Source organism: Oncorhynchus mykiss, chromosome 2, assembly GCF_057628025.1.
Source record: "Oncorhynchus mykiss isolate SJ-2025 chromosome 2, ASM5762802v1, whole genome shotgun sequence".
NCBI classification, from domain to species: Eukaryota; Metazoa; Chordata; class Actinopteri; order Salmoniformes; family Salmonidae; genus Oncorhynchus; species Oncorhynchus mykiss.
This window is the reverse complement of record NC_143023.1, coordinates 92,093,792-92,165,880: the sequence shown is the minus strand read 5'-3', so window position 1 is coordinate 92,165,880 and position 72,089 is coordinate 92,093,792. Positions and strand designations below refer to the sequence as shown.

The 72,089-nt window shown below is 42.2% G+C and overlaps 3 protein-coding genes across 4 annotated transcripts; all 3 read right to left on the bottom strand.

Moving 5' to 3' along the window:
- Positions 1-418: 418 nt before the first annotated feature.
- On the bottom strand, positions 419-11,377 carry LOC110499833 (sodium- and chloride-dependent glycine transporter 2-like). The gene is made up of 14 exons (XM_021576894.3): positions 10,942-11,377; positions 10,338-10,482; positions 9,734-9,865; positions 9,438-9,611; positions 8,923-9,073; positions 8,627-8,759; positions 8,175-8,413; positions 7,895-8,019; positions 7,688-7,800; positions 6,741-6,872; positions 6,350-6,449; positions 6,033-6,133; positions 5,377-5,544; positions 419-1,654 (listed from the first exon to the last, which is right to left on the bottom strand). Exons 1-14 carry the CDS (start codon positions 11,365-11,367, stop codon positions 1,502-1,504), a joined length of 2,292 nt encoding a protein of 763 aa, XP_021432569.2. The 5' UTR covers positions 11,368-11,377; the 3' UTR covers positions 419-1,501.
- A 10,789-nt stretch (positions 11,378-22,166) lies between these two features.
- On the bottom strand, positions 22,167-28,369 carry LOC110499816 (aurora kinase B). 2 transcript variants are annotated; one of them, XM_021576880.3, is made up of 9 exons: positions 28,234-28,369; positions 27,949-27,987; positions 24,956-25,040; positions 24,769-24,817; positions 24,424-24,612; positions 24,029-24,167; positions 23,621-23,769; positions 23,122-23,296; positions 22,167-22,923 (listed from the first exon to the last, which is right to left on the bottom strand). In XM_021576880.3, exons 1-9 carry the CDS (start codon positions 28,240-28,242, stop codon positions 22,750-22,752), a joined length of 1,008 nt encoding a protein of 335 aa, XP_021432555.1. In that variant the 5' UTR covers positions 28,243-28,369; the 3' UTR covers positions 22,167-22,749. The 2 variants fall into 2 exon arrangements, with proteins under 2 accessions (XP_021432555.1, XP_021432561.1); XM_021576886.3 differs by having other exon boundaries at positions 24,956-25,007; positions 28,234-28,368.
- A 6,595-nt stretch (positions 28,370-34,964) lies between these two features.
- LOC110499798 (alpha-1,3-mannosyl-glycoprotein 4-beta-N-acetylglucosaminyltransferase C) lies at positions 34,965-65,330 on the bottom strand. The gene is made up of 5 exons (XM_021576866.3): positions 65,034-65,330; positions 55,296-55,368; positions 36,885-37,027; positions 36,654-36,801; positions 34,965-36,538 (listed from the first exon to the last, which is right to left on the bottom strand). Coding segments are annotated over exons 2-5 (1,479 nt in total). The 5' UTR covers positions 55,297-55,368; positions 65,034-65,330; the 3' UTR covers positions 34,965-35,351.
- Positions 65,331-72,089: the final 6,759 nt, after the last annotated feature.

Here is a 72,089-nt window from a genome sequence, read left to right as displayed (position 1 = left end):
GAAATTGTTGCATGTTGCGTTTATATTTTTGTTCAGTATACACAAAAGGTATATTAATAAAGGTATTTCAGGATTTCAACAGGTTTAGGCCAAGATTTAATCCGAACATGGTTTATAATGCTACTGCGCTAGACAGCTGACAATGTGCCTGTTAAAGGCTACTTCCCAGCCGTTTGCGGAGTTCACATTCATGGTTAACGCTTTGAATGTCGGCTCAAGTGTAAATGACCTTTTCAAAGGCAAAATGTCCCCTAATACGGCAGCTGCGCTATAGCATGCGTCGGATTGAATCCAAGTCCTAAAGTTGTATTTTCAACATTTACAATAAAGGCTAATATCGCAATTGTGTAGATAAATACAAAATCTGGGGTATTGCCTCAAATATCCATAAAGTGCTGAAAAAGCACACTATTTAAAACAATCTAATAACTTTATTATTTTTCAATCCATACAATCTTTTAAAATTCGAGTACATCTCAAAGGCCAAAGGTTACCTGAAGATGTGGCATAAACATGCTGGAAAACATTTGTGATCAAATTGAAATTGACTGGCAGTATATTCAACTTCCCGTAGATGTTTCTGTCTCCAAATCTTTCACTAAGCACTCCATCTTTGGTTTTGTATATCCTAAATTGATGTAAAAGAATGGAAAACACAGAGTCAACAGTACAGCCTCCAAGCATGCTTTGTGACTACATGCAAGGGAAGAGGAGAGCTGTATTCAAACAAGTGCAAGCATACAATACATTTAGAAACACTCTCAGCAGCCAAAGACAAATAGAAGCATGACGTACAAGAACGGCATGATCAACATTGTGTGTAACGTGCCAAATTCTTGACAAATTACAATGTTTTCTGATTCAGTTGTAGGCACATGCAACACAAATGATTTGACATACAAGTTACACGTTGCTTATACAAAAGGCAGTGACATTTTAGAACAGGGGAAGTTTGAGGTTGATTGTAGCCACAGTTTTTCTCTGTTGGGATGTGCTTATTAGTTCATTGAGCAGCTGACATGGCATGTTTACCTATAACTATGCTATAGTACACGCAAACAGATAGGGGTGGCAATATATCTTTCATCAACATGTTTCCTATTGCAGATTTCTTGACAATGACATGCATCACAACAAACCTCATTATTTTTTCAAATCTATTTAGTAACAGTGTTGAGTGCTGGGAGGACATGTCTATAACCATTCTCCTAATCAGTGGGCTCAGAATAGTTAAATATAAATAAAATAAACAGCATTGTGGAAGACTGGAGATTAAGCACAGTAGGCACCAAATCAGCCCTGTTCACTGTAAAATCGATCATAGGCCTACTGCTGTATTAATGGGACGGTCTTTGTCAGAAGACAACATGCATAATCTTGGACTTTGACTTTCAATTTCCCTTTGTGTAATCTATAGAAAAGTGTGCAAACGGTGAATAGAGCGAACAACAGATGACAACTGCAGAGTTGGTGAACTTTGTCACTTGTCCAGGAACAGACATTAGCACTGGGTCTGGCCCAGGCCTTTAGGAGGGAGTATGAGCCCCAGGGAGTTGGTTCCTAGCGGGTCGATCATGTTCTTGTAGCGTTCTCCTCTGTGCTTCATCAGGAAGGGGCCCCAGTCTGGCTGAGGGGAGCACACTAGCTTCAGACGCTGAAACATAGTTAAATTCATTACCATAACACGTCGTAATACCAGGGCACACATCAGGACATCATTAGAATACTGTTGTATAAAAACCATTGTCCCTTGAGCCAGATGTCCTGGAACAAGTGTAGTAACATAGCATTAGAAGAATATTCCAATTATTACCAAGCATCTCAATTTCACTATCAATCTACATTAGGCATTATTATGCTACATTAGGCTACATTAACCATTATTAGGATACATTATTGGACCACTACATAACATGGAAGATGAGAGAGACAGTAAATGTCTTTAACAGGGGGAGGGGGGAGCTACAGTAAATGTATTTAGCAAGGGAGGGGGGAGCTACATTAAATGTCGTAAGCAGAGGGAGGGGGGAGCTACATTAAATGTCTTAAGCAGGGGGAGGGGGAGCTACATTAAATGTCTTAAGCAGAGGGAGGGGGAGCTACATTAAATGTCTTAAGCAGAGGGAGGGGGGAGCTACATTAAATGTCTTAAGCAGAGGGAGGGGGGAGCTACATTAAATGTCTTAAGCAGAGGGAGGGGGAGCTACATTAAATGTCTTAAGCAGAGGGAGGGGGAGCTACATTAAATGTCTTAAGCAGAGGGAGGGGGGAGCTACATTAAATGTCTTAAGCAGAGGGAGGGGGAGCTACATTAAATGTCTTAAGCAGAGGGAGGGGGAGCTACATTAAATGTCTTAAGCAGAGGGAGGGGGAGCTACATTAAATGTCTTAAGCAGAGGGAGGGGGGAGCTACATTAAATGTCTTAAGCAGAGGGAGGGGGAGCTACATTAAATGTCTTAAGCAGAGGGAGGGGGGAGCTACATTAAATGTCTTAAGCAGAGGGAGGGGGGAGCTACATTAAATGTCTTAAGCAGAGGGAGGGGGGAGCTACATTAAATGTCTTAAGCAGAGGGAGGGGGGAGCTACATTAAATGTCTTAAGCAGAGGGAGGGGGAGCTACATTAAATGTCTTAAGCAGAGGGAGGGGGGAGCTACATTAAATGTCTTAAGCAGAGGGAGGGGGAGCTACATTAAATGTCTTAAGCAGAGGGAGGGGGGAGCTACATTAAATGTCTTAAGCAGAGGGAGGGGGGAGCTACATTAAATGTCTTAAGCAGAGGGAGGGGGGAGCTACATTAAATGTCTTAAGCAGAGGGAGGGGGGAGCTACATTAAATGTCTTAAGCAGAGGGAGGGGGAGCTACATTAAATGTCTTAAGCAGAGGGAGGGGGGAGCTACATTAAATGTCTTAAGCAGAGGGAGGGGGGAGCTACATTAAATGTCTTAAGCAGAGGGAGGGGGGAGCTACATTAAATGTCTTAAGCAGAGGGAGGGGGGAGCTACATTAAATGTCTTAAGCAGAGGGAGGGGGGAGCTACATTAAATGTCTTAAGCAGAGGGAGGGGGGAGCTACATTAAATGTCTTAAGCAGAGGGAGGGGGGAGCTACATTAAATGTCTTAAGCAGAGGGAGGGGGGAGCTACATTAAATGTCTTAAGCAGAGGGAGGGGGAGCTACATTAAATGTCTTAAGCAGAGGGAGGGGGGAGCTACATTAAATGTCTTAAGCAGAGGGAGGGGGGAGCTACATTAAATGTCTTAAGCAGAGGGAGGGGGGAGCTACATTAAATGTCTTAAGCAGAGGGAGGGGGGAGCTACATTAAATGTCTTAAGCAGAGGGAGGGGGAGCTACATTAAATGTCTTAAGCAGTACATTAAATGTCTTTAGCAGGGGGGGGGGGGGGAATTAAATGTCTTTAGCAGGGGGAGGGGGAGCTACATGAAATGTCTTTAGCAGGGGAGCTACATTAAATGTCTTAAGCAGAGGGAGGGGGGAGCTACATTAAATGTCTTAATCAGAGGGAGGGGGAGCTACATTAAATGTCTTAAGCAGGGGGAGGGGGGAGCTACATTAAATGTCGTAAGCAGAGGGAGGGGGGAGCTACATTAAATGTCTTAAGCAGAGGGAGGGGGGAGCTACATTAAATGTCTTAAGCAGGGGGAGGGGGGAGCTACATTAAATGTCTTAAGCAGAGGGAGGGGGGAGCTACATTAAATGTCTTAAGCAGAGGGAGGGGGAGCTACATTAAATGTCTTAAGCAGAGGGAGGGGGGATTAAGCAGAGGGAGGGGGGAGCTACATTAAATGTCTTAAGCAGAGGGAGGGGGGAGCTACATTAAATGTCTTAAGCAGAGGGAGGGGGAGCTACATTAAATGTCTTAAGCAGAGGGAGGGGGGAGCTACATTAAATGTCTTAAGCAGAGGGAGGGGGGAGCTACATTAAATGTCTTAAGCAGAGGGAGGGGGGAGCTACATTAAATGTCTTAAGCAGAGGGAGGGGGGAGCTACATTAAATGTCTTAAGCAGGGGAGGGGGAGCTACATTAAATGTCTTAAGCAGAGGGAGGGGGGAGCTACATTAAATGTCTTAAGCAGAGGGAGGGGGGAGCTACATTAAATGTCTTAAGCAGAGGGAGGGGGAGCTACATTAAATGTCTTAAGCAGAGGGAGGGGGGAGCTACATTAAATGTCTTAAGCAGGGGAGGGGGAGCTACATTAAATGTCTTAAGCAGAGGGAGGGGGGAGCTACATTAAATGTCTTAAGCAGAGGGAGGGGGGAGCTACATTAAATGTCTTAAGCAGAGGGAGGGGGAGCTACATTAAATGTCTTAAGCAGTACATTAAATGTCTTTAGCAGGGGGGGGGGGCAAATTAAATGTCTTTAGCAGGGGGAGGGGGAGCTACATGAAATGTCTTAAGCAGGGGAAGGGGAAGCTATATTAAATGTATTTAGCAGGGGGAGGGGGGAGCTACAGTAAATGTCTTTAACAGGGGAGGGTGGAGCTACAGGAAATGTCTTTAGCAGGGGGAGGGGAGAGCTACAGGAAATGTATTTAGCAGGGGGAGGGGAGAGCTACAGGAAATGTCTTTAGTAAGGAGGGTGGCTACAGGAAATGTCTTTAGTGGCGGGAGGGGAGCTACAGTAAATGTCTTTAGCAGGGGGAGGGGAGCTACAGTAAATGTCTTTAGTGGGGGGAGGGGAGCTACAGTAAATGTCTTTAGCAGGGGGAGGGGAGCTACAGGAAATGTCTTTAGCAGGGGAGGGTGGAGCTACAGTAAATCTCTTAAGCAGGGGGAGGGGGAGCTACAGTAAATGTCTTTAGTAGGGAGGGTGGCTACAGGAAATGTCTTTAGTAGCGGGAGGGGAGCTACAGTAAATGTCTTTAGCGGGGGAGGGGGGAGCTGCATTAAATGTCTTTAGCTGGGAGGGGGCTACAGTAAATGTCTTTAGTGGGGGGAGCGGGATACAGTAAATGTCTTTAGTGGGGGAGGGGGAGCTACAGTAAATGTCTTTAGTGGGGGAGGGGGGAGTTACAGTAAATGTCTTTAGTGGGGAAGGGGGGAGCTACAGTAAATGTCTTTAGTAGGGTAAAGCTACAGTAAATGTCTTTAGCAGAGAGGGTGTCTACAGTAAATGTCTTCAGAAGAGTGAAGGGGAGCTACATTAAATGTCTTTAGCAGGGGAGGGTGGCGCAACAGTAAATGTCTTTAGTAGGGAGGGTGGCTACAGGAAATGTCTTTAGTGGCGGGAGGGGAGCTACAGTAAATGTCTTTAGCAGGGGGAGGGGGGAGCTACATTAAATGTCTTTATCAGGGGGAGGAGGAGCTACAGTAAATGTCTTTAGCAGGGGGATAACTACAGTAAATCATTTCATACCTGGATGAAGGTGCCGGGGGCCAGGTGCATCTTGATGCCAAACATGATGGGGATCCAGATAACAGAACACACCACCATGAGCCAGCCCATCACCATGGACCAGGTGGGGTAGGTGTAGGTCTCATAGGTCATCACCTTCCAGTGGTACAGACTCAGACCCAGGATAAACTGTAGTACAGGCAGAAGACAGGGACAACCAAGACATTAAAGGCTACTGAGCATTAGGTGAACTATAGAAATATCATTATTAGAAGGGATAAAGCCCCTGCATTTGTCTAGAACAGGGTGCATTATCAGTCCTGGGGCCCATCCTGGGTGCACGTTTTGGTTTTTACCCTAGCACTACACAGATGATTCAATAATCAAAGCTTGATGATTAGTTGGTTATTTCAATCAGCTGTGTAGTGCTAGGGCAAAAACCAAAATGTGCACCCAGGGTGGGCCCCAGGACCAAGTTTGGGAAACCCTGGACTAGAACACTCATAGAAACATTATGACTGACATGGTATAGTGATGCACAATGCCCATGTAATTAGATTTTTATGCAGTTAACACCGTTTCTTATGCTGAAAGCAACATGTTCTATATAAAATCACACAGAGCAACATGAGAATACAGAATATATTTAATCTTGGCCTGGGGATGGTAGCACCTACTGTGAGAATGGTGGGGGTCACAAAGGCCCAGCAGACCCTCCAGAATATGTTTGGCTGGAACCCGATCATCATTTCAATGTCTTCACAGAACCTCGTCAGACCTAGAACACAACAACCAGTTAGTTTGAGTCCTTTCACACACAGTACCAAGGTTGATAATGTTACTCAACTACAATTAGTAAAGCATATCTTGAAAACATTTACAGGAAGGCTTATACCATATAAGGTCTTTGTCGAATACGGTATCTTTCGAATACAGTCTGAAAAAAACTGTACAAACACTGGACAAGTGGCTGTCAAGACTATACATGACTCACCATAAATGTATGATACTCCCACAAGTTCAAAGATGGCGATGATGATCAGAGAGTATGAGCCTGCATATGTGTCCAGCAGCTGAAGCATATACATTCCATTCTGCCAAGATGGGATACAAGACCCATCAGAGCACTGAAAACATAGCAGTCCTCTACACAGCCTCACTGACTCTCAATGTCATTCTATTAGTTTGACTGTGTATCCTTAGTGTTTGAGATGTGCCACTCAGACACCTAAACTGTTTAATACATTTGCGATATTGACAAAAATGACTAGGGCCGGGATCTAGTTGTTGCAGAGCAGCGCACGACACAGCGCCTTATCAAGGCATACGTCATTTATGGTAAACGCTACAAATGAATGAATGCTGATGATCAGATTAGGCCTTACCTCTGTGATCAAGGGGTACCCCAGGATGTAGAAAGAGGTGCAGCACCCCAGGGTGAAGAGGGCCTTGTACTTCCTCAGATATCTGGGGAACTCATCTGACACAGACGTCACTATGGTCTCAACGGTGGCAAACTGAGACAGGGACAGTAGATGCTTAGTTAATACAATAGATTCCGTCGAGCAACAGAAAGCAAAATGACATAATCTTGGTACTACACATACTTACAATGAACCACTAAGACCCTGTGGAGGTCTAATCAACCACTAAGTCCTTGTGGAGGTCTTATCGACCACGAAGACCCTGCGGAGGTCTTATCGACTACGAAGACCCTGCGGAGGTCTCATCAACCACTAAGACCTTGTGGAGGTCTTATCAACCACTAAGACCTTGTGGAGGTCTTATCAACCACTAAGACCTTGTGGAGGTCTTATCAACCACTAAGACCTTGTGGAGGTCTAATCAACCACTAAGACCTTGTGGAGGTCTTATCAACCACTAAGACCCTGCCGACCACGAAGACCCTGCGGAGGTCTCATCAACCACTAAGACCATGTGGAGGTCTTATCGACCACGAAGACCCTGCGGAGGTCTTATCAACCACGAAGACCTTGTGGAGGTCTTATCAACCACTAAGATCTTGTGGAGGTCTTATCGACCACTAAGACCCTGTGGAGGTCTTATCGACCACGAAGACCCTGCGGAGGTCTTATCGACCATGAAGACCTTGCGGAGGTCTTATCAACCTAATGAACCATTAGGGCGACGCACAATTGACCCAGCATCGTCCGGGTTAGGGGAGGGTTTGGTAGGACGTCATTTTAAAATAAAAATGTGTTCTTAACTGACTTGCCTAGTTAAATAAAGATCAATTTTAAATAAAAGACCACCAAGTTATTAAATACAAACACTTACATCCACAGAAAACAGAAAGCAGAACAATAGTTACCATGGTATCCAGTCCCAGGGTGAGTAGCATGAGGAAGAAGATGATGGCCCAGAAAGGAGAGAGAGGAAGTCTGGTGAGGGCCTCTGGATACACTACGAAGGCTATGCCTGGACCTGCAGAATCACAACAAGACAACAGAACTGTCTAGTTACACTAATATTACCTCAAAAAGTTATTTTAATAGACTAGAATAACGGTTTTCTTTACCCCCATCAGCCACCTGTTCGATGGGCACTTTCAGCTCATGAGCCATAAACCCGATGACAGAGAAGATGACAAACCCTGCAAAGATGCTGGTGGCACTGTTGGTGCAGGCCACAATGATGGTGTCCCTAAAAGATCAAAGACAGTCTGAAATTGCATCTACAGTATAGTTTGCATGTAGGGCATGTTTCCTGGACCCTTAAGACTAGTTCTGGAGTAAGAAGCATACCCAATAGAGAATCTGTGTCCGGGAAACCGTCCCATAAGGTTTAACCCTGCTCACCTGTAGCAGTTGTTATGGAACTTGTTGTAGGAGGACAGCGTGATGAGTCCACCCCAGGCTGCTGACAAGGAGAAGAAGATCTGGGTTGCAGCATCCTTCCACACCTTGGCATTGTAGAGTTTCTCCCACTTGGGAGTGATGAAGTAGAGGATGCCATCCCCAGCTCCAGGCAGAGTAACTCCTCTGACCAGCAGAATCACCAGCACCACGTAGGGGAACGTAGCCGTGAAATACACCACCTATAGAATAGAACAGAATCCAACAGAATCCAATCCAATAAAATAGAATAGAAAAACTTGAATAATCCTATAATCCTATTGTCAATCAGTGCAGCAACGTAGGCACAAAGACAACAATCCAAAAACAGACACCAATGACCACAACATATATATCTTAAGAAAAGCCTCAAAAGAATAATATAAGTATGTTGGCTGGAAAGTGACAATGATTACCTTCCCAGATGATTTGATTCCTTTAGCCAGTGAGGCGTAGACAATAACCCATGCCAAGAGAAGACAGAGGGCCAGAGGCCAGCGGATTTCCCCTGGGTATTCTATTCCTCTGGAGATGTTCAGTACATTATATCTGCATGGAGAGAGGGAGTGGGAGACATCAGGCTACAACGCAATGCCTTCAAATCAATAAGATATTATTTTCAATGAAAAATCTACCTTCAGTCACACACACACACAGCAGACATATTTTTTTTAATTGTATTACATAGCCTAACATAATAAACAATACGTACTTAAAATACTCTTCACTTGGGCTGACATAGGTTTTGTTGATCTCAGATGTGATGTTAGTGAGTTTGCTCAGATTCCCAATGACATCAGCAGACAAACATAGTGTAGTATTCCTTATAGAGGTGGCGTTCCCATCCCGCAGAATGCATGAATCTGACAGGAGAACAAAAGCGAAGAAAGTGGGTGGTAGCATGTGTGAGTAGTTAAAGTTCTGTGGTGGCTAAAATTGAGGTGGTATGAATAAATCCACGATGCAGCGCAAGAAGAACAGATGGACGCTAGAGGGCGTCACAGTAGCCTGCCCTCCAGCAAGAAATGAGTCAGGTAAGCATGTGTACGGTACCTGACATTAATGCTTTGCCATAGCATTCGATTGTGGCCTATTTATGACTTACAATCCAAAATGTTATATCCCTGAATAAATTAAATGCACAGTATTTTCTCACAATAAACATTTCTAACAACAATGAATCCTTGCATTCCAAATTGGAAGGTGTTCTGTCTTCTGAATACTTACCAAGAAGAAGCATGTCTTTGTCCATGCAGTGTTGAGTGTTCCATTTGTTCTTGCAGTTCGCCCAGGGGAGTGAGCCCTTCAACGAAGCGAACAGGTAGTACAATGTCCAGCACATTATTATGTTATAGTATATGGCTATCAAGACTGATATTATCAACATGGCAATCCCGCAACCTAAAATAACGAATGAGACGAAATATAGAAATGACTCTTTTGCACCTGAAATGTATAGGTTATAATAAAAAATAGATTATGCTTACGTACTGTTCAAGTATGATCGCTGTTGTTTGGTTTACCTTGAAGAGCAGGGATTGCTTTCCATACGGACACGGGTCCTTGGCTTGCAAACTGCCCCAAGGACACCTCCAATAAGAATATGGGGATTCCAGCAAGACCCAACATGATTAGATAAGGAATCAAGAAAGCACCTTCAGGAAGGAAATGGAAACGGAGTTGAATGTCAGGCAGCTCAATCCGATTACACTTTTGCATGAAACAGGCTGAATGGTGAAATTATTGGACAAGAAATATGTAATTTCACAGCATATAAATGTAAATTGTAGTTGAATCACAATTATTACTACAATTATTACAATTATTACGTTTTATTTAATAATATAAACTGCATTAGTATCAATATTAAACGAATCACATAATTATTATTGTAATTATTATGATTATTATTATTTTATGTAAATTGTTCATTTATTATTATTTAATTTATTAAAATAGGCTATTGAAATAATAGTCAAACGCTAAAACGAATAAAGTCTTCAAAATAAATAAACAGATAGGGATTTAATTATTTTATATATTCTGTTTTCTTTGCTGAGAATAGCAGATGCAGTTGAGGAAGGGTGCAAACGAATCAAATTGTTTTGCAACATAGGTGTCCTTTACCTCCTCCATTTTGGAAGGCTAGGTATGGGAATCTCCAGACGTTTCCCAAACCAACAGCATATCCAACCATTGAGAGAATGAAGTCCATTTTATTGGACCAGTTTCCCCTCGCTTTATTCTCATCTCCTCCTTCGTCATCATCATCCTGAAGGAAACAATTAACGTTTAACGGTTATTTAAAAACACAAATATATGATTGATGTCGAAAAGTCTTTAATCACCGATCAATTTGATCTGTTCCTGCACATTTCACCATTTTTGTAATTATAAATGTAGGACTATTAATTCTAATGATTCTGTTTCGATTAGGCTACAATCATGATGCGTTCCATCACTTCCACACAAAGGGCGCTATTTGGTTTGATATGTCCCCAGGGAATAGAACAATGGAGAGGGCCTGCAGCGCTACAAACTACTCCGCAACACCCTGCTCTGCAGTAAGTAATGCATTGGGACGGAACACCAGCAAAATGCTCTCAGGAAAGTGAAATTCGTTTAGGCAGCACACCAGTTTACACTTGACAGATGAAATCAGCCACTGGCTATGTTCTGGGCATGCTTTTTACTCGCGTCATGCCTGAGTATTAAAATAACGGACTCTTACCCCGTCCCCGGTCACTGTGCCAGGTAGAACCGAAATGTTTCCATCTGTCTCCAATATCACAGTGGTGGGACTAATCTCCGTCCCCGTGCCATTTTGCTCTACTGGGCTCGTTGTAACACTTTCATTGGGACAGGAATCTGTGCCATGACTGTGTATCGTAAAATGATCCACAGTGGCACATTCGGCTCCATCAACGTCGGTATTATGCATTGCAGGTGCGTCGGTTTTAAACGTTCCATTTCTTGTGTTAGGCCTATCCACCGGTTGAGAAAAAGTTTGTTCCTCGGTTTTTGAGGGATTCTGCCAGTTTGAAGAGGGTAGATCTGGGACATTATCTTGTTTGTTTATTGCTACTCCTACCGCTCCATTATCTGATTGTGGTAACGACTCCTGAGTGGAAGGATCAGATACCTGCCGGTTGTTCATCTCTTCAGAACAATCCTACAAAAGGTGAAATAAAAATTCGTTAGAATATAGGCATATACATACAACTGTACAAAGTAAATGGTAAAATAGACTGGAAAATCAAGTGGCTTAATTGGTGGCAATTCACATATTGGATAACATATATACAGTTAGGCCTAGTGCATGTGTTGTTTTAGTTCAATACTATTATTGCATATTTGTGGCAATTCCTTGGTGGGGCATTGGTCGACTCTGGATTGGTTATTTATTCATTATTGCAGAGATTCTTTAATTTTACGGCTCATTTGCTCTCGGTCATTCCGTGCAGCAGCAGCAGCAGCGGCCCCTCTCTCTGATTGAACAGGCAATAGACAAGCTGTTGAGCCCCCTCTCCCCCAGTCCCATCCCAGCAAGCATTCTCTACGGCAGTAAAACGTAAACACACCAAACAGATAAAATTATTACCTGCGTAGAACCAAAAATCGTTATGGTTATAAAATTGAGATACATAAAACTACTTTGCCAAAGTAAAAACACACAAACACAGGCACATATGTTATAAAAATGACTAAGCTACTGACAATAGAAGAGAATCTTGCAAAAATGCAAAAATATATGCTAGAATAAGATTAGCCAATAAAATGACTGAACAATTAAACTGAACAGAAGAAGTCGAGTAAGGAATGTTTCGCTGCCTGGAGTAGAGGGAATGAGCTGTAAATAGAAACATCATAGTTTTAGCACAATGCATTTCAGCACCATGGACGGCGACAGTGGTTCGACTACTGTACAGTCTACAGTAGTCCACTCAGTGTTGACTGAATAAGTGCCACTTGTGATTTTTCATCAATTTTAGTCTAAAATAACTGTACGTGGCCACAATCATTGTTTAGGCTAGGAATTGAGGATCAATGAACGCATCTCACCATGTTCGTAGTAAATTCCAGGACAGCCGGAAGCTGAGAAGAGAAGTCAGGACTGCAGCGAGATTGAATGAAACTGCAAATGGAAAGCTCTGTCGGTGGGAGTTTATTTAGCCTACGTCAGAGTATTGCAAGGTGCCATTCGAGGAACGTTTTACTGCTAATATATATTCAATGCGTCTTCAGTTGGAGATTCACAATTCTTACAGGAACAACTATTCATGCCTAATGCAGTGTGCACGCTTTGTCACTCGTCGTTCGCTGCCAGCTCTGGTGTTTGGCTGGACAAATTAATGGACAAAGTATACACGAGGGAATACACAAAACAATAAAAACCGACATGAATCTCGTCACATAAAGAGAAATGCGACTTAACTATGGACTTCACAGGTTCGTTTCAGGGCAATGTCCTGAATAATTGAAATACAATTATAATTATTTATAGTTTCCATATTATGACCAGTAAACCTACAATGTTAGAGTGCATCCAGATCTGACAATTTTCTGTTTTCATCATCACCTATGCCTGGTAGCGATACAGCACATTTTAGCCATTCAGCAGGAATGAACGCCTCAGAAGCGCGAGGCGAGCTAAACATCTGTGCTTGGCAGTGATAAGCTCTTCCACATTTAACTGGCCAGTGCCCAATACCAGTTTAATTACTTTCTCAACCAAGATTAATTGTAATTGATTTATTTCTACACCTCTTTTCGTCTCCCCTTTACACCATACTTTGTTTCTCAGACCAAGACCATTCTGAGAAGAAATAAATACATTGTTGTAAAAAATAATTATCACATTTTTATTGAGTGGATTGGAAATATTTTCTATTGGATATGTGCTCATCATATTTGCTAAAAACAAACAGGAAAACATGTTCAGTGAAAAATAACTACTATTTATTGCATTTAATTAATCAATATAGACCTATTTAAAACAAATCTGACTTAAGGAAAGATAAACAAATTATGGCTGAAATAAAATCAACACCATAATAACCTCATACTCATTACTAATAATTTATTATTTCACCAAATATATTTGAATGTGTATCTGGAGGTGAGAGTTTCTGTGTGTTATTTCCTAACAGCTTCTGTTGATTTATGTGTTGAGTGTGCTTGTAGGGGCCAATGATGCAGAACTAATAGCTTTTAGTCCTGAAACAGCTCCCTGCTTCCAACAGCAGAGAAAAACCCAAAGCTCTGGGTCCAGTTCGTTGTGTGTGTGTGTGTGTGTGTGTGCACGTGCGTGCGTGCGTGTGTCAGGGGATAGTCCTTTAATGAACACTGGCATCCCACTAAAGGACTCCTCAAGATGCCATCTCCTAAACAAACTGTTTGCAGCCAAGAGGCAGAAGAGCTCCCGAGTGGCGCAGTGGTCTAAGGCACTACATCTCAGTGCTAGAGGCGTAACTACTTCCGTAGGTATTCCTCTTGTCCAGATGGGTTAGGGCAGTGTGCAGTGTGGTTGAGATTGCATCGTCTGTGGACCTATTTGGGCGGTAAGCAAATTGGAGTGGGTCTAGGGTGTCAGGTAGGGTGGAGGTGATATGGTCCTTGACTAGTCTCTCAAAGCACTTCATGATGACGGATGTGAGTGCTACGGGGCGGTAGTCGTTTAGCTCAGTTACCTTAGCTTTCTTGGGAACAGGAACAATGGTGGCCCTCTTGAAGCATGTGGGAACAGCAGACTGGTATAGGGATTGATTGAATATGTCCGTAAACACACCGGCCAGCTGGTCTGCGCATGCTCTGAGGGCGCGGCTGGGGATGCCGTCTGGGCCTGCAGCCTTGCGAGGGTTAACACGTTTAAATGTCTTACTCACCTCGGCTGCAGTGAAGGAGAGACCGCATGTTTTCGTAGCAGGCCGTGTCAGTGGCACTGTATTGTCCTCAAAGCGGGCAAAAAAGTAATTTAGTCTGCCTGGGAGCAAGACATCCTGGTCCGTGACTGGGCTGGATTTCTTCCTGTAGTCCGTGATTGACTGTAGACCCTGCCACATGCCTCTTGTGTCTGAGCCGTTGAATTGAGATTCTACTTTGTCTCTGTACTGGCGCTTAGCTTGTTTGATAGCCTTGCGGAGGGAATAGCTGCACTGTTTGTATTCGGTCATGTTACCAGACACCTTGCCCTGATTAAAAGCAGTGGTTCGCGCTTTCAGTTTCACACGAATGCTGCCATCAATCCACGGTTTCTGGTTAGGGAATGTTTTAATCGTTGCTATGGGAACGACATCTTCAACGCACGTTCTAATGAACTCGCACACTGAATCAGCGTATTCGTCAATGTTATCTGACGCAATACGAAACATATCCCAGTCCACGTGGTGGAAGCAGTCTTGGAGTGTGGAGTCAGCTTGGTCGGACCAGCGTTGGACAGACCTCAGCGTGGGAGCCTCTTGTTTTAGTTTCTGTCTGTAGGCAGGGATCAACAAAATGGAGTCGTGGTCAGCTTTTCCGAAAGGGGGGCGGGGCAGGGCCTTATATGCGTCGCGGAAGTTAGAGTAACAATGATCCAAGGTCTTTCCACCCCTGGTTGCGCAATCGATATGCTGATAAAATTTAGGGAGTCTTGTTTTCAGATTAGCCTTGTTAAAATCCCCAGCTACAATGAATGCAGCCTCCGGATAAATCGTTTCCAGTTTGCAGAGAGTTAAATAAAGTTCGTTCAGAGCCATCGATGTGTCTGCTTGGGTGGGAATATGTACGGCTCTGATTATAATCGAAGAGAATTCTCTTGGTAGATAATGCGGTCTACATTTGATTGTGAGGAATTCTAAATCAGGTGAACAGAAGGATTTGAGTTCCTGTATGTTTCTTTCATCACACCATGTCACGTTGGCCATGAGGCATACGCCCCCGCCCCTCTTCTTACCAGAAAGATGTTTGTTTCTGTCAGCGCGATGCGTGGAGAAACCCGTTGGCTGCACCGCTTCGGATAGAGTCTCTCCAGTGAGCCATGTTTCAGTGAAGCAAAGGACGTTACAGTCTCTGATGTCCCTCTGGAATGCTACCCTTGCTCGGATTTCATCAACCTTGTTGTCAAGAGACTGGACATTGGCAAGAAGAATGCTAGGGAGTGGTGCACGATGTGCCCGTCTCCGGAGTCTGACCAGAAGACCGCCTCGTTTCCCTCTCTTTCGGAGTCGTTTTTTTGGGTCGCTGCATAGGGTCCACTCCGTTGTCCTGTTTGTAAGGCAGAACACAGGATCCGCGTCGCGAAAAACATATTCTTGGTCGTACTGATGGTGAGTTGACGCTGATCTTATATTCAGTAGTTCTTCTCGACTGTATGTAATGAAACCTAAGATGACCTGGGGTACTAATGTAAGAAATAACACGTAAAAAAACAAAAAACTGCATAGTTTCCTAGGAACGCGAAGCGAGGCGGCCATCTCTGTCGGCGCCGGAAGTAACATATGCATACGTATATACTGTACTCTATATCATCGACTGTATCCTTATGTAATACATGTATCACTAGCCACTTTAAACTATGCCACTTTGTTTACATACTCATCTCATTTGTACATACTGTACTCGATACCATCTACTGTATCTTGCCTATGCTGCTCTGTACCATCACTCATTCATATATCCTTATGTACATATTCTTTATCCCCTTACACTGTGTACAAGACAGTAGTTTTGGAATTGTTAGTTAGATTACTTGTTATTACTGCATTGTCGGAACTAGAAGCACAAGCATTTCGCTACACTCGCATTAACATCTGCTAACCATGTGTATGTGTGACAAATAAAATTTGATTTGATTTGAACTACAGACCCTGGTTAGATGCCAGGCTGTATCACAACTGGTCGTGTTTGAGAGTCCCAATTGGCCCAGCGCCGTCTGGGTTTAGCCAGAGTAGGCTGTCATTGTAAATAAGAATTTGTTTCTTAACTGACTTGCCTGTTAAAATAAAGAAGAGGGGGAGGGAGAGAGACAGAACACTGTTATCTCTCCCTAGGCAGGGTGAAATAGATACTTATCAGGATCAACCTCAAAAGGTACAGAGAGTAATTCATAATTTTTCCTTTAGTGGTATCATGTGGGAACAGCGTGTGTCTGATGCACGTCAGTAGCATGTCTTAGGAATAGCCAGATAATGGGGTTGTATGGGGTTCAGTGAAGCGTGAGCTCCTCACACTCACCAGAATAAGGCACAGGGATGGTTGGCTTACTAAACTTCTCTAGAATGGCGGCGCATGCATAAGGCCCTAACCGTAACCCTAGCTTTATGTCCACACCCCGGCTCAACCATAACGCTAACCGTAACCCTAGCCATGTCCACACCCCGGCTCAACCATAACGCTAACCGTAACCCTAGCCATGTCCACACCCCGGCTCAACCATAACGCTAACCGTAACCCTAGCCATGTCCACAGCCCGGCTCAACCATAACGCTAACCGTAACCCTAGCCATGTCCACACCCCGGCTCAACCATAACGCTAACCGTAACCCTAGCCATGTCCACACCCCGGCTCAACCATAACGCTAACCGTAACCCTAGCCATGTCCACACCCCGGCTCAACCATAACGCTAACCGTAACCCTAGCCATGTCCACACCCCGGCTCAACCATAACCCTAACCGTAACCCTAGCCATGTCCACACCCCGGCTCAACCATAACGCTAACCGTAACCCTAGCCATGTCCACAGCCCGGCTCAACCATAACGCTAACCGTAACCCTAGCCATGTCCACACCCCGGCGCAACCATAACGCTAACCGTAGCCCTAGCCATGTCCACACCCCGGCTCAATCATAACGCTAACCGTAACCCTAGATTTATGTCCACACCCCGGCTCAACCATAACGCTACCCGTAACCCTAGCCATGTCCACACCCCGGCTCAACCATAACGCTAACCGTAACCCTAGCCATGTCCACACCCCGGCTCAACCATAACGCTAACCGTAACCCTAGATTTATGTCCACACCCCGGCTCAACCATAACGCTAACCGTAACCCTAGACTTATGTCCACACCCCGGCTCAACCATAACGCTAACCATAACCCTAGATTTATGTCCACACCCCGGCTCAACCATAACGCTAACCGTAACCCTAGACTTATGTCCACACCCCGGCTCAACCATAACCCTAACCGTAACCCTAGATTTATGTCCACACCCCGGCTCAACCATAACGCTAACCGTAACCTTAGCTTTATGTCCACACCCCGGCTCAACCATAACCCTAACCGTAACCCTAGATTTATGTCCACACCCCGGCTCAACCATAACCCTAGCCATAACGCTAACTGTAACCCTAGATTCATGTCCACACCCCGGCTCAACCATAACCCTAACCGTAACCCTAGATTTATGTCCACACCCCGGCTCAACCATAACCCTAGCCATAACGCTAACCGTAACCCTAGCTTTATGTCCACACCCCGGCTCAACCATAACGCTACCCGTAACCCTAGCCATGTCCACACCCCGGCTCAACCATAACGCTAACCGTAACCCTAGCCATGTCCACACCCCGGCTCAACCATAACGCTAACCGTAACCCTAGATTTATGTCCACACCCCGGCTCAACCATAACGCTAACCGTAACCCTAGACTTATGTCCACACCCCGGCTCAACCATAACGCTAACCATAACCCTAGATTTATGTCCACACCCCGGCTCAACCATAACGCTAACCATAACCCTAGCCATAACGCTAACTGTAACCCTAGATTTATGTCCACACCCCGGCTCAACCATAGCCGTAGCCATAACGCTAACCGTGCAGAGGGAGCACCCCCCTATCCACATCGATGGGACAGTAGTGGAGAGGGTAGTACGTTTTAAGTTCCTCGGCGTACACATCACAGACAAACTGAATTGGTCCACCCACACAGACAGCATCGTGAAGAAGGGGCAGCAGCGCCTCTTCAACCTCAGGAGGCTGAAGAAATTCGGCTTGTCACCAAAAGCACTCACAAACTTCTACAGATGCACAATCGAGAGCATCCTGTTGGGCTGTATCACCGCCTGGTACGGCAACTGCTCTGCCCACAACCGTAAGGCTCTCCAGAGGGTAGTGAGGTCTGCACAACGCCTCACCGGGTGCAAACTACCTGCCCTCCAGGACACCTACACCACCCGATGTCACAGGAAGGCCATAAAGATAATCAAGGACAACACCCACCCGAGCCACTGCCTGTTCACAGGTGCATCAAAGCTGGGACCGAGAGACTGAAAAACAGCTTCTATCTCAATGCCATCAGACTGTTAAAGAGCCACCACTAACATAGAGTGGCTGCTGCCAACACACTGACTCAACTCCAGCCACTTTAATAATGGGAATTGATGGAAATTGATGGAAAATATATCACTAGCCACTTTAAACAATGCTACTGAATATAATGTTTACATACCCTACATTATTCATCTCATATGTATATATATATATATATATATACATATGAGATATATATATACTGTACTCTATCATCTACTGCATCTTTATGTAATACATGTATCACTAGCCACTTTAAACTATGCCACTTTGTTTACATACTCATCTCATATGTATATACTGTACTCAATACCATCTACTGCATCTTGCCTATGCCGTTCTGTACCATCACTCATTCATATATCTTTATCTACATATTCTTTATCCCTTTACACTTGTGTGTATAAGGTAGTAGTTTTGGAATTGTTAGGTTAGATTACTCGTTGGTTATTACTGCATTGTCGGAACTAGAAGCACAAGCATTTCGCTACACTCGCATTAACATCTGCTAACCATGTGTATGTGACAAATACATTTGATTAGATTTTTTTTATTTGATTTGAACCCTAGCTTTATGTCCGCACCCTTTGTTTTTCATAAACATTTATGTTTTTCAAGGCAATTAAATACAACATATTTGACAAATAGGAACATGAATATTCCAGATCCCTTCATCTCTCTGAGCCATTTTCAAATGTTTGTCCCCCCACGATGTGGCTCAGTTGCTGTATTAGGCAGGACATCAAGTCCCCCATCACTTCCACTCATTCATCAACAGACTAAAAGGCCCATCTCAGCCTGTCTTCTATGCATCTGTCATCTATCTGTCTATGTCTAGGCACCTGTAATGAATTTTCTCCCCTGACAGTCCTGATTAGGTGAACCAGCTTGTTTAATGTCTGTGGACTGGGTGCTGACTGTCTATCAGTGCCATTTAATACGCATTCTGCCACACACTCAAACCCTGCAGATGCTAACCAGAAGAAGAAGTGAACACAAATACAGACAGGCCAATTGATATTCTGGGGATTGTCAGTTATTAATGTGTGGCATCAACAAAGAACACGTAGCAATTCAGTCATCTGTAAGAAGTGAACCCAACTACAGAGCCAATGGATATTACAGGCTGTGTCAATTCACTTTTAATGTGTGGTATCAACAAAAAACAACATTATTTTCCTCTTTCAGTGATTAACACCTACTGGTCAGTATTCAGTAGAGATGACGCAACAAATAACTCTCTCATACACCTAGAGACATTTAAGACTGAAGGGAGGTTCATGATGTGAGAGGACACTGTCATGATTTCCACAGCAGTCAGGCATACGTTCGTAATGGACAGGAGGTGGCTGGTGTGGTGTTTCCAGTCTATAGGGCACCTCCACAACATCATGGAGTTCTCCTCAGAATGCTATTGACCCCTGTGTGACCACATGTTCTGCTTCAGTGGGCGCCATATTAATCCTGATAGCATTCCATCACTGCCAGTAGCAGATGTAAGGTTTTGTCAACCTTATTGGACAAGCTCTAGACAACACGCTTTATTACTGAGAGCTCAGATTGTGGTGTTCAATTCACAAAACTAGAATAAGATTATATTTCTATGGTCCACCCCCCCACCCCCCCTCACTCAGAAACACATTTAGTTGCAATCTTCTCCAAATCTCTCCTTTCCCTTCACCAATGGCTGACCTCCACTGTGGAATCTCCTGTATCCACTCAGCCACAGCGAATACACCCATAAACATACATGTTTATATACATCATTGGAATACACCCTGGAGGTCTATCTGCCCTTGGGCCAGGCAATGGTTTCCTTTATTACCCCCATCAGAGCAATATGGCCTCTGTGCATTGACTGCACCGCCCAGCAGAGTACAGCCCTCATCTGTAATTTAAAATGTAATTTCACAGTCCGCTGCTGCCTCACTTCACCTGTAGCAGAGACATCTGTAGGGAGAATTACATCTGACATCATCTCCCACCATGTAGTCTCCTCGCTACAATGCTGCAGCCACAGCTCAGCTCAAGGACCATTTCCTCCTGTTTTGTTACAGTTCTTTTTACTCGATGGTTGAACGACTGAAGGTGTAGCTGTGTGGCTGTGATAGTGATGGTGTAGCCGTGTGACTGTGAGAGTGACGGTGTATGTGACTGTGAAGGTCTAGCTGTGTGACTGTGATAGTGATGGTGTGTGACTGTGAGCTTCAGACCCACTGACAGGATGAGTGATTACTGTGTATGTCCTCAGAGTCTCTAAAGCTCCCAGAAGAGATAATGAGACTTCATTTATCTTCTATTTCCCCCTCTCCTCACACACAAACCAACCAAATGGTCTTGCTGAAAACTGGGAGACAGACACACACACACGACTAGACTTATTGAGGTCAGTAATCATTGGATAAAAGGCAGCAGATTTGACTTTGTCAAATTAATTTGGGCCACTCCCATTGTAGTAAAAGAGAGCAAATACATTAGGGTACTCCTAAAGCAAGAAGTATAAATAAATGGTCAATGTATACGTTAACTTCATATTCAAGCATGTAATACAAACGGGAGTTCTTATAACACGTTTTTTTTTAAAACAGATCTGCATACATTTCTATTGAGCTTATAAAACCGGTAATTTCCTCTCGATCAAATTCTGGCTTCGAGGTGCCGCCCATTTGTCATTTTTTTTAGTTTCACACTGTATCACGGCTCATTTACAGATGCCTGTATGATGCATTGCCACACTTTCAGCTAGTCAAAGACTGAGGCTGTGGTCATTCAACCAACGTGGTACTATTCATTTCATTGAAATTTAGGCAGAAATACTGTACCTGAGATGGAAATTGTAAAGTAATATCAAGTTTTATGAAAGCTTTGGATTTAAAGTCAAGTGCCTCGTTAGAGAGCTGCGAGTCCTCCAGACCAGCAGTATGGATGGGAAAAGACACCAGAAGAGCCTTACCTCCAGCTATAGAAAAATAACTTGCACACCTGTTAGATTACTAGGTTCATGGAGAGAACTGATATTTTCCTAGACATACAATAACAGAATGGGGTTATAGGTCAAGCTAAAAGAGGGCTTAAACATGGGTCCATTCACACGGTATAGAACGTGCCAGTGGCGCCCTGGGGTTGCTTTTAACTGAATCTCCCAAATGGCCTTTAACATATGACCTCTCACTGGATACTGGCTGGGGGATGAAGTGTGTGCTTTGGTTGGGCTCGGGGTCTGAATAAAATAAAATCTCTTTCAATGAGCATCGCATTCACTTCATAGCCTCCATTATTCTGTTATCGCGACAGCCAGACCGGTGTTACCAGACAGTAGAATTACTCAGTGTATTTATTACAGTCCCAGCCATGCTTTACAATGTATTAAGAGTTATCCTTATCTTCCTGTCGGTGTCCCGGTCTGTGTAACAAATCCATTCACTATAGACAGCACTCCTTTTGACCAGGGCTATGGCCATCTCAGATACACCCCCGGCAGTCATGCAGTTCCCAGACAAAAACAGTCACCCCATGACAGGAATCATTTGCAGGACTGAGGATAATGATAGTCCCAGTGGACCACAGAACAACACTGACATCAGCTGGAACAAGGGTGGTAAGACATGGAATTTCACCCACTACTTCATTCATAACCTTAATTGATACTTGCCACTCTTTTCCATAAATCAATTTGGCATCATCCTGTGAAGCACCCAATGCCATATTTATTTCAAAACAGTTGCAAAAGGAACACAAAGAATAAGCGTTGTAGAGGATGTTTCATGCAGGCTGTATAAAAAGGTATGTTGAAAAGAGAAAAAAAAGGAGAAAGGAAACCAAAGACAAAGTACATTTATAAAATCTATTTAAAGAAACGCAAGAAATAATCTCACACAGTAGAGGGCGCCCTTGAATTGTTCTGGGGCTGAATGTAAATTAAAATGAGAGTAGTCTATTGTCCTTTGGTTGTCCCAGCTTAACAGATCCATCTATATCTGCGAGTGAAACTAAAATTGTGGATGAAGGTTGTCCGGGTAAGTAAAAAAGAAAGAAAGTGAAACCCCTGAAAGTTGGAAACTCCCAATCAGCAGGGTAAGAGTCAGTCCTCCACCCAGGTAGAAGGCAGGCTGGAACGTACTGGGTGGTGTTCAATTATTTATAGACATGAATATTCAATTACCTATAAACATATGAATATGTAGGTCTATGGTGGTTTAGGGGTTTCGTGTCAGTGTAGACAGGCTGGAACATTGGACAGTTAGGGTTTCTTGGGAGCAAAGACGACAGGTAGGACCCGTCGGGAGTTGCTTTTCACCCAGGGGTGGTTGATGACGCTCTGCAGGGGGAGCCGCATAGAGGGACTGTGGCGGAGCAGCTTAGAGACCAGGTCCCGAGCACCATCAGACACCACCTTGGGGAACTGCAGGTCAACCTGAGAGATGGGAGGTCATTTATCACCGTTTAAAAGCTGTGCCTTGGGTGAATATCTAACTACTACATGTATGCCTATTCTATTTAAACAGATGTTAGTCAGAAATCACAATGGATCTACTCGAGCGATTACACTTGAATTAGGGATAATATTACTATTGGATATACAAGTAATTTACGATAAAAAAAAAATGCAAACCTTTGTGATGCGTTTGTACGTGTCGGAGTGGCTGGCAGTTTCAAATGGGGGGTTTCCAACAAGGCACTCGTAGCAGAGCACCCCGATGGACCAGAGGTCCACCTTCTCATCGTGGATCTTCCCCTCAATCATCTCTGGGGGCAGGTAGTCCAGCGTTCCACACATTGTGCGGCGCCTAGAGGGGGTAAGACAGCAGCTAGATAAGTGACAAGGTTTTCCTAATGGCAACATGTCTACAAATAGACAGTCAAGATGAAGAAAAACCCAGTGAATTCATGACATTCAGTGTATTTGAGGAGATCAGTTTGAGCTAGGCAGGGTACAGAATCTCCAAATAACTACATAAACAAGTAGTTATTTGGGATGCAGCAAGGTGATTTGTAGATCAGTGATTCTGTACAATCTGATGGTAATGTAGTCTCAAACATACAAATGGACAGTATTTAGTTGTGAAGCAAACATATGAGGCTATAGAGGGTTCAGTTCAGGGTTCGCTCACCTTAAGGATGGGGCATGGACAGACCAGCCGAAGTCTGCTATCTTCAGCTCCCCACGGAGACCCAGTAACAGGTTCTCAGGCTTGATGTCACGGTGTATCACCTTCCTCTCATGGCAGTACTGCAGCGCATCAGCCAACTCCTCCATGTACTAAAAAAGGACACAGATATTGGACATGACTTACTTCCACGTTGCAATTCAAATGCAAATAAAGTAATGCCAACTTAAATCAATGCCAAAACGTAGCTACCATTATCAGACCAAATGATTACTTTATTATTACAAATATACTATCTAACAACCAAATGCTATGATTGGAGGTCTTGGGTGAAAGAAGCAACAGATACTGATTATTCAGAATAGATTAATTAGCTTGTCTATGCAACAATAAAATGCCAACTTCTCTTACCGTAGCAGTGCGCTGGTCATCGAAGCGACCACATTTCTGCAGCTCTTTGTACATCTCACCCCGTGGGGCGTATTCCAGGATCAGAAAGACCCTTGAGTGGTCATGGAAGTAGTTGTAGAAGCGCAGGATGTTGGGGTGTCTAAAGGAACAGGAGGAAGGAATGATTTAAATCTACCTTCCCCAACCTGAGAAAATAATACACCCTGAATTATAAAGGGACTACTGGTCAGTTTCTAAACGCCAGCTGAAATCCGCTTACTGAAGTATATTTCATGAGGTTGGTGTTAACCAACAAGTCAAAACATTTCCCGCAGAGAAATCACTATATTAAACCTATACCCCCACTAGGCTAGATCCAAAAAGTTGAGAAATTACAAAATCAGGGTACTAGTGACCTAAGATGGGACTGAATCTCAATCTCTCTTCGGAGCTGGTGCTCCACGCCTTCCTTCTCCATCTGAGACTTGAAGAGCACTTTCAGTGCCACAATGAAATTCAGCTTCTTATCCCGCGCAACGTACACGTTCCCAAACTTGCCCTTGCCCAGGGGCCGCCCGATGTCAAAGTCATGGATGGTGAATTTCCTGATGAGGAGAGACGTAGCAGTTGTAAAACCACACCTTCATGACACATCTAGTTTATAAAACCTAAAAATGCTAAGGCGAATTGACCCTTCTAAAACAAATTCCAAATGCACAACATCAGGGTGAGGTGACGATATTACTGGACAGAATACTTACTTTGCCGGAGCGGCACCGGAGGAAGAGGTGACAGGTTCTCTCCTAGGACCTGTTGTGACATCATGGGGATTCAGAATAGAGCAAAAAACATATTTGGTACATTGTTAGCACCATTAAAAGTGGTGTGATGTGTTTCTATACAGTTTCAGATGGCACATCAGACAGAATGGTAGCTATAGAAATGTACCTGTAATTGCGTTTTTGTCTGTAGTCTCTGGGGCAGAGGGTATTTGAACTCTCTGTGGACCCACAGAAACCATTGAAGTTGCCATCTATCAGGTAGAAAAACATCCTGGATTAAACCTAATTTCCTCCAGCTCACCATTACTGGTTCAAAGTTATGAATTCAAAATGGTAGCCAGCCAAATGGGCAACTTTATTTTATGGCAACTAGCTAGCCAGGAATGGAGTAGATGGGGTTCCCAGCTCCACGATGTACATCACGGTGGAGTTGGGTTGCGACGACTGTTGGCAGAGTACCTCCGACTAGATCAAGTCGCTCACAGTCGATACGAGGAAACAGTTGGTGGTTGTATTTGATTAACGTTTTAATAAAAAGGATGGATTTAAAAAGAATTAAACAACAAAAAAAAGCTACATAGGACAAACATTATGTACACAGTAAGGGTTTCCGAATGTACATTTTATAAGTATCGACCGACAGCGACACGATGTAGTCAGGGCTACAGGGTTGTCACTAGTTACCACAAAGTCATAATTATGGATAAACCTCAGCCTTCTTCTACAATGTTTATTCTTAAAGGGAAATGGAAATGTTTGAACTCCATATTCATCATCTCCAGCACCACCCCAACACACACACAAACTAGGTGGACACCACTTCAAAATTAGCGGATTTGGCTATTTCAACCACACACGTGGCTGACCGGTGCATAAAAACGAACACACCGCCATGCAATCTCCATAGACAAACATTGAAAATAGGAGGGCCTGTACTGAAGAGCTCACTGGCGTTCAACGTGGCACCGTCATAGGATGCCACCTTTCCAACAAGTCAGTTCAAATTTTTTGCTAGAGCTGCCCTGGTCAACTGTAAGTGCTGTTATTGTAAGTCGAAACGTCTAGGAGCAACAACGGCTCAGCAGTGAAGTGGTAGGCCACACAAGCAAACGGAACAGGACCGCCGAGTACTGAAGCGTGTAAAACTCGTCAGTCCTTGGTTGCAACATTCAATATAGAGATCCAAATTGCCTCCAGGAAATAACGTCAGCACAAGAACTGTTCGTCGGGAAATGGGTTTCCATGGCCGAGATACGGCACACACGTCTAGGATCACCATGCGCAATGCCAAGCGCCGGCTGGAGTGGTGTAAAGCTTGGACTCTGGAGGAGTGGAAACTGATTCTCTAGAGTGATGAATGAAGTTTCGCAATCAGGCAGTCCATCAGACAAATTTCTGTTTAGCGTTCTCCTGAGATCCGCCACTTGCCACAATGCGTAGTGCAAACTTGTTAAGTTTGGTGGAGGAGGAAGAGTTGTCTGGGGCCGTTTTCAAAGTTCGGACTAGGCCCTTTAGTTCCAGTGAAGGGAAATCTTAATGCTACAGAGCACAATGACATTCTAGACAATTCTATGCTTCCAACTTCATGGCAACAGTTTGGGGAAGGCCCTTTCCTGTTTCAGCATGTGCACAAAGCGAGGTCCATACAGAAATGGATGGTTGAGATCGGTGTGGAAGAACTTGACTCGCCTGCACAGAGCCCTGACCTCGACCCCATCTAACATCTTTGGGATGAATTGGAATGCCGACTGCGAGCCAGGCCCAATCGCCCAACCTCACTAATGCTCTTGTAGCTGAATGGGAGCAAGTCCCTGCAGCAATGTTCCAACATCTAGTGGTAACCCTTCCCAGAAGAGTAGAGGCAGTTAAAGCAGCAGGGGGGGCAACTCCAGATTACCCATGATTTTGTTCTACACGCTACATGACCAAAAGTATGTTGATGTTGGGGTGGTGTTAGAGATTATGAATATTACGCAAAAACATTTGGAATTTAAACCTAACCACACTGCTAGCCTTATGCCTAACCCTGCCCTAGCTTGTGGGTTAGAGATCTAACGCCAAGGAAGCTCCGATTCCAACATACAGCTCTGCAAGCGTATTAATGTCAAAATACATTTGTTACTCACAAAAATAATAAGTCTGTGGTAAGCAGAGGCTTAGGAAATCTTATACATTTTGTTCTATGAAAATCTTTAACAGAAGAATTTATATAAAACATTTTTTAAATAAGCACATAAATGCTTTAAAATTCAGAGGTTACCTGACTGAAATCTCAGAACAAAACATATATCTCATAAACCTGTGTTAATCTCAGACTTGATTCTCTGCATTTAGTCATCCGTCGCCATCATCTCATGTTTCAGCATGATAATACACAGCCATGTCGTAAGGATCTGTACACAATTCCTGGAAGCTAAAAATGTCCCAGTTCTTCCATGGCCTGCATACTCAGATATGTCACCCACTGAGCATGTTTGGGATGCACTGGATCAACATGTACAACATGGTGCTCCAGTTCCTGCCAAAATCCAGCAACTTCATACAGCCATTTGAAGAGTGGGATAACATTCTACTGGCCATAATCAGTGTGATCAACTGTTATGCTACATGAGGCAAATGGTCATCAGACCAGATACTGACTGGTTTTCTGAACTATGCCCCTACTTTAAAAAATTAAATAAAAATTATGGTATGTTAACAACAGAGGCATATCTGTATTCCCAGTCATGTGAAATCCATAGATTAGGTCTAATGAATGTATTTTTATATGAACACTAACTCGGTAAAATCTTTGAAATTCTTACATTTATATTTTTGTTCAGTATACATATCGGCCATAACGGGAGTAAATGAATATAGTTGCTCAGCAAAACTCCATATTTGGTGAGTAACGTAAGTATTTTGACATAACGATTGCTGCGCTGTCTAATGGGATTTTGGTTTGTTGCTTCCAGCGCGTTAGTTAGGAGAACCGTAATACCCATCATATCTAACACACAGATACTGGGGCAGTATATTAAGACCAACAAGTTAGTTCACACGATATTGCCATTTTAACTGATTGTGGTAACTAGTGACACTCAATTCCATTGATGTAGCTACTCGTCTAGGAAAGGAGGAAATCATAAAGGTAAACAGGACCAGTGTGGCGAAACTTACCGGTCTTTGTAGGCCTTTAGGATCACAATTCTCCTTATTCTGCAAATATATTGAATAGTTTAACAAGCTAAGTTGGCTAACGTCATCATTGACACTGCCCAGAAGTTGACGTTGGCCATAGATAAATGTTTTAGCTAACTAGCTAGTACCCTGGCAAATGTTAGCTAGCCAAAGCCATTTTTCAAACAAAGCTAACGCAAGCTATTAGCTACAGTGTTCGTTAGCTAGAGACAACAGTAATATAGGAAGAAACTTTAGTAATTTAATAAATAATTAAACTCTTACCTGCATCATACTGACGCATTTAGCTATATGTGAAGTACAATAACTTTAAAACCAAACGGCACCCTATTCTTTGCGCTTCGACCGCCAATCTTTCAAAGCCACTGCCGTTGTGTGTGATTGGTTAGATCAAATGTACAACTCCTCGTCGATTGGTCAGCCCAGCAGTGACGCGCTTCCGTTTTACTTCCTGTGTTTTTCTGTTGTTGATGTTTGTGGTGTCGTGGTAGCTAGCTAGTTGTGGTGAGTTCCACACAAAAAAAGGCGAGTATGATGACCGGCCAAATGGACCACAGATAATGCTGAAACTGACCTAGAAGAGAGGAAAGGGGAGAAAGGAGAAAAAATACAATCAATTGTGTGTATGAAAGTGTCTCCCCCTGCACAGTTGTGAACTATAATTTTAATGAAGTTTTTTATTTTAATTGTATTATTTTCTATTTTATTTTTTAAAGTAAACACCACAAACTCATGTTGGGAAAAGAAAAAGGCAAAACTAATCTACGCCCGTTCTGATAAAAACCTTAGAGCATCTAGCCTCGGGGGATGCCTTGCTTGACCACACCCTTCCTTGTTCCTGGCCTGCCCTGTCTCTTCCACCAATCCATTTGTTTCTTATGGACAGAAAAGAGCAGAAGCTCTGAGCTGTCCGATCAGGTCCATTGCTTACTGAGTGGTATTGAGGTGACTCCATGCAGACACACTGTTAGATTTTGGTTGTGGCCGTTTGTTTGCTTTGGCACCTTAACACCCCTCATTATCACATTTATGCATGCAACCACTCACTTACACTACTGATTACACACACCATTGTTAATTGTATTTAGTTTACTTCAGTTAATAAATATATTTAGTTATTCCTTATCTCCAAGTTGTCTGCCTTTTTGTTATGAACTTTGAGACGTTTTGTGAGAAGTTGCAAAACCCCCTACAGAGTTTCAAACTTCCTCTGGAAGCAATGTCAGCACAATAACTGTTTGTCGGGAGCGACATGAAATTGGTTTCCATGGCTGAGCTGCTGTACACAAGCCTAATATCACCATGTGCAATGCAAAGCACCGGCTGGAGTGGTGTAAAGCTCGCCGCCATTGGACTCTCACGTTCTCTGGCGTGATGAATCACGCTTCACCATCTGGCAGTCTGACGGATTAATCTGGGTTTGTTGGATTCCCGAGAACGCTACCTGCCCCAATGCATTGTGCCAACTATAAAGTTTGGTGGGGGAGGAATAATGGTCTGGAGCTGTTTTTCATGGCTCTGTCTAGGCCTCTTAGTTCCAGTGAAGGGACATCTTAAAGCTACAGCATACAATGACATTCTCTGGACGATTCTGTGCTTCCAACATTGTGGCAACAGTTTGGGGAAGGCCCGTTCCTGTTTCAGCATTTCAATGCTCCCGTGCACAAAGCGAGGTCCATACAGAAATGGTTTGTTGAGATCGGCCTGGAAGAACTTGACTGGCTTGCACAGAGCCCTGACCTCAACTCCATCGAACACCTTTGGGATGAATTGGAACACCGACTGAGAGCCAGGCGCAATCGCCCAACATCAGTGCCCGACCTCACTAATGCTCTTTTGGCTGAATGGAAGCAAGTACCCGCAGCAATGTTCCAACATCTACAAATTAGTGGAGTCAGCTATTTCAGCAACTCCATATTAATGCCCATGATTTTGGAAATGATGTTCGACGAGCAGGTGTCCACATACTTTTGGTGTGGCTGAAATAGCCGAATCCACTAATTTGTAGTATCCACATACTTTTGTGTATATATGGTGTAATTTAAAAGTATGCATCAAGGTGTCTGTAATATAATTAATTTGTCAAAAACAAATGTAGGCATAAAAAAATGAATCACTATTGCTTCCAAAATATTTTTTTTACAACTGAGGAGAAGTGCCAAGATGACTGTGAGGTGGTTTCAATACAGTGCCCCCTATCAGTCGTCCAGGGTTTATGCACATCATTGGTACAACTCCACTGTTCGTTTTCACACTTCCTGTGGATGAAGTCAGGAAAATATGTCTCGTAAAAATAAAAGTTAATTAAACACCATAAAGTATGCAGCACTCATTGTTGAGAGCAACTTTGCAGAGGTGACCGCAGTAGGAGGATGCAGACGCCTCAAGAAAGGCTTCCTACCTTGTTCCATTGGAATGATATCATCCCGGCCAAACAGAGACCTGTGTGAGAAAGGGTAGACCTACTTCCCCTCCCCTTGCAGTTGATGTGAAGCAGGAGGATACTCACATTCAGCACCACGACTAATGCGCAGTCACTGAGCCTGCAGCACTGGATATGGTCCCGATGAAGATCGAGGACCAATTTCTTAGAGATAGAGGAACTGCAGTAGAAGTTGAAGAATCTGGCAGCACAACACTGCTTTGGTCTGTAGAGATTTGCTGGGTCCGTTGAGAACATACGGTTGGGCTCCCAACTGGCGCAGCGGTCTAAGGCACTGCATCTCAGTGCAAGAGACATCACTACAGAGCCTGGTTTGAGTCCAGGCTGTATCACAACCGGCCGTGATTGGGAGTCCCTTACGGCGGTGCACAATTGGCCAGTGTTAGCCGGGTAAGAGTTTGGCCGGGGTAGGCCGTCATTGTATATAATAATTTGTTCTTAACTGACTTGCCTAGTTAAATTATTATTTTTTTGTTTAAAAAATTGCAAGGTATCGGAAAACCTCTCTCGTCATTGTGGTTGAATCGGTGTTTGAAATTAACTATTTGACTGAGGGACCCTAATTGTATGTGTTGCGTACAGAGGTGAGGTAGTCATTCAAAAATCATGTTTAACACTATTATTGAACACAGAGTGACCCCATGCAACTTATTATGTGACTTGTTAAGCACATTTTTACTCCTGAACTTATTTAGGCTTGCCATAACAAAGGGGTGGAATTCTTATTGACTCAAGACATTTCAGCTTTTCATTTTTTTTATAACTTTGTAAACATTTATAAAAACATAATTATTATTCCACTTTGACAATTTAATCAATTTTAAATTCAGGCTGTAACACAACAAAATGTTTTTTTTTTATGTTTTTGTCTAGAAGACATGATTTTCATCCAAGGACCCTTGGGGCATTCCAAAGAGTTTTCAGTGTCCCTGAACATGCTGGGATAAAACTGACATTGAAAAGCACTTTTTAGTATATCTTAACTACCGTATCCAACTATGTTTAACTAGACAGACACAATTGTACATATCTGCCTTTATATCAGTCATAATCTGAAGATTTGCAAGCCACAAGCACCTGATTACCTTCTGGCATTTGACTGAACCGGCGGCAGCAACAACAAAGATGGTCCGAGTCAACAAAGCTAAAACAGCTACGGCTAGCCTTCTTGGAAGAAAATCTGTAAGTGACTACTTACTTAAGTATAGTACAGTATTGTAAGATGATCCAGTCTGGTTCCTGATCTGTTTGGGCTCTTGCCAACTCCATTGCTGTCATTGTCAAGCCAAACATTCTTTGTCACGATAATGAGTGACAAGGAGTTGGCATGATAGTACACACACACAATGGTACTACTAATGAGGCAAGTGCTTTCAGGCTTTTAATGATCCAGGAGATCATAGAGCCTAATCAGGAAGTCTTGAGGAAGTAATGCTGCCATTTAACCTATTTTCCCAACAATGAAGCAATATTTCTGCTTATGATAAACATAATGTTTATTACTATTGATTTCAAGAGTTATGTAAATGAAGGACAATCTATTTGACGACCAATATGTTTTGCTTTGTGTTCAATAGGCCCTGCCACAGATGGATGAGTGTTTCCTGTTCATGACTCGTCTTGCACTGGGCCTGAAGCAGAGGGACCTGGCCAATCGCTACAGCGTCTGCCAGTCCACCGTGAGCCGCATCATCACTTCTTGGGCCAACATCTTGTACTGCCTGCTTGGCTCCGCCTCCATCTGGATGTCACCAGGGAGCGTCAGGGCCCACCTGCCCCTGGAGTTCAAGGACTATGCAGACATAACGGTTCTGGTAGACTTTACAGAGCTCTGCTGCCACTCACCATCCTCCTATCAGCTGTCGTGTCTTTACTATCATTAAATTGAAGACTGATAGTTTTTATCAAAGATTCTCTGTAATTAGTATTACTGATTAATAATGTAAATGTAATTAACTAGGAAGTCGGGGCATCAAGTAAAAATATTCAGATTACATAGTTATCATTTCCTAAAATAACTTTTCAGATATTTTATCTGATCAATTAGTCTTCGAATTAATGAATTATTTACTTTACCTCACGTTAGTCTCATTCCAAACGTCGTAAATTGTTGGTTATCTGCACGAACCCAGTCTTCACTATGAGTCATCCATACATCAATTGTCTTAAATCATTTATTTATTACTAACTAAGTAATTCACAGAAATGCATAAACAAACAGTAAATATGGTTACAAGAAATGATAGGAGAATGTGCCCTAGTGGGCTAAACCGGCATGGCGGCTTGCTAGACAAAAGGGAAGTGGGGGTCGACTAAGAAGTCACTACAGAGTTAATAATTATAACAAATGAAATGCTAATCCTTTGCACATGAACGCTCACTCATTCGGGAACAATTGCAATCACTATATAGTTACGCTCAGTGTGTCGTCTTGATCGCTAGTGAAAAGTTTGTTTCTGTTGGAGAGTTTCATCCTCTCTCTCTCTCTCTCTCTCTCTCTGTCTTGGTTAGAGGGGATAGTTCAGAGACATTCACTCATTTGTTATAGAATGAATGTTTCGGCGGTTGTCGTTCTTCATGTTCAATGATACCGAATTCCTAGCTGCAGACTAGTAATTAATATCCAAGACTTGTTCTTATTCTGTCGGTATCGATAGTCTAAGAGTTTAACCACGTGGTATGGTTAAAAGATTCAGCAATGGTCTACAGCCTTTGTCCCCTCCTAATGGAGAAAAACATGGTCTGGTGCTAATTTCTCAAAGTTGGGTTTTATTCGGAATTATTCAGCAGAAAGGGGCTGTCCCAGGACACCTGACCCTAACTGGGCTCAGGGGCGGTCCTCTGATTTAGTTAACTCCAATTCCCTTTTTGAGTTTTCCTTCATTAAACAGTCCAAAATCACATTGTAAAATTGTGTAAACAGTATCATACTCACTCATTCATCTTATACAACAATTAGATGTAAACCTCATATCTGAGGCTATTATATAAACAGCGTTATGGTAATGTGGCCACACCGTCTCCCATGAGCTTCCCCAAGTTGTAACAACCGGACCAGTTTGTAGCTGGAATCTTCACCGATCTTTTATACTTTCTCCGGAACATGACATTTGTTCCTACATCAAGTTCTGTGAGGTGGAAGGAATTCCTTTGTTCTCTATGAAAATGTACTCTCTATACTGTGTGTCCATGAGGAGATCCTCAGGAATTTACAATGTCTCTCTGGCCACAGCAGCCTAGTTGAAGGAGGAAAGGGGGAGGTAGGGAGAGGGGAATGGGGCTCGCCACACCCAAAGAGGCAACGTCATGACACAGCTGTACAGTCTGTCTCCACCTTCAAGGTAATGGTGGGGATGGCACTACATGGCGCAGTCACGTCTGTATCTGCACTCTATCCTGGAGCTGTAAGTGTTTAGGAGATATTCCTGCAGCGTGGCATCGTTCCCCTACTCACTACAGACACAGCCATTATGGTGGATAAGGGCCCCAGTGTGGACGACCTTGTAAGGTCCACCGGCCAACTTCCTGGTCAAAGGGCACACAGATGCCAGCAGGGCGCAATGTGATGGATGATGAAAGGTTAAGGGGATACCTAGTCAGTTGTCCAACTGAATGTATTCAACTGAAATGTGTCTTCCGCATTTAACCCAACCCCTCTGAATCAGGGAGGCTGCCTTAATCGACATCCATGTCTTCGGAGCCCGGGAACTGCCTTGCTCAGGGGCAGAACTACAGATTTTTACCTTGTCAGCTCAGGGACTCGGTCTAGCAACCTTCCGGTTACTGGCTACCTGCCGGATGAGACACAGATCATTGCAAAACTGAGGGGACCGGTAGAGAGGACAATGCGTAGAGTCAAAGACCACAAGCTCTTTGAGACAGTGATGTACCTGTCAGATATAATCATTCAACTGTTCACAGTGGCATGCCTGCTGGTCAACTACCAACATGAACAACTACCAGCAATTAAAGTACCAAGGCACAGGCGGAAAGGAAGTGAGGGGGGAATTGGGCCTCTTGCTCCATCTACTCCTCTCTGGCCAAATACGGTACTGGTAGAAGGGGTTTTGAAGAACCAGTAGGGGGCACTACTCTCCTCTCTTGGTCTAAGTAGAACACAATACCCCACAAATGATGCAGTTCTTCAAAGAGATGTTCAACCAGTGGAGGCTGGTGGGAGGAGCTATAGGAGGACAGGCTCATTGTAATGGCTGGAATGGAATAAATTAAATGGTATCAAATACATCAAATATATGGAAACCACACATTTGACTCTGTTCCGTTTATTCCATTCCAGCCATTCCACTGTTGTCAACCAATGCTCAAGAGCTTCACTAAGTTGCTGTTGCTGGTTGTTGTTTTTTTAGAGAAAATGTTTATTGTAATTCCAGGAAAAGAGGGCCACACATCACCCAATTCACCGAAGTCAATACTGTATGTGTAGAAAGCTCTACCTCATTCCTCAGAGTGATTTGGACTGTATCACAGCTCCTCTGAAGATGGGAAAAAACAAGTGTTTTGTTCTCCACTTGACAATGAAATAACACAGGAATCTTAAAACACACTTGTGTCAGTATAATTGCTGCAACATTAAATACATGGCTGCTATACATCTGCTATTGAGAAAACATATGAAGAAAAGGCAATCACAGGTCATTTCTCTGCAAATTAGATATTGACTGGTTTATGAACGGTTTGTTATGATAGAGATGATATTTTCTGTAAAACTGTGAAAATCACTAACTTTGTTAAGTGCTCTTTTAGAAACGGAAACACATTTGTCTGCATTTTATTTTATAACAAAAATACAACGTTGAACCCAATTAATGTCCAAATCCTCAAATATTTACTGTATGTCAAATATAATGGATAAGAAAAGAAACCATAGAGCCTCCAACATATAATCAATATAAATGAATAGGCCCGTGAATATAAAACTTTAGTCTAAACGGTATGGTCCCTCCGTGTACCATTGACTGGGAGGTTGTGTCGTCCACAGACTTATAGTCCTAATGATCAGCCATTCTTTCTGACTGGCAGTCACCACAATACGAACACACTCAATGTCAAAGGCAATCTTGTGGTCCACGTCTTGAACCTCAATGTTACCATATTTAAACTCCCCTAACGTGATGTAGGAAGAACACTGCCTTCCTCTCTTTGTCCCCACCAGCTTCTCTCCTACTTCCAGAGCTCCATGGTGCAGGATATCGTTCTGACGATCGTCCGTTCCTGTCACGATTTTTATCTTGCTGATTTGAGTTGGTTCGTGTAAGATAATGACAAAGAAGTCTCCGGTAGAGGGGTGTTTCCCCCAAAAGTATTCGTCCACACTGCTATAAGCCTTGGTGGCGTCATAGTTTTCAAATACATGAATGTTTGTGTACAGGCTAGCAGGAGGGTTGTCAGGGATATCAATGGAGTCTTCTTCAAAGTCATCATCCTTCAACTTGTTCTCTGCCCCTTTATATGAGGAGTAGTAGCCCATGTGCTGGAACAAGGAGGGCTTGAAGCGGATCACGTCTTTCTGGGCAAGCAGGTCCCGGAAGTGAATGAGGAGCCAGTCACAGGGCATCTCCTGGTAGAACATGAGCAAGAAGTGGGCCAGGCGTGGCAGGTCTCTTGAGTGGTAGAGCTTCCCTATGTAGCCAAGCTTGGAGAACTCCAGCATCACCCAGTAGGAGCCTTCCCTGGAGGTGACCACCTTCTTCAGGGATGTCAGAAAGTTCCGTGAGCAGCGCACATCATCCTCCAGCATCATGTAGAAATCAGAGAGGTTGGTGCAGAAGTTGAGGAGAAAGGCATAATCCACGTTCTGCTTGGAGCGGAATCGTACCCTGTCCTCTGGGTCATTGTAGTTCCTTTTTAGCCCATCCAGTGATGGATAGTACTCCTCAGGGGCATGGATCACCAGGAGATGCCCAGCGATGATGTGGTGGGCAAACTTCCTGGAGATGTCCTGCACCAGGTTTTCACACCAGGCCAGGTCAAAGTCTGCCAGGTGGACCACCACCACAATCTCTTTCAGCTCCTCATAACTGGACTGGTCAAAAATAGATTTGATCGTCTCCATGAGGTAATTTCCTCTTTTTCTTTTCACGGATGACAATCCAATGGTTAGATATTCTGTAAACACAAACATTGATATGACTATATAAATAATAATAATAAAAAAGACAAATCAATGACTTTCAGGATGAAATACCTGTGTCTCTACAGGTATATTAATAGGTATACTTACTCTTTCGGGGCAGTGGGGTCCCAGCGAGGTAACGATATGTGACGTTTATGGTTCCAGAGAAATTAGTGAGGTCTCTGAAGGTGTGAACATATCTCTCAGTGTTTGAAGGATGCATTGATGTCTCTCTCAGAGGTCTTTTACCCGCCTCCTAAAAAACGACGACAGCATTGTTACTCAAAATGTAAAATACAAATATGACATCATAGGAAGGAAGATCCAGAGACAGACTACCATCATGTATCCATCCTCCATGTAGAGATTGAAGAAGAGGAGACAGGTGATCAGGACCCCCAGAAAGGGGATGGTGGAGCGTTTACGGAAACACCTCATCTTGTCCAGGGACTTCCACACCAGCCTCATGATGGTGACAGTCACTGGTGGAAGAGAAATAACAGCATTAAAACAGAGCCTAATCAGTTAAAGGATATCATTGATGCGCACAGATTTTCTGTAGAGCTCACTGGAAGATTTTTATTTAATCCCCTAAAGCAAGTTGTTTGAACAAATTGGTAGTTTTCATTCGCAAAAGATTGTCTATAGACTGTCTGGTAGGTGATATTGATCTACACCCCCCAAAGTCAATACAGTTTTGTTGAATGTACAGTATGTCTATGTGAGTGCGTACACAGAACTGCCTGTACAGTGTGTTTTTTGTGCTTGTTTGAATTCAGCAGTGCATGTATGCATATGTAAAGTATGTACAGCTCTGGAAAAAATTAAGAGACCACTGCAAAATGATCAGTTTCTCTGGTTTTACTGTTTATGTGTTTACTGTGTTTGGGTAAAATGAACAGATTTATTTGTTATTTTACCAGGTAAGTTGACTGAGAACACATTCTCATTTGCAGCAACGACCTGGGGAATAGTTACCGGGGAGAGGAGGGGGATGAATGAGCTAATTGTAAACTGGGGATTATTAGGTGACCGTGATGGTTTGAGGACCAGATTGGGAATTTAGCCAGGACACCAGGGTTAACACCCCTACTCTTACGATAAGTGCCATAGGATCTATAATGACCTCAGGCCCTCCAACACCACTTCCAGCAGCATCTGGTCTCCCATACAGGAACTGACCAGGACCAACTCTGCTTAGCTTCAGAAGCAAGCCAGCAGTGGTATGCAGGGTGGTATGCTGCTGGCATTGTTTTATTCTATAAACTACTGACAACATTTCTTCCAAATTCCAAATAAAAATATTGTCATTTAGAGCATTTATTTGCAGAAAATGACAACTGGTCAAAATAATAAAACAAATATGCAGTGATGTCAGAACTCGAATAATGCAAAGAAAATAAGTTCATATTTATTTTTAAACAACAAAATACTAATGTTTTAACTTAAGAAGAGTTCAGAAATCAACATTTGGTGGAATAACCCTGATTGTCAGTCACAGCTTTCATGCGTCTTGGCATGCTCTCCACCAGTCTTTCACATTGATGTTGGGGGACTTTATGCCACTCCTGGTGCAAAAATTCAAGCAGCTCGGCTTTGTTTGACGGCTTGTGACGATACATCTTCCTCTTGATCACATTCCAGAGGTTTTCAATGGGGTTCAGGTCTGGAGATTGGGCTGGACATGACAGGGTCTTGATCTGGTGGTCCTCCATCCACACCTTGATTGACCTGGTTATGTGGCATGGAGCATTGTCCTGCTGGAGAAACCAATCCTCAGAGTTGGGGAACATTGTCAGAGCAGAAGGAAGCAAGTTTTCTTCCAGGACAACCTTGTACGTGGCTTGATTCATGCGTCCTTCACAAAGACAAATCTGACCGATTCCACCCCCAGATCATCACCGATCCTCCACCAAATGTCACAGTGGTTACGAGACACTGTGGCTTGTAGGCCTCTCCAGGTCTCGCACGCTCTGTGAAACTTGGCAGAGGATCGGTGATATGCATATGTATACATGTAATGTACTGTGTGTGTGTGCGAGTGTGTGTATGTATGTGTGGTGTGCATGTGTGCATGTGTGTACGCGGAGACATACACACACTTGTACAGTATGTTGTACGGCCCTCCATCTCCAGCCATTCCCAGTGGGCTTCTGGCAGAGAGCTAATCTGGGTCAAAGTGCAAACTTCTGAGAAGGGCCTGGGAGAGGCTCGTTTACACATGAATCATTCCTCCCGTCCTCGTTACGCTCGCCACTGATGGAACCACAAAGCCTTTCATGTTTCCTTCTGATCTTAAAGGTAAATACTCAGAGAGCTTTCACTCTGGAAGCAGCTTGGATCAAAAGCCTTATTCAATAGGAGCATATTGTTCCCCAATATAGGACAGAAGTGGGAGAGAGTTTGGTGTACCTGGAAGTGTTGCTGACAGACCTGCAGTATATTGGTAGAAATATGAGCTGTGCTATTGCAGGGTTGTCTGATTTACAAATGAACATTTTCTGTAATGTACAGTATAAACAGCCTCTGAGATGAATGTATGCTGACAGGAACAAATTGATCGTACTCTTCCCATAAAGAAAAACATATTATTGAAGAGGTGAATATGGTCTTTACAGACAACTAACTGCCAGCACACCAGCCGAGGTCCACCTTTGGCTCATTTCCTAACAATTTCCAAACTTCCTGTAAAATTAATATGAATATACATCGCTGTTCGAGTCAATCCATTTGCAAGACAGAATGATAATGAAGAAAAAGTGCATTAAAAAAAGCCAATTAATCTTTTGTAAAACGGCTGCTCAACGCGGCTAATGAGATGCCATTTTAATAAGCGGGTGTGTTGTACAACAAAGCCATTTTGGTAAACACTATTGTTCATTTGTTTGCTGTCAACATTCAGGTAACATGCAGCCTAGGCGCCAGTCTGTTTCTGCATCAGCCAACTTGTTGTTGCCTTGTCAAACATGGGGACCAGTGAGTCAAGTTTAAAGTTCTCCAAGCTTTGCACCGGCCTCTTCAAATATTCTTGCCCAACAATGTGTGTTCAGTCTTCAGCACAGTAATGTGATGTTACAGTGTGGGCTGAAGAACTGCAACCAGCCAGCCACAGAAGAGCTTCATTGGTCTTAAACCTACAATTTCATCAACTTCACCACTAAAAATACTAAATTATACTACAAATTACAGTCACATTTATCCTGTAAAAATGACAAGTGGCCACCATGTGACACCAATCTCTTCAACCAACCCAGTCAGCTACTTGATCTATGAGGCCCTTATTGAATGGATGATGACTGTTATTATCCATAGCCTTAAAATATGATATTCAACATATGATCATGGTGTACATAAAGCTATGCCATTTATTCACTCAGCTATAGCAGTCCATAAACAATGGCCATCTCTCTCCTTCCAAATAGCAGTGACGCTGAATATGGTTATGGTGTCATTGAGTGTCCTCTCACCCCCCACCCCACCCTGCACAGTGCTGCTGGGCTGTGACGGACTGTGGAGTCCATTTTGTCACCTTGTTTCATTCTGTCTCAGATTGGAAATGCATGGAGGATTATTGCCTGGTGTTCAGGATGAGTGGTGATGGGCACTGAGCCTGGCCTGGCCTGCTCTTTCTCTCCTCTTGTTTGTGTGGGGATGTCAGAGCTCAGCTGGAGGAAAGAGAAATCGATTATCTTGGTCATGGGTGTTAGTGGACATTTCAGTTTGTTTTATTGTGTCTCGGGGAAAACATTCATAACGTCACTAATAACAATAGCAATGACTATTGAAACAACAAGGAAGAGGAAATAGGAAGATGGGGTACTTCTTCCAAATGATATGGATATATCCATCAGACATGCACACAGCTATGAGGAGCTGGAAATGCAGCTGAGATTTGCTGGCCAATATGTATGTAGCCACAGGATTCCTTTAATTAAAACCTCTTAAATATAAGGTGTCCTTTCTGGTACCGGTTCCGACCATAATTTTTGCTTAACAATCGACATGTAGATCGAAATGGCTTGCATTGAGCAAAAGCCCTTGTTCCCACGGACAGTCATTTTTTCTGTATCTGTGTGAAATAGTGTAGGAAATCTGAAACCACTTGAAGCTGGGATGTCCCACCTACCATTTCATTCGCTCTTCCGACTGTCCATCAACTCTTGGCTCCTACAGCTCAGCCACTGACAAAGAATACCATCGTTACATTGTAGCACATTCAGAGATTTATAGCCATTCATCTAAAATAATTCATAGATTTTAAACAAAAAAACACTTTCTGTTTGTCATAGACTGATGTGGGAGGCGAGTTCCTAACGAGTTCAGGAAGCCAAGCTAGAGCTCTGTGAAACATTTTGACCTAAAGAGATTTAAATAATATCCACATTTTCTCTAACACTAAACATTCCAGTGGAGGCTCCTCTGAGGAGGAATGGGAGGACCATCCTCCTCAGTGAATTTCATAAAAATAAAAATTGTAAACAATAAAAAAGTTTTGGATAAAACTATAAAAATATATTGACATTTCGCCAAATAATTTACTAAAACACATTGTTTTGCAATGAAGGTCTACAGTAGCCTCAACAGCACTCTGTAGGCTAGAACCATGGTGTAGCCCGAAGACAGCTAGCTTCCATCCTCCTCTTGGTACATTGACTTCAATACAAAACCTAGGAGGCTCTTGGTTCTAACCCCCTTCCATAGACTTACACAGTAATTATGACAAATTACGGGGGACGTCCTTCAACCTATCGAAGCTGTTGCAGCTTGAACTGACATGTTGTCCACCCAATCAAAGGACCAGAGAATGAATCTAGTACTGAAAGCATAGACTACAGCTAGATAGCATTGCAGTGCAAAAAATGTGGTGAGTAGTTGACTCATAGAGAGAGAAAGACAATAGTTGAACAGTTTTAAGCAAATTGATTTCGTCAAGAATGAAGTAGAAGCAAGAGAAAGAGAGAGAGGGAGAGATTATTATGTTTTTTTCACTTTCAGTTTAACTTAACTTACAAACACCCGGCTCAAACCGAGGTAGGCCATGTTAGCTAGTTGGCTATGACTATCCAATACAACACTGGAACTCTTCCAAGTCAAGGTAAGCTTTTGGTTTTATTAACGTATTGCCACCGGGGCCCGCCAGTGTAACTGCTAAACTGCTTATTGACTTTACACTAACGTTACTGCACGATTGTAGCGGGTTTACTAACGCATCAGTTCTATTAGCTATGTTGACTAGGACATTACTTGAGCTAATATGGGGACAACGATGTACCCTGTGTGTAACGGTTAGGACATGGTTTGGCTTGGAAAGGTTATTTGCCTGGTTACGTACAGCTGATGTGTTGTGCATTGAAGTCCACAAAAGAAGGAAAAAGGTGAGAGGAGGAGAGTACATCGAGGCGAGAAGGAATACAACGTGGCTGCTATGAAAATGATCTGTGTTTACGTGTGATCAGGGGTGTATTCATTCCACCAATTCTGTTGAAAAACCCTTCTTAAACATGGGGCAAACAAAACAGGGATAAAAATACCTGACTTTGTCCAATAGAAACTCTTGTTTGCAACAGCTGTCTGTCACCTCCAATGTGTCCTCAGCAGTTTATATATTTTTTTATAATTTCTTTGAGTATGCAGCATTACTAGTTATTGTTTATGGCCACCTCATAATAAATTATGACTCTTTATTTATTTATTTTATCTTTATTTTAACTAGGGAAGTCAGTTAAGAACAAATTCTTATTTACAATGACGGTCTACCGGGGAACAATGGGTTAACTGCCTTGTTCAGGGGCAGAACGACATCTTTTTTTTTTTTTTACCTTGTCAGCTCGGGGATTTGATCCAGTAACCTTCTGGTTACTGGCCCATCGCTTTAACCACTAGGCGTAGATTACATTTTAGTTTATATTTAGTTACACTTAACTGGTTAATTACATCATCTCTGTTTTTATCTCATGCTGTTCCACCTGAATGTTTCCAGTGCAACTGTTGATATTTGATGTCAGATGAATTGTCAGTTCCCAGGACTGATCACTTGGTTACTCTACATTATTTTACAGATTGTAAAATCTAGAATCTACAACTAGTGGACCACTGGATCCATCCAGACCCCTGTGTTTCTACACAGGGAGAGAGTCAGTGAACAGTGCAAGTTATACTGGGCACAAACTGGTTGAATCAATGTTGTTTCAATGTAATTTGTCAAGTATTGTGATGTGGAATCTATGTAGAAAATACATTGGATTTGCAAAAAGTGAAATTTCAACCACTTAATTATGTCATCACGGGAACCAATTTTCAACATAGACAGACCCTGTATGAAATATGTTGAATTTGATCATACATACATCATAAATCGATTATTTCTGTCATTTGAAAGTTACACATCTTGAAAATGTCATTGCTGTCAAGCAAAACATGTTAGAACTATGGCAACAATGGACAAATGAAAAGAATCCCAAAAGATAGTTTTGGGAGGAATTTTCCTTTAACAATGAATATGTTGGATTCATGTCTCCATTTCAACCAAAATCTAAGTTAAACTAAATCAAATAAAACTTTATTAAACGTGCATTTAAAGTTTGATTTGATGTCCTTTTCTTTAACTTAGATTTTTTGGTTGAGATGGAGACGTGAATGCAACATATCAATTAAACATTTGTAGACAAACTGGAATTAAAATCACACTAGATCACTGGCACAAAATATTCATCTCCTTCAAATGTTGATATTTTGTTGTGTTGACAACCAAACACAACTCAATGTCACTTTTGCAAATACAATAAATAACTTGTTGACAAGTTAATAGACTATCAAATGATATGTTGGATTCACATCTCCAACTAAACCAAAAATACAAGTAAAACAATAGGATTAAGCCAGTGGCTCAGATGAAACTATCCAAGCATTAGATACAGTGCATTCGGAAAGTATTCAGACCCCTTGACTTTTTCCACATTTTCTTACATTACAACCTTTTTCTAAAATTGATAAAAATGTTTTTTTTTCTCCTCATCAATCTACACACAATACTCCATCATTACAAAGCAAAAACAAGTTCTTCACATTTTTTGAAAATGTATATAAAAAAAACCCTGGAAATATCACATTTAGATAAGTATTCAGACCCTTTACTCAGTACTTTGTTGAAGCAACTTTGGCATAGATTACAGCCTCGAGTCTTCTTGGATATGACACTACAAGCTTGGCACACCTGTATTTGTTGAGTTTCTCCCATTCTTATCTGCAGATCCTCTCAAGCTCTGTCAGGTTGCATGGGGAGTGTTGCTGCAGAGCTATTATTAGGTCTCTCCAGAGATGTTTGATCGGGTTCAAGTCCGGGCTCTGGCTGGGCCACTCGAGGACCTTCAGAGACTAGTCCCGAAGACACTCCTGCGTTATCTTGGCTGTGTGCTTAGGGTTGTTGTCCTGTTGGAAGGTGAAACTTTGTCCTAGTCTGAGGTCCTGAACGCTCTGGAGCGGGTTTTCATCAAGGATCTCTCTGTACTTTGCTCCGTTCAGCTTTCCCCCGATCCTAACTAGTCTCCCAATCCCTGCTGCTGAAAAACATCCCCACAGCATGACGCTGCCACCACCATGCTTCACCGTAGGGATGGTACCAGGTTTCCTCCAGGCGTTATGCTTGGCATTAAGGCTAAATAGTTCAATATTGGTTTCATCAGACCAGAGAATCTTGTTTCTCATGGTCTGAGTCCTTTAGTTGCCTTTTGGCAAACTCCAAGCGGGCTGTCATGTACCTTTTACTGAGGAGTGGCTCCCCTCTGGCCAGTCTACCATAAAGGCCCGATTGGTCGAGTGCTGCAGAGATGGTTGTCCTTTTGGAAGGTTCTCACATCTCCACAGAGAAACTCTGGAGCTCTGTCTTGGTCACCTTCTTAACCAAGGCCCTTCTCCCCCGATTGCTCAGTTTGGCTAGGTGGCCAAGCTCTAGGAAAAATCTAGGTGGTTCCAAACTTCTTCCATTTAAGAATGATGGAGGTCACTGTGTTCTTGGGGACCTTCATTGCTGCAGAAATGTTTTGGTACCCTTCCCCAGATCTGTGCCTCGACACAATCCTGTGTCGGAGCTCTATGGACAATTCTTTCGACCTCATGGCTTGGTTTTTGCTCTGACATGCACTGTAAACTGTGGATACTTATATAAACGGGTATGTGCCTTTCCAAATCATGTCCAATCAATTGAATTTACCACAGGTGGACACCAATCAAGTTTTTGAAACACCTCAAGGATGATCAATGGAAACAGGATGCACCTGAGCTCAATTTTGAGACTCATAGCAAAGGGTCTGAATAATTATGTAAATAAGGTATTTCTGGTTTTTATTTGTAATAAATTTGCAAACATTTAAAAAAACCTGTTCTCACTTTTTCATTATGGGGTGGAGTGAGTGGCGCAGAACTCTAAAGCACTGCATCTCAGTGCAAGAGGCGTCACTATAGTGCCTGGTTCAAATTCAGGCTGTATCACATCCGGCTGTGATTGGGAGTCCCATGTGATATGGGAGTCCCACATCCGGCTGTGATTGGGAGTCCCATGATTGGGAGTCCCCGGACGACGCTTGGCGCACAATTGGCCAAGCGTCGTCCGGATTTGGCCGGAGTAGGCCATCATTGTAAATAAGAATTTGTTCTTAACTGACTTGCCTAGTTACATTTTTTAAAATAAAGATGATGGGGGATGGAGAGAGAAAACACTGCTCTCTCTTCCCCCTCAGGGTGAAATAGATACTTATCAGGACCAACCTCAAAAGGTAAAGGGAGTAATTCATCAGCTTTCCTGTAGTGGTATCATGTCAGTAGCATGCCTTAGGAACAGCCAGACAATGGGGTTTAGTGAAGCGTAAGCTCCTCACACTTTGGAATAAAGCTGTAACGTAACAAAATGTGGAAAAAGTCAAGAGGTCTGAATACTTTCAGAATGACCTGTACATCTCCTTTAAATGTTGATATTTGGTTGCATAGTCAATGTATCACAATTCAATACGACTTTTGTAAGTACAGTAGATAGCCTTAACTTTAGACTATCTTACAAACTAATGTAACAACCTTAAAATGAGTGACTTATCCATGGCCATATCTTGAGGTTACTGTAACTGTAAAAGTCTTATTATGTAATCATAGAACGCATGCATGGTCAAGATAGCATGCAAAGGTCGCAGGTCTGTGGAGATCTTCACAATATAAATATGTCAGAATCTCCAACAGCATCGATCACTTGCACTATGTACTTGTAATGTAATCTCAACTGCCATCCAGGTCATTTGATTCTGCTGGATGAAGCACAGTGAAAACACATTAAGTTGCTGTATAAATACAAAAACATCTGATATTGTATTCCCATGTGAATTTGGTTGTGCTTTTAGATGGTTGAAAAGATAGTGATAACACATAGGGAATTGAACAAACTTCTGGCGGTCTTTTTGACTGGGTGAATAACGGTAGACATCTGACTGTGTCAACCAAAAATGACCCACATTTCTACAGTACGTTCAAATGACGTAAAAAAAAAAAAAAAGTTTACTCAATCGTTAATCTCGGCACCCAGAACAAAATTGCTCAATTGTTGATGCATGTGTCTCATGAATCATCCACTGGCCCAATAAGCATCAATGGGAGGTGATTCGTATCTTGGCATGTGGGTGGGTACACTACTCACAACACATTTGACTGAGGTCATTGCTCAGTCTGGTCTCCAGCGTAGATATAATCAATTCCCTATTATTACATTATTCCAGTTGCTTGAGGCCCTGGGCCATCAGGCTGTGGAATATGATATTGTTGGAGACTTTCCCAGCGTGATGACTGTCTGTCAGCGTTGCACCAGGAGGAGGATTGGGAACTATCCAGCTAGTCTGAGTCCCATTTCCAATGACGAATAGCCCTCTTGTCAATAATGCCCTGAGGGACCATACTTGCCATGGATCATTCAGGAGACATGTCAGTGTGTGTTGTTGCACAAATGCCAAGAAGAGAATAGGGGTGATATGTGGGGAAAATCTGTTATTTAGATTTTTCATTTGATTTCAAATGATTTTACATGTGAGAGAATAGCTGTAGATACAATAGGGAATAACATTATTAGGTAAGATATTATTACAGATGAAAATGACAACTTTTGCTAAGTCCATCACATTTACATTGATGTGAACACTGAAACGTTGTGTAATGTGCCCTGCTCATGTCAAATAAAACCTGTATTCACAAGCCTATTGTCTTGTAAACACGTCACTTCCCTCCCTTATACTACCTTGTAGTAAAATTCACTGGGCATGTTTTGTTAGTGTTTACAACCCCAAAAATACCAATAAAAATCACTACAGTCTTGAAGTTAACATTTCAGGAGATAGTAGGAGAAGATTCAAGGGTGCTGTTTCCAGGTCTTGATTAGATGTTGGTCTCCATAGTGAACACCAGAGTAATTGTAAGGTAGCATAAATAAGTGGGTCCTGCAGGGTTGATCTCAGTGGTACAGGTAAAGGGGAAAAAACTATGTAATAACTGATGAACATCGTTATATACAATTGTTTCCAACAGGCAGTGTTGATTAATCACACAGGGGGTTGGTGACACCAGACCCAACCCCCTCTATTGGAGCTGGGTAGTGAGGCTGCAGGGAGGCGCTGCTCTAGAACACAGTGACATAGTGACTCAGCTGACAGGAGGGGTGAACATGTAGTATCAGAAGTATCTGAGTTGGGTTCAGGATCAGGGACAGGATCAGGTTCAGTTTCAGGATCAGGTTCAGGATCAGGTTCAGTTTCAGGATCAGGTTCAGGATCAGGGACAGGATCAGGATCAGGTTCAGAATCAGGGACAGGATCAGTGACAGGATCAGGTTCAGGGATAGGATCAGGACCAGGATCAGGGACAGGATCAGGTTCAGGATCAGGATCAGGTTCAGGATTAGAGACAGGATCAGGATCAGGGACAGGATCAGCATCAGGGACAGGATCAGGATCAGGTTCAGGGACAGGATCAGGATGTGTCAGGCAGCAGCAGTTATTGGTAGAATACTGATGAAGGGGTGTTATTCCTCATACTACCCGTCCTGTATCCACAGAACTCGCACTGTCTGCTTTGCCATCACACAAACAGTTTGGGTGGAACTAAGTGTGGAAAACCCAATCACCTTTTATCCTACTAGGATTACTTGCAGGAAAGGCTGCCAAATAGTTCTGTAGAGAATGATAAGGCAACCTAACGGCCAACTCTGCCAAAACGATACCAACAACTAATTGGCACTGAACAGCCAGACTCAATTAACCTGAGGCATTCTATCATGCCTAGCCTGTCTGTCTAGTTACCAATCTGCTCCTCTGTAGGCCTGTCTGTTTAGTTCCCAATCTGCTCCTCTGTAGGCCTGTCTGTCTAGTTCCCAATCTGCTCCTCTGTCGGCCTGTCTGTCTAGTTCCCAATCTGCTCCTCTGTAGGCCTGTCTGTCTAGTTCCCAATCTGCTCCTCTGTCGGCCTGTCTGTCTAGTTACCAATCTGCTCCTCTGTAGGCCTGTCTGTCTAGTTCCCAATCTGCTCCTCTGTCGGCCTGTCTGTCTAGTTACCAATCTGCTCCTCTGTCAGCCTGTCTGTCTAGTTCCCAATCTGCTCCTCTGTAGGCCTGTCTGTCTAGTTCCCAATCTGCTCCTCTGTCGGCCTGTCTGTCTAGTTCCCAATCTTCACCCACAAGTTCACCACCGGGTTCCACCACCGGTTCACCCACAGGTTCATCCATTGGTTCACCACTGGGTTCCACCACAGGTTCATGCACTGGTTCACACACTGTTTCACCCACAAGTTCACCACCAGGTTCACCACCGAGTTCCACCACAGGTTCACCACCGGGTTTCACCACAGGTTCACCACCGGGTTCCACCCACTGGTTCATCCATTGGTTCACCTAAAGGTTCACCTAAAGGTTCACCCACAGGTTCACGCACAGGTTCACGCAAAGACTGTTAAACAGCCACCACTAACATGTATGTATATGTATGTATGTATATACTGTACTCGATACCATCTATTGCATCTTGCCTATGCCGTTCTGTACCATCACTCATTCATATATCTTTATGTACATATTCTTTATCCCTTTACACTTGTGTGTATAAGGTAGTAGTTTTGGAATTGTTAGGTTAGATTACTCGTTGGTTATTACTGCATTGTCGGAACTAGAAGCACAAGCATTTCGCTACATTCGCATTAACATCTGCTAACCATGTGTATGTGACAAATACATTTGATTTGATTTGAGGTTCACACACAGGTTCACCACCGGGTAAAAACAGCATCACTCAAATTAATAAGAGCAACACTGAAGATTCAGCTCTGGTACACCTGAGGCCAGATGGGAGTCCACAGAGAGACAACAAGTAGACTGTCTTGGACATATATTTTTTTCTCATTTAGACATCAATTCGGTACTGTGTGGTTCCCCAGACCTGGCATATACAGTACGTATGAGATGCAGCCTGTCTTGCACTCAAAAAGTTCAGTCAGTGATGATTTCAAAGAATGTGTGAATGAATGCTACGAGTCAGATGTATATACCTCCAGCTAATACAAAGGTGTGATGTAGGAGATTGTCCACATAAGCAGAAAAGAGAAAGGTGCCATGCATGTACTCGATCCCAGTGATGTTGTGACAAGGGAATGTGTCATTTATGTGATAACGACTGTTTATGAGAGTGCTAAGCCAAGGCATTGATGGGCTTTGCGATGCTGGAGAGAGGCCAGACAATAAAGAGCAGTCAGGATCAGTAGAGCTGGTCTCCACTGACTCTCTGCAGTCAGGATCAGTAGAGCTGGTCTCCACTGACTCTCTGCATTGTCGGATGCTTCGCTCCCTGGGAGTCTCGCTACATTATCAGTGATCATCAAAGGCACTGTCAAGAAAATTTGAAACTGGGGTTTCCAGAGGCTGAAACTGGGGCTTCCAGACGCTGCCTGTAACGCTAGACACATCTAAATGAGACAGGCTTATTAATTCTTCAAAAGCCACCAAGCTTCCTTTTCCCCAAGACTCATTTTGGTACACTTAAAAAGTGTAGAAACTCAGTTTGTGTACATTTTACTTGAGGTAAACCTGCGAGACTGTTTTATGCTTATGGGGTCAAAAAAAGAACCTTGCACAATGCACATTTATGTACAGTGTGAAATGTGAAATCTAAAGTGTGAAATCTACATCCCAACTGTCTGAAACATCAAAGCTTTAGTTATCTTTATGATTGCAAAGTAGATAGACTCTTTAAACAAGAGAGAAGAAGCCAGTACTTCAAAATGCACATAATTTAATACCACCCAATATATAATTGGTGAATTAATTTGAACACGAGAGGCTTTAATAATCGTCATGTTTGTACTTAGAGTAGTTCTCCCTCTCTATTCCTCTCGCTCTCTCTCGCTCTCTCTCGCTCTCTCTCTCTCTCTCACTCTCTCGCTCTCTCTCGCTCTCTCTCGCTCTCTCTCGCTCTCTCTCGCTCTCTCAGCAAAAATCAAATAATCTTGAGAAAATCTTGTTGACCATTTCATTAGTTCTGCGGTGTGCTTCTCTTCCCAGTAGTAGCATTTCAGCACAAGCTCAGGCCCAGTTTCAGCAGTGTCACTTTCAGAAATGAGTCCATCAAGACTGTAGGCATAAACTATTCTCTAATTCAGCTAGAAGAGCACTTTGGAAGGGATGATGAAGATGCAGATAAGCTCTGGACCTCCCTCTCCACAGGAAGATATAATGGTCTTCTCCTTACCTGGAGAGATGAGTGTATTTCTACCAGGGGCTGTCCCCTCTTACAAAGCCCATTAAGTCAGAGTGGTTTTTGAAAATGTCACAAAAAAAAAGGGAACTGTTAATCTCAATAACTTGAAAATAATAATAATTTAATTTGGTGGGTGCTGGTATTTGTCCAATTTCACACATGCACAAGTGTGTATTAATTAACACGTGTGAATTGGAGAATTGGAATGACTCAACCTGACAAAGGAACTGAAACAGAGCTCATTCCAAACCGACAGGTCATTTATTCTACACTCCAATTCCCGACGCATGCAGTAACTCAATTTTCCCATTTTTGGTAAGTTAGTCTAGTCAGCTATCTAAACTTGCTGACCGGACACACCAGGCACGTGCCCATTTGCCCTGACCTCCAGGGGGCCCCCATTGATTTAGTTAGTCTCACACAGATATCATATTAACATGGCAGAAGTCTTGGAAAAATGTGTAGAATTGCGGGAAATTATCTTAAAAACTGCAAAAATATTTCTCCACCTTATGGCAAAATGTGTAGAATTGCAGCAAACTTGCTGTGAAATTAGTTATAAAATTACAAACTCTCTAAAAATCTGCCTAGGGCCTCAAAAATGCTAGGACACACACTCCCTCCCTCCCTCCTGACCTTCTCACACCTCCTCTCTACTCCATGCCTGGAGCCAGACTCTTGTGTTGTCTACCTCAGAGAAGCTGGTACTTGGCATAAAGAAGAGGCTCCAGTGGATTCTGTGCTCCGCCTGCCAATGGACTCTTTTGATCAGCCGCCAGGTGATGACAGACAGGTGATAATCTCTCTGTCCCTTTCTATCTTATTCCCTTTCTATTTGTTTTTGTATTCTGTATTCTCTCTCTTTTATACTCTCTCTCTCCAATTCAATTAAATTCAAAGGGCTTTATTGGCATGGGAAACATATGTTTAAAGGAATAGACATCTCAAATGTCATTTTATGGCTATATACAGTGTTATAATGATGTGCAAACATCCCCCCACTTCCTCTCTCCTTCTCCCTGATCTGGAATGTGAGCACACAGGCTTTGGTTCCTGTTGTCTGTCCTGTAGGAAGAACAGCTGTTTGCATGAATCTTTAATGCACATTGTTCATTCGCCCACATCAGTGTATCTCCATTCTAGCAGATGTATATCTGTATCCCCTCATTCTCACTTTAAACAACTTCAAGAGCTGGTTATTCATAGTGCTGAAATCTGTATTCACTCATCATTTTTCTATTCTATGGGGATTGCTCAAATTGAACTTGACTTGATCATTAAAATGTTTTAAAAGCTTTTCAACAACTTGCAAGTGGTAGTGAGACAAAGTAAGATTAAGAATAACAATTTCTTCAAAATATAACAATCACATCTGCATTTACCTAAAGTGTGAGAGTATTAGTTGCTTTTGTTTGTCCATAAATATAATAGGGAAAAGGGGATACCTAGTCAGTTGTATAGGGAAGGGGGATACCTAGTCAGTTGTATAGGGAAAGGGGGATACCTAGTCAGTTGTATAGGGAAATGGGATACCTAGTCAGTTGTATAGGGAAAGGGGATACCTAGTCAGTTGTATAGGGAAAGGGGATACCTAGTCAGTTGTATAGGGAAAGGTGATACCTAGTCAGTTGTATAGGGAAAGGGGGACACCTAGTCAGTTGTATAGGGAAAGGGGGGATACCTAGTCAGTTGTATAGGGAAAGGGGATACCTAGTCAGTTGTATAGGGAAAGGTGATACCTAGTCAGTTGTATAGGGAAAGGGGGACACCTAGTCAGTTGTATAGGGAAAGGGGGGATACCTAGTCAGTTGTATAGGGAAAGGGGATACCTAGTCAGTTGTATAGGGAAAGGTGATACCTAGTCAGTTGTATAGGGAAATGGGATACCTAGTCAGTTGTTCAACTGAATGCATTCAACTGAAATGTGTCTTCCACATTTAACCAAACGCCTCTGAATTAAAGAGTTGCGGTGGGCTGCCTTAATCCACATCCGCGTGGGTTAACTGCAGTGGGTTAACTGCCTTGCTCAGGGGCAGAACGACAGATTTTTCCCCTTGTCAGCTCGCCCAACGCTCTAACCACTAGGCTACCAGTCAAACATATTTATTTTGCCGCATGATGGGGCTGTGTGCTTAACCCTGTGTTGTTGCCCGCAGCAAGTCAACATACAAGCCTGATGGTATAGGGATGCCTCACTGCACTGAGATGCTCTCGTACAAAGAGCAAATTAGTTGACTTTCCTTTGGGATGTAGTTCAGTGGATTTTTCAAAGACTACTTGGTATAGTCTTATTACTACTGTATACGTGTGTGTCTGGTGTTGAAAGGACTTTTCTGCTAACCGGCCAGTTATCCTTCCAGGTAAAAGGACTTAAGCCGTCCCAGGCTCATCATGGCAAATATCCAAAAGCATAGATGGAAATAAAAATGTTCTTATTATTGTAGAAGAGGCTTATTACTGAAGAAATCAATCCAAAATGCATTCATGGCATTTAGGCATATATCAGAAGACATACCTGCTTACTAAAGTCAATTTACTTTGTGGGTTGTAGGAGAGCCTAGGCTGGCGTCATAGATGGATACATTAATGGCTCTGTCATTAGTTGTGGCGGACTGTGAAAACAAGAGCAATGATCAACAACATAACCTCATTACCTTGGTGTTTTCAAAAATCACAAGTTTCGCATGCCTCTTTTCAGAGATTCTGGGATCTTCACAGGGAAGTGAAGGGGCTGAGGGTAAAGGAGAAAGAGGGTGGTCCACAAGGCCCATCTCATTATTCAGAGAGACACTCGAGGCCACCGGAAAAGCGCACTTCATTGTTTTTGTCGAACTCGGTCCGGCTTTATGGCGTGTTCAGTTCTTAGGGCCTCAGCTAGTGGAGAGATAATGGTAGTGGTGTGGCTGGGCCAGACGTAAAGAGAGAGAGACAATCTGATCACCTCACCCTGTTTCATACACAGTGCTGCCTGACCTCAACACAGTATTCTGATATTAACTCACAGCCATAGACATACAATTGATATATTGTCTTTCCTCACAGTATAAATGTTACTGCAGGACTTCATTAAAAAGCCATTACCAGGGACTTTATGTCATGGATTTTGGCCAAAACAAAAAGGGAAATGTAGACTAAAGTAGATATATACTGGTAATGACATTAGAAAGACACTCTTTAACCTGTTGAGTGTAGGGGGCAGTATTTTGATGTTTGAATGAAAAACATACCCAAATGAAACTGCCTATTTATCAGGCCCAGAATCTAGAATATGCATATAATTAAAAAACACTCTAAAATTTCCAAAACTGTCAAAATATTGTCTGTGAGTATAACAGAACTGATATTGCAGGCGAAAACCTGAGGAAAATCCAACCCGGGAGTGCTGTTTTTCCTGAAAGCTCTCTGTACCATTGCTTGCCTTCGCTCCATTTAAAGGGATATTAACCAGATTCCTTTTCCTATGGCTTCCACATGTTGTGAACAGTCTTTAGACATAGTTTCAGGCTTTTATTTTGAAAAAATGAGCGAGAAAGAGCACACAGCGTCATTGTATGGCTGGTTGCCAGCAGCGTTTTGCATGCGCAACAGTTTGGAGCAGACATTTTCTCTCTCTCTCCTATTGAAGAAGGTACAGTCCGGTTGAAATATTATTGATATATTAATATATTAATATTATTGATTATATTGTATATTGTATATTGTAAAAACAACCTGAGGATTGATTATAAAAAAACGTTTGACATGTTTCTACGAACTTTACGGATACTATTTGGAATTTTTGTCTGCCCGATCGTGACCGCTCGAGCCTGTGAACATAACGCGCCAAACAAATGGAGGTATTTTGGATATAAAAATAATCTTTATGGAACAAAAGGAACATTTATTGTGCAACTGGGAGTCTCGTGAGTGCAAACATCCGAAGATCATCAAAGGTAAGCGATTCATTTTATTGCTTTTCTGACTTTCATGACCAATCTGTTTGTAATGTTTTGTCTGCTGAGAGAGATGTCCTTACATAAACGCTTGGTATGCTTTCGCCAAAAGGCTTTTTTGAAATCTGACACGCCAGGTGGATTAACAACAAGCTAAACTGTGTTTTGCTATATTGTACTTGTGATTTCATGAAAATGTTATATTTTTAATAATTTCATTTTAATTTTGCGCTGTGCAATTCAGCGGATGTTGACGAAAATGATCCCGCTAACGGGATGGGTGTATCAAGAAGTTAACCACACGTCTGATACATACAGTAGAACATTTCAAACCCACACATATTACGGTAATATCACACACTTAAAAATGCAGTGATGCTCAGGCTAATCCTTAAGCTGTTGTTTGTTTCCACAAAGTGAAAGGCCACTACAGATTTCTTGAACACACTACTGTCTCTGCCACCCCTTAGTGAAATAGATTCGCTTGTAACTCTGGATGCTACTTCTCTCATCACACTTCTAGAGCTCACAAAGGATTTTTTTGTATTTTACCCCCAATTTCGTGATATCCAATTAGGATCTTGTCTCATCGCTGCAACTCCCCAACGGGCTCAGGAGAGGTGAAGGTCGAGTCATTCGTCCTCCGAAACATGACCTGCCAAACCGCACTTGTTAACACCTGCCCGCTTAACCCGGAAGCCAGCCGCCCCAATGTGTCGGAGGACCTGACGACCAAAATCAGCCGCAGGCGACAAGGAGACGCTAGAGCACCATGTGCCAAGTAAAGCCCCCACCCCCCCCCCACCCCCCCGGCCAAATCCTCCCCTAACCCGGACAACACTGGGCCAATTGTGCGCCGCCCTGTAGGACTCCCGGTCACGGCCGGTTGTGACACAGCCTGGGATTGAACCGCGTCTGTAGTGACACCTCAAGCTGCGCCACTCGGAAGGCCCCCGTTAATAGGATCTGTGTCTTCAGAGCTTACAGAGTGAAGCACAAAGTCAGATCCTATTTAAATAGAATGAGTGAAGAATCCACCAAGAGGCTCTTACTTTGTCAGCTTCTCCTTTGTACCAATATGTGTGACCCGCTGGCCGTTTTTTCACAGATCAAACAGTCACGCATCTGAAAAAAAAAAAAAAAAAACTTAGACGTTAGCCTTAAAGCCATAGACACATACCAGATACATTTTCAGCTGGTATCTATCAAATCAGATTGGTTAGCAGATGTTAATGTGAAGGTAGCGAAATGCTTGTGCTTCTAAGTTCCAACAGTGCAGTAATATTTAACAAGTAATCTAACAATTCCTCAACAACTACCGAATACACACAAATCTTAAGGGATGGAATAAGAATATGTACATATATGTACATATAAATATATATATATATAAATATATATATATATAAATATATATATATATGAGCATTATCTATATACTGTATATTGGTGGGGAAGGAGGAATGTGTTATTTTTCCATTAGACTAACTGGGTGATACACAGATACTGGGCACCTGTTCAACTTGTTCAACCTGAGGCCTTCCAGCCCTTCTCCCCAGTTGAAGGTTTTTAGAATGTCATTTGTGCCTAATGGCCACACTCATTAGTGGCATCTCAAAAACATTGTGGTCATTACCGAAACACATTTACAGTGTGACTTCAACCATCAATCACCCTTCATTCCATGGCAGTTGGTTGGCAAAATCTAATTAATGCAATGCCGGAATGTTCTAATAAATCTGTAAAGCGCTATCCTTACATGATCCTTGCTATCATTACACAATCCTTGCTATCATTACACGATCCTTGCTATCCTTACACGATCCTTGCTATCCTTACACGATCCTTGCTATCCTTACACGATCCTTGCTATCCTTACACGATCCTTGCTATCCTTGTTCGGGAGTTGAACGTGCAGGAATAACCAAAATGGACCAAATAAGAAGGTAACAGGTGAGTGAGTCACATAAGGCACCTTTCATAACACCTTTCTGACACTATTTATGACATCTTTTTGAGTGTTGCAGTATCATTCACAACAACCTTCATAACAACTATCTCCATCAGTATTCCATTTTCCAGTGAGCTTGTTTTGACTAGGTATAATTGTAGTCAATGTAGCAAGAAACCTGGTTTGAAGGAAACATCCATCATTGACTCCTACACGCTGACCACAACACCCGCGTCGCATGCGCGAGCATTGCAAAATACATTTACACATATGTTATTCAACCATTGCACCCACACTACTCGCACACAGCAATGAGCGTCTGCGTAGCCACACGCTAAAATAGAACTTAGTTTTATTTGTGATGCTTGACGTGCTGCAAGTCCCGCCTCTCCCATCTCCTCATTGGTTTTTAGTATCATATACCCATGTGGGTGATTGAAAGATGAACTGAGGTCCACACTCCAGTCCGGTCGTTGGTGGGTAATGCACCTTAAAGTTGGTTGTCAACCACCATATAAAGTCCAAAGAAGAACAAGAATCCTGAAGGAGGAGAGATTACTAGAAACAAACTCGGTTTACCCTTTAATCTGTGGATTATTTTTATAAATGTATTTTATTTCACCGTTATTTAATCAGGTAGGCTAGTTGAGACAAGTTCTCATTTACAACTGCAACCTGGCCAAGATAAAGCAAAGCAGTGCGACACAAACAACAACACAGAGTTACACATGGAATAAAGAAACATAACAGTCAATAACACAATATAATTTTTTTTTGTTGGAGTAGAGGACCTTGTGCATTTCAGGTAAATATGTTGTTATACCAGGACAAATTAGATAGCAACAGCAAGCTAGCTAACTAAATTACCATAAATGTTTAATGCTTTTTTAGACTGCGTGTCCTGATCACGTCTGGTGTGGGTGGACAAAATCAACATGCGTGCGAGCGGTGTGGTCACCATGTTAGAAAATAGGGATGCAAAGGGGTTCTTCGGCTGTCCCCATAGGAGAACCCTTTTGGTTCGAGGTACAACCCTTTTTGGTTCAAGGTAGACAGCCGAAGAACCCTTTAATTCATAAAGGCCTAAGCTGTTAGGGGGGGTGCTCTCAAACGGCTAGATGTTCTTTACCATTTGGCCATTAAGATTTGCCACCAATGCTCCTCATAGAACACGTCACTGCACTCTATACTCCTCTGTAAACTGGTCATCTCTGTATACCCGTCGCAAGACCCACTGGTTGATGCTTATTTATAAAACCCTCTATCTGAGATATCTACTGCAGTCCTCATCCCCCACATACAATGCCCGTTCAGCCAGTCACATTCTGTTAAAGGTCCCCAAAGCACACACATCCCTGGGTTGCTCCACTTATCAATTCACTTTAGCTAGCGACTGGAACGAGCTGCAAAAACACTCAAACTGGACAGTCTCTTCATTCAATGACTCATTCATGGACACTTACTGACAGTTGTGTATGCTTTGCGCAATGTATTGTTGTCTTTACTTTCTTGACCTTTGTGCTGTTGACTGTGCCCAATAATGTTTGTACCAGGTTTTGTGCTGCTACCATGTTGTGTTGCTACCATGTTGTTGTTATGTTGTGTTGCTACCATGCTGTGTTGTCATGTGTTGCTGCCTTGCTATGTTGTTGTCTTTAGGTCTCTCTTTGTGTAGTGTTGTGTTGTCTCTCTTGTCATGATGTGTGTTTTTGTCCTAATATATTTATTTAATTTTTCTTATTTTTAATTCCTTTCGCCGTCGCCGCAGGAGGCCTTTTGCCTTTTGGTAGGCCGTCATTGTAAATAAGAATTTGTTCTTAACTGACTTGCCTAGTTAAATAAATGTTAAATATAAATAAATAAATAGACACACAATGAATAACACATTCATGAATGTCAAAAAAAGTGTCCAAAAATAAATCATAAGGTTTGGAAGTGTCTGTCTTAAATCTAGGAGATATAAGAAAGCTAGGGAAATATATATCTTTACACATCTTTACCGCTACGGCACAAGTCGGCCATGGACCATAGCTGCTAAGAGATTGAACCCACCAGGCAAGAAGAGAAGAAAGGTGTTCATTGAGCCCATAGCTTATGAGGAGGACTGGTCTGTTTTCAAAGGGGACACAGTTGAGATTCTCTCTGGGAAAGACAAAGGAAAGTCCTTATTTTTGTTAGCACAAAACAACCTCCATACTTCCACTAATTTGCATGGTTTACCTTCAGATGAAGGTTTATATACTGTATATACAGTGCCTTGCGAAAGTATTCGGCCACCTTGAACTTTGCGACCTTTTGCCACATTTCAGGCTTCAAACATAAAGATATAAAACTGTATTTTTTTGTGAAGAATCAACAACAAGTGGGACACAATCATGAAGTGGAACGACATTTATTGGATATTTCAAACTTTTTTAACAAATCAAAAACTGAAAAATTGGGCGTGCAAAATTATTCAGCCCCTTTACTTTCAGTGCAGCAAACTCTCTCCAGAAGTTCAGTGAGGATCTCTGAATGATCCAATGTTGACCTAAATGACTAATGATGATAAATACAATCCACCTGTGTGTAATCAAGTCTCCGTATAAATGCACCTGCACTGTGATAGTCTCAGAGGTCCGTTAAAAGCGCAGAGAGCATCATGAAGAACAAGGAACACACCAGGCAGATCCGAGATACTGCTGTGAAGAAGTTTAAAGCCGGATTTGGATACAAACATTTCCCAAGCTTTAAACATCCCAAGGAGGACTGTGCAGGCGATAATATTGAAATGGAAGGAGTATCAGACCACTGCAAATCTACCAAGACCTGGCCGTCCCTCTAAACTTTCAGCTCATACAAGGAGAAGACTGATCAGAGATGCAGCCAAGAGGCCCATGATCACTCTGGATGAACTGCAGAGATCTACAGCTGAGGTGGGAGACTCTGTCCATAGGACAACAATCAGTCGTATATTGCACAAATCTGGCCTTTATGGAAGAGTGGCAAGAAGAAAGCCATTTCTTAAAGATATCCATAAAAAGTGTTGTTTAAAGTTTGCCACAAGCCACCTGGGAGACACACCAAACATGTGGAAGAAGGTGCTCTGGTCAGATGAAACCAAAATTGAACTTTTTGGCAACAATGCAAAACGTTATGTTTGGCGTAAAAGCAACACAGCTGAACACACCATCCCCACTCTCAAACATGGTGGTGGCAGCATCATGGTTTGGGCCTGCTTTTCTTCAGCAGGGACAGGGAAGATGGTTAAAATTGATGGGAAGATGGATGGAGCCAAATACAGGACCATTCTGGAAGAAAACCTGATGGAGTCTGCAAAAGACCTGAGACTGGGACAGAGATTTGTCTTCCAACAAGACAATGATCCAAAACATAAAGCAAAATCTACAATGGAATGGTTCAAAAATAAACATATCCAGGTGTTAGAATGGCCAAGTCAAAGTCCAGACCTGAATCCAATCGAGAATCTGTGGAAAGAACTGAAAACTGCTGTTCACAAATGCTCTCCATCCAACCTCACTGAGCTCGAGCTGTTTTGCAAGGAGGAATGGGAAAAAATGTCAGTCTCTCGATGTGCAAAACTGATAGAGACATACCCCAAGTGACTTACAGCTGTAATCGCAGCAAAAGGTGGCGCTACAAAGTATTAACTTAAGGGGGCTGAATAATTTTGCACGCCCAATTTTTCAGTTTTTGATTTGTTAAAAAAGTTTTAAATATCCAATAAATGTCGTTCCACTTCATGATTGTGTCCCACTTGTTGTTGATTCTTCACAAAAAAATACAGTTTTATATCTTTATGTTTGAAGCCTGAAATGTGGCAAAAGGTCGCAAAGTTCAAGGGGGCCGAATACTTTCGCAAGGCACTGTATATAAATATCTCCATACTTCCATTCATTTGTATGGGCTTTGGGTGATGAATTTGATGGGGATTTTTTCATTATGTTACTTCGATCGATGCACCGGTGCGTCAATAGACTCTAGGGGGTTCTGGATTTGGTTGGCACTTTTAAAACATCACGCAAAACCAAAATCGCTCAAGTATAGAATAAAGTTCTGTTATACTATATTCCATTTCACTCTATTCTACAGCTTTTCCACGTCACCTAGCATTAATTTGTCTCTGTACCGGTACGCCCTGTATACAGCCTCCCTATTGTTATTTTACTGCTGCTCTTTAATTAATTTGTTACTTTTATTATTTATACTTTTAAAGGTATTTTCTTAAAACTGCATTGCTGGTTGAGGGCTTGTAAGTAAGCTTTTCACTGTAAGGTGAAACCTGTTGTATTCCGCGCATTTGACAAATAAACTTTGATTTGATGTCTTTAAGGAAGAAGCATGGAACACTATGGGGTCCACAGTTACCGCTGATAATGAATATATCTGTGAAAGATAACATCAGCAATGGCAGCTTTGATATAGATACAGTTTGACCATGGGAAGTCACACATCTTCTGGTGTGTTTGGGAGAGTTTAACGTGTGAACCAATTAGGACCCAATCCTAACTTGACATCTGCAATCACAGCAAATTTGCGGATTTAAAAAAAATCTTGATGTTGAGGCACTTACACACTCACTTGGTGAAGGCTACAGGACGACAAGCCATCTGTCACTAGCAAAAACAGTCATGGGTGGTACTGCTTCCTCTAAAATTAACTCTATGTGGGGAGCTCTTCTAGCACTGAGGTGGACCTGTCAGATCCTCTGAGAAAGTGACGCTGAAAGGCACCCTCGCAAGGCAGCAAACTCGAAAGGCACCCTCGCAAGGCAGCAAACTCGAAAGGCACCCTCGCAAGGCAGCAAACTCGAAAGGCACCCTCGCAAGGCAGCAAACTCGAAAGGCACCCTCGGAAATAAATGTGCAAATTAGGCTTTACACCCTACAGTGTTAAAACAACCACTAAAAATGAGTTACTGTAAAATCACAGGTGTTTATTCCTTAACACTGAGAAAGTACAACATCCTCAGCTCTAATAAAGTGTTCATTTAAGTTGGAATTTGCAACACCCATGGTGTAGGGACCCAACACACTTGAGGTGTTAGTTTATCAACACTGAATAGTGTTATTTTAACGTTATTCTGGTGATTCACAGACACACACTAAGAAAGTGTTAAATGTAACACTGTGGGTCTTAAAATTCTGATCTCAAATTTGTTGTGCACCCAACTATAACTTTTGCGAAATCTTCAATTGACATCAAAGCATGACAGAATCTTTTTCCATCTCCTCTACAGCCTCTCAGGTATGATATTTGTCAGCGTCACTTTCTCAGATGATCTGACAGGTCCACCTCAGTGCTAGAAGAGCTCCCCACATAGCGCCCTTCCAGCCTGGTCACCGTCTCATTACACCCCACACAGATCAGCAAAGAAAAAGGTGGCATAACTATTGATTTTTAAAGTCAATATTTCAGTCAATACACTCCTGTTACGATGCAACTCCAGCCCAGCTTTCGTGGTGAGACTGATAGAAGGGGAACAATAAACAATAAGTTACTTTTGCAATAAGAGCCACAGTTGATAAGTATCCAGTGGCCAGGCCAAACGACATGAAAATAGCCCCAGGTACATCCTTTACCCAAACAAGTTTGCGTCTCAAATGGCACCATATTTCCTACTTAGTGTGCTACTGTTTATTGTTTATTTAACCAGGCAAGTCAGTTAAGAACAAATTCTTATTTACAATGACGGCCAAACCTTAACACGGACGACACTGTGCCAATTGTGCACTGCCCTATGGGACTCCCATAGGCCGGATGTGATACAGCCTGGAATCGAACCAGGGTCTGTAGTGATGCCTCTAGCACTGAGATGCAGTGTCTTAGACCTCTGTGCCACTCAGGAGCCCCCAGGACTGATAGGCCTCTGTTCAAAAGTAATGCACTACAGTGCCTTGCGAAAGTATTCGGCCCCCTTGAACTTTGCGACCTTTTGCCACATTTCAGGCTTCAAACATAAAGACATAAAACTGTATTTTTTTGTGAAGAATCAACAACAAGTGGGACACAATCATGAAGTGGAACGACATTTATTGGATATTTTAAACTTTTTTAACAAATCAAAAACTGAAAAATTGGGCGTGCAAAATTATTCAGCCCCTTTACTTTCAGTGCAGCAAACTCTTTCCAGAAGTTCAGTGAGGATCTCTGAATGATCCAATGTTGACCTAAATGACTAATGATGATAAATACAATCCACCTGTGTGTAATCAAGTCTCCGTATAAATGCACCTGCACTGTGATAGTCTCAGAGGTCCGTTAAAAGCGCAGAGAGCATCATGAAGAACAAGGAACACACCAGGCAGGTCCGAGATACTGTTGTGAAGAAGTTTAAAGCCGGATTTGGATACAAAAAGATTTCCCAAGCTTTAAACATCCCAAGGAGCACTGCGCAAGCGATAATATTGAAATGGAAGGAGTAGCAGACCACTGCAAATCTACCAAGACCTGGCCGTCCCTCTAAACTTTCAGCTCATACAAGGAGAAGAGAGGCCCATGATCACTCTGGATGAACTGCAGAGATCTACAGCTGAGGTGGGAGACTCTGTCCATGGGACAACAATCAGTCGTATATTGCACAAATCTGGCCTTTATGGAAGAGTGGCAAGAAGAAAGCCATTTCTTAAAGATATCCATAAAAAGTGTCGTTTAAAGTTTGCCACAAGCCACCTGGGAGACACACCAAACATGTGGAAGAAGGTGATCTGGTCAGATGAAACCAAAATTGAACTTTTTGGCAACAATGCAAAACGTTATGTTTGGCGTAAAAGGAACACAGCTCATCACCCTGAACACACCATCCCCACTGTCAAACATGGTGGTGGCAGCATCATGGTTTGGGCCTGCTTTTCTTCAGCAGAGATAGGGAAGATGGTTAAAATTGATGGGAAGATGGATGGAGCCAAATACAGGACCATTCTGATGGAGTCTGCAAAAGACCTGAGACTGGGACGGAGATTTGTCTTCCAACAAGACAATGATCCAAAACATAAAGCAAAATCTACAATGGAATGGTTCAAAAATAAACTTATCCAGGTGTTAGAATGGCCAAGTCAAAGTCCAGACCTGAATCCAATCGAGAATCTGTGGAAAGAACTGAAAACTGCTGTTCACAAATGCTCTCCATCCAACCTCACTGAGCTTGAGCTGTTTTGCAAGGAGGAATGGGAAAACATTTCAGTCTCTCGATGTGCAAAACTGATAGACATACCCCAAGCAACTTATAGCTGTAATCGCAGCAAATACAAAGTATTAATTTAAGGGGGCTGAATAATTTTGCACGCCCAATTTTTCAGTTTTTGATTTGTTAAAAAAGTTTGAAATATCCAATAAATGTCGTTCCACTTCATGATTGTGTCCCACTTGTTGTTGATTCTTCTCAAAAAAATACAGTTTTATATCTTTATGTTTGAAGCCTGAAATGTGGCAAAAGGTCGCAAAGTTCAAGGGGGCCGAATACTTTCGCAAGGCACTGTATATAGGGAATAGTTTGGCATTTGGGGACACACACCAAAAATTTATGGACAGCGGTCTGACTGACTGTATATCCAATCTGTGATTAAGGTACTTTTTAATTTAAAAAGTGATGCTACAGAACTTTTGTATAATTTCAGCCAGTAGTTTTGAAAGTAACGCTTACGAGACAAAATGTATCCCCAAAAATAGTGCACAATTGTGTACAACGTCATCCATTTCGTTTGATACATCCTGACAAATGTTGTATTTATTTTGTATCCTGAAACGTGGATGTGGATGTTATGAATTTCAATTTGCACAATATGTTATGAATTTGTAAGTGCTTACGATCCTGTTCAATCTCTTAAGGGATCCCTAAATTATTGTCGAGCACCAGAAAGAGAATATATACTGTGTTCTACTCTACTGTATCTTAGTCTATGCCGCTTTGACGTTGCTCGTCCAAATATTTATATATTCTTAATTCCATTCCCTTACTTTAGATTTGTGTGTATTGTTGTGAAATTGTTAGATATTACTTCTTAGATATTACTGCACTGTTGGAGCTAGAAACACAAGCATTTCGCTACACCTGCAATAACATCTGCTAAACATGTGTATGTGACCAATACAATTTGATTTGATATAGATTTGGCTGTAAGTGAAGCCCAAATTCCCCCTATTTCCTACATAATGCACTACTTTAGACCAGAGCCAATTCTTCCCTTTTGGTCAAAAGTAGTGCACTACATAAAGAATAGGGTGCCATTTGTCTAACACCTCCGTTAGTCCCGGGAGGTGTAGGGGGTCACCAACATATAAGTATCTGGTTTGGCACGTTCTAACACGATATGCTTAGTGGAAGCCGCTCAAATCTGTGCAGTCTGACAGAGAGGAGAACACACCATCTAGGACACAACATAGGATACCATTAGATGATGCTATTATAGGTCGAGCCAGCCACAAACACCCTGGCTGACAGAGGTGAGAGCAGTAGTGCATCATCTCAGTGTAATCTGGCGGGGAGATGAGAGCAGGTTATTCCCACATCGCTGAGAGGAAGGGGATTTGTGTCACCAGCAAAGCCATGATAAAACCCGGGACACAGCGTCATCACTCAGGATAAAGCTGTCTCAGTTAGAGGAAAGTGGGTTTTACAATGGAACAGTAGTTCAATGGGACCAACACATACCCATGTTAGCATTTTTACATTACAGCACAAAATGAAGAGGTAATAACATGGTAATAGTAGGGTAAAAGTTATAGTTACCCACAAAGAAAGAGCGAGAGAGCGAGAGCGAGAGAGAAAGAGCAGCATTACAGCACAGAATAGAAGAGCAGAATCTGCTTCAATAGCCCATGCAGCTACTTGCATACTCACCTGCCTGCTGTACGTCTCCTGTTGTCAGTGTGAGGAGCGTGAGGGAGTTCTGCCGATGTTCTGTGCTGCACGCTGTCACCAGTTTAAATAATCTCCATGACTCACACAAGAGCAGATCATTGGCTCTCAGAACAGTGCAGTAAACACTCATCATAACGCCGGCTACTAGCCTCTCTCTCTGTCTCTCTGTGTCCATTCCTCTCTCTCTGATCTCCACCTCTCTTTTTCAGCCCTCTCCCTCTCTCTCCACCTCCCTGCCCCTCTCCCTGACTCCCCTCACCAAGGTGTCACTGACTGTGTCTGCACACCCTACTTCTCATTGGTTGTCCATTTTTCCTTCTCCTAACCCTCCTCCCCTTTCCAATTTTCTGTCTTAAAGTCGCAACATATTGAAATGCACCCCTCAGCCTCAACTCCCAGTGGCTTGAGATAAGCCTCTCACTCTCAGTCAGACAGAGATTTAAATCAATCAAAATTCAGCCAAAGAGCATATTTTAAGGTTGTTAAGGGACAGATTTCAGTGATTGTAAAGAGAGTACTGGTGCATGATTGAAAGTAAAGAGCCAAGAGTTACACAGTCCCCGTACTTATTTAGAATTAAAATGTGTCTTTCTACACCTTAAAATGTATATATATACACTACATATTCTACTGTGCCATCCATGGTGTGCTCTCTCTCATGCAATATTTATAATGCCTAGATATGAATCCTAGATTAATGTGTGAATATTGAATAATAACAATGGCAGTGGTGAGGCTTTGTGGTGTAAAGTGCTCCGCTCTGCGTACTCATGGTGTTACTAAGGCATTTCAAATGAGCTGCTGCAGTTTAAATGGAACAGTCTCGTCTAAATCATTCAACACACACCATGTAACAGGCACAGCTAGAACACAACGCCTAGGATATTACATTGCTCGTCTTGAACACAATGACACAAGTGAAGTTCACTGCTGTGCTTTATTTGAAGTGAGGAAACCATGTTATCCTACATACAACAGGAACATCCCCTAAGATGTTGTAATAATATAATATAATGCAATGTTCAAAAGAAGCATGAGGTAAAACGGTAACTCTGATTTTAAACAGTCTAGGTTGAAACTTCAGGTTGAGCCCAGGGGTAAATCACCCTGGGGTGAAATTGCCAGCAGTGTGAAAACGCCTCAAGTATACTTTGTCTGCACTCTACGGCAATGTCACCCTCAGCGAGAATAGACAACAAGCTCCGAACAATTACCATGCCTGATTATGAGCGACAGACAGTCTGCTCCGTAGTCTGTTGGTTAAACTGGGGCTCTTTGTGTACTTAGGATATTCTTCATGTGTACTTTGGAAATGAGCTTGACTAAGTTAATGAATAGATGAATAAATACATAAAAAATTAATGTTGTGATATCATGTTCTCTCAAGGGCATCCGTGGATGACTAACTCACCTTGCAACTTAAATCCAGCACTCGGTAAAAACTGGTTGAATCAACTTAGTTTCCACATAATTTCTACCCTCCAAAGATCTATTGTGATGATGTAGAATCAATGTGGAAAACTGATTGGATTTGGATAAGTCTTCAACATAAGGGCATTTTTTTTTTAACCTAAATCCAATGACATGGTGACATTTGTTGTTGATTTCACGTTGAATGCACGTTAGTTGAAAACTCAACCAAATGTAAATCGAAACTAGACGTTGAACTGACGTCTGTGCCCAGTGGGAGGGAGTTTAAAGCAATGGCTGCCTCCCCCTCAAATTTCACCAATAAAATCAAATGGTAAAATGAGGACAGAGGATGGGAGGAAAGCTTTGACAAAAAATGATGGCTTGGTCAACGAACATACGACTATTAACAAACCTGTACTTTACTGACATGCAAAGTGCCATATTATAAAGGAGGTCATGTATGATTTTGACCGTTCTTACAACGCATTTATAGCTGCATCACAATGCATTACACCTGCAGGCTAATCAAAGCCTAACCGACACATTGTATTGATTGCTTTACAACACTCAGTGAGCCATAGCCTTCTTGACAGACAGGTATGTGATTACTAGTCTAGAGGGTCAGGCATTAAAATGTTGGAGGTAAAAGGAGAGGTTAGGAACATCTCTTCTTCTCCAATACACCTTCCTCTGTTGTTCCTGCAATGCATTAGTAATTCCATAGTCAGACTCAAGCCGTCTGACAACCTACAGTCCGTCCAATCACTCTCACAGTAACCTCCAGTCAGTCCAATTACTCTCACAGTTATCTCCAGTCAGTCCAATCACTCTCACAGTAACCTGCAGTCAGTCTAATCACTCTCACAGTATCCTACAGTCAGTCTAATCACTCTCACAGTTATCTCCAGTCAGTCTAATCACTCTCACAGTAACCTCCAGTCCGTCCAATCACTCTCACAGTAACCTCCAGTCCGTCCAATCACTCTCACAGTAACCTCCAGTCCGTCCAATCACTCTCACAGTGTGGAACTAATTTACATGCCATTCTGTCTGCCTGAAAGTCTTCTATATCAGCCTGTCAAGTGATAAAATAGACACTTGTTGGTTAAGAGTCACTCCAAAAATAAATTGTAAATGTAGAGAATCAGAGAAAAGCTTAATTCAGGTTGACAGGACATGTATGTCAATTTTATATTGGCACAACCATGCAGCATTGTAGGGCCATTCAGATTTTCAGAAAAGCCATTTTTGACAGAACATTTTCAAAATGTTGAAAAAATGTTTTTATCCTTTATCCACAGAACAAGTGAATTGTCACTACTGCCATTGTTGGCCGTGGTTATGCCAATGAGCCACCATGACGACCACGTGTATTGGCAGGAATAATAGTGGTCAGATCTGTGTCTGGGTCCCTCTACAAAATGAACAAAACTACTACTTCATTTACTATTCTGATCATGAAAGAGGAATGTTTCCATTGGGTCTTTGAGGCCAAGATGAGAGCAATACATTTTTTTTTCAATCACTTTGGTTACATTTTCAGATGTAAGTGGTATATTTTCAAAACTCTAAGTGCGTGGGTGTGTTGTGAGTGTGGGAAATGTGAGTGTTATTGAGGGTTCATTCAGGTGAAAGATTGTTCGCTATCACATCCATCACAACCCCATGCTAGGCATGCAGGACAATTCAATTTTACAGCCCGCCCATTTCCTCAGGCTTTCAGAGGCCTGGGAATATTCAGGGTTGATAGGATGTTCCCGTGGCTTCTTCACATACTAATGCGAGACAACCAGGGTGAAAGTGAATATGTCCTTTCCACAGACCTTGGAGCAAGTGAATATGATATCTTATGATGCTTACCTATCCATTGAATAGCATAATGGAGGAGTGCCCTCAAATTGTGTCAAACTCTACTGTCATGGTTTTAACAGAATTGATTATATACTTTATCTATAGGAATGTAGGACAGGGTGCTGTGCATAATAGGTCCTTGTGTTTTATAAACATGTTATGCAACAAGGAATCGTTGTAACACAGACTGGAGATGGCAGGGGGTAAAGCGCAGAGGTCCTTGTGTTTTATAAACATGTTATGCAACAAGGAATCGTTGTAACACAGACTGGAGATGGCAGGGGGTAAAGCGCAGAGGTCCTTGTGTTTTATAAACATGTTATGCAACAAGGAATCGTTGTAACACAGACTGGAGATGGCAGGGGGTAAAGCGCAGAGGTGCGCTTTTTGGTACCTATGCCATCACACAATCCTGAGTCAGACGATGAAGGACATTATGAGTGAACAAAAAGAAATAGCCCATTAATGGGGGGGGGGGGGCCTTTATGAATCTATGTCAAGCAGAGCGTGCGCTGAAATGGGTTGTACTAGGCCCCTGGAGTTCACACCTCAATTGAGCCAATCACAACTATCCTGAAAACCACTCATTAATTTCAAAATGTTTTATCCAGTGATATTTTCTTAAAGTGTAAGGGGGAATGGGTTTGGGCGTGGTCATAAAGAAATGGACTGGTCAGTCACTGTAGGCGATCGTGTTACAATTATTATCATAAAACCAAAGACACTGTGTAATCATTAAACACCCGTATGCCTGTATGAGACATTACCTATGCTCCTCTCACAATGCAGCAGGTGGCTTTCACTTATGATAATGTATCATTAAATCAGCTATAGGTGTTTGATTATTACACAGTGTCTTTGGTTTTATAATAATAATTGCAATAATCCTAATGTTGTTTGTATTTATTTATTCAGTAGTTGACTGTGTTGAAGCAGAATGTGTAGTGTTCATGCCGGGGTTAAGCTCAACACATAGATCCAGCACCCCTAGGAAGGTTGGGAAAAGGAGACATTTCACTGAGTATGTAGACCTGTTGAACTACAGGTATTATAATAATATACTGATGATAGGTGTTTTAAAATCTATTCTGGTAAAACATGTATAAGATCTTGTTTTGGACATCTCAACCATTTGGGTCATTTGCGGTACGACAATGAACTAAAAGACCTGCAACCCTGGCCAGAACATTTGTACATTTCTTACATTTTAGTAATTTAGCAGACGCTCGATCCAGAGCGACTTACAGTAGTGAGTGCATACATTTTCATAGTTGTTCGTACTGGTCCCCCATGGCGTTGCAAATGCCAGTGCAACCTATAAGACCGGTCGCGGTAGTGTGGCCAGTGAGTGCAGGACCATTCAGTGCATCAGATGGATTCCTTGGAAGAGGCTTCAGTGAACTGTATCGTCGGCGAACAGGACATTGGCAAGGCTCACATTCCCCTAGTACCACAACACAACAGCAAACCAACAGGTTCTCATTGACTCGTAAGCAGAGATCTAAAATACCTGTTAAGCCTAGTGAGAACTCTGACAAACTTGGAGGAATTCAACACCAACCTCAACCATAACATCAACTCCGTCACGGCTAATCTGATCACAACAAACCCCTTGCCATTCATTACAGCCACACCTGTTGGCACACACAGTCACTCTACGGACCCTCTGTCTTCAGGTTTAATACTACCCCATTATGAGGCATCGCTTTCTCAAACTAGACACTCTAATGCACTTGACCTCTTGCTCAGTGCATCAGGGCCTACCACTCCTCTTTCTATTCTGGTTAGAGACAGTTTGCTCTGTTCTGTGAAGGGAGTACTACCAAGCGTTTTACGAGATCTTCAGTTTCTTGGAAATTTATTGCATGGAAAAGCCTTCATTTTTCAGAAAAAGAATAGACTGACGAGTTTCAGAAGAAAGGTATTTGTTTCTGGCCATTTTGAACCTGTAATCGAACCCACAAATGTTGATGCTCCAGATACTCAACTACTCTAAAGAAGGCCAGTTTTATTGCTTCTTTAATCAGAACAACAGTTTTCAGCTGTGCTAACATATTTGCAAAAAGGTTTTCCAATGATAAATTAGCCTTTTAAAATGATAAACTTGGATGAGCTAACACAACGTGTCATTGGTACACAGGAGTGATGGTTGCTGATAATGGGCCTCTGTATACCTATGAAGATATTTCATTAAAAAAATTAAGAAATCAGCGGTTTCCTGCTACAATAGTCATTTACAATATTAACAATGTCTACGCTGTATTTCTGATCAATTTGATGTTATTTTAATGGACCAAAAAATTGCTTTTATTTCAAAAACAAGGACATTTCTATGTGACCCCAAACCTTTGAACGGTAGTGTGTGTGTTTATATATATACACATATATATATGGGGGATTGGAAGTGATTACATTCATAGAAGCTACAATCATTATTAAAGCTGATCTACCCCTAAAAATAAATAATTAAATAAAATACAAATTGTCATCATATTAGCACATTCGATTAAACCATATTTCATACTTTCTGTTTCTACAGAAATACATTTTCATTATATAGTTCTCAAAATCTGCAGTAGACAGACCAGTTGACATGTAAAGTATATAGGTTTACCAAAGTGATCATCAATAAAGAGTAGTTGGATTAAGAAATAGTCAAATGTATTTTAACAAAAAAGAAGAGTAATGTGAGCATTGCAATGTGGAAGGCAATTACTATATATGAACATGTAATGTGGAAGGCAATTACTATATATGAACATGCAATGTGGAAGGCAATTACTATATATGAACATGTAATGTGGAAGGCAATTACTATATATGAACATGCAATGTGGAAGGCAATTACTATATATGAACATGTAATGTGGAAGGCAATTACTATATATGAACATGTAATGTGGAAGGCAATTACTATATATGAACATGTAATGTGGAAGGCAATTACTATATATGAACATGTAATGTGGAAGGCAATTACTATATATGAACATGTAATGTGGAAGGCAATTACTATATATGAACATGTAATGTGGAAGGCAATTACTATATATGAACATGCAATGTGGAAGGCAATTACTATATATGAACATGTAATGTGGAAGGCAATTACTATATATGAACATGTAATGTGGAAGGCAATTACTATATATGAACATGCAATGTGGAAGGCAATTACTATATATGAACATGCAATGTGGAAGGCAATTACTATATATGAACATGTAATGTGGAAGGCAATTACTATATATGAACATGTAATGTGGAAGGCAATTACTATATATGAACATGTAATGTGGAAGGCAATTACTATATATGAACATGCATTGTGGAAGGCAATTACTATATATGAACATGTAATGTGGAAGGCAATTACTATATATGAACATGTAATGTGGAAGGCAATTACTATATATGAACATGTAATGTGGAAAGCAATTACTATATATGAACATGCATTGTGGAAGGCAATTACTATATATGAACATGTAATGTGGAAGGCAATTACTATATATGAACATGCATTGTGGAAGGCAATTACTATATATGAACATGCAATGTGGAAGGCAATTACTATATATGAACATGTAATGTGGAAGGCAATTACTATATATGAACATGTAATGTGGAAGGCAATTACTATATATGAACATGTAATGTGGAAGGCAATTACTATATATGAACATGCATTGTGGAAGGCAATTACTATATATGAACATGTAATGTGGAAGGCAATTACTATATATGAACATGTAATGTGGAAGGCAATTA

Excerpts from the sequence above, each read along its gene's own strand:
- LOC110499833 (XM_021576894.3), bottom strand. The coding sequence starts at position 11,367 with ATGAACAACCGGCAGGTATCTGATCCTTCCACTCAGGAGTCGTTACCA. Across the intron at positions 8,020-8,174 it reads TTCCATAACAACTGCTACAG|GGACACCATCATTGTGGCCT; the intron begins GTGAGCAGGGTT and ends TTGATCTTTTAG. Across the intron at positions 6,873-7,687 it reads CCCTGGGACTGGATACCATG|TTTGCCACCGTTGAGACCAT; the intron begins GTAACTATTGTT and ends TCCCTGTCTCAG.
- LOC110499816 (XM_021576880.3), bottom strand. Across the intron at positions 25,041-27,948 it reads CTAAAGGCCTACAAAGACCG|ATGGCAACTTCAATGGTTTC; the intron begins GTAAGTTTCGCC and ends TCTACCTGATAG. Across the intron at positions 22,924-23,121 it reads CGTACAAACGCATCACAAAG|GTTGACCTGCAGTTCCCCAA; the intron begins GTTTGCATTTTT and ends CCCATCTCTCAG.
- LOC110499798 (XM_021576866.3), bottom strand. Across the intron at positions 36,802-36,884 it reads TGGAGGATGGATACATGATG|GAGGCGGGTAAAAGACCTCT; the intron begins GTAGTCTGTCTC and ends GTCGTTTTTTAG. Across the intron at positions 36,539-36,653 it reads GACCCCACTGCCCCGAAAGA|AATATCTAACCATTGGATTG; the intron begins GTAAGTATACCT and ends TTGTGTTTACAG.